The following is a 72,089-nucleotide window of genomic DNA, read 5'->3' as shown; positions in this document are numbered from 1 at the left end:
GATCCAGTATCTCTTGAAGAAAGTGAAGAGTAAGATGACCTAGCAAGATGACCAACTGTTCGCTTGATACGTCATCGCGTACTCGGGGGACTAGCCGGGGATGGTATCTCCTCAGTGTGGGTGGGCTCAATAAGGGTGTCTTTAGACTGGCTTGCTTTAGGGTCATGAGTTGGTTTACTATTGCAATAGCAGGGTTTCTCTAGTGTTCTCGAAAGAAGAGGAGGAGGAGCTGAAATATTCATCTGTTCACCATGGCCTTCTTCGTGTATAGGGGAGACATGTGTGGCGAGAGAAGTTACATCCATGGGGGACTCGAGTGGAACATTTTGTGTTGAGGCATAAAATGTACTACCACCTAAAGGGGTTGTGTGTCGGTGGGTTTCATTCGAAAAAGGTGGTAGATTCACATTGGTAAAAAGGAACGGATTCTTAAAGAAAGAATTCATTTGTGAATCACAAGCCTTGACATAAATGAAGAAGGTATTCATATTACCTTCAAGACACTCTGTAACATCCTCAATATTGAGTTAATGACTAGATTGAAAAAATTTTAGAAATTGGTGACTAAAGTATGATAATTGAGTAGTTCAATGATTTATTACAAATATATGATGAAGGTTATTTAGTAATTATGGAATGAATTAAAGGGAAAAATGGTCAATTGACAAGTAAGATTTTTATTCTTCCTTTATAAGAAAAGGGAACCACGTGGAAAGGGAGAGATTTCTCCAGAGTTCTCTTTTTCTCCTTTCTTCTTCTTCTCGTAGAAGCCAAGAGCAAAGGTAAGTTTGATTTAGCTGTTGATTTCTTGAATTTTTAAGTTGGATTTGAGTCTTTGGGGGTTATATAAGCTTAAGGAAAGCTTATATAAGTTTAAAACACCAAGAAGAGAGAATTAGAAATGAATTTCTATTAAGAGTTTATAAATGAACTTTTATGATAAAAAGGTTTTTGAAGTTCTAAGGATGAATTTGACTTCTCAAGGGTCTAATTAAGAAGTTAGAAGCAATAGAATTGAATTTGGAACATGTTGAAAATTTAGTGCAATTCTTGAATTACACATGGAGAATAGGATTTTGATGTTAAAGAGGTGATTAATGAATAGAAATGAGTTTGAATATGAGTATGTAAGTTAGGAATAAGAAAGGGGATGATATATGAAGTTATTAAGCTGAAAAGAGTGGATTTCCGGGCATAAAAATGAATTATGGGCTATGTTCATCGATGCACATTCAATGTGTACCGATGTATCAAGGGAATTTCCAGATATTGTTCAGTGTGTATCGATGCACAAGAAGTGCATCGATGCACCCATTAAAAATGGAAACATCGAATGAAATTAGTGCATCGATGCATAAGGAGTACATCGATGCACCCCTTTAAAATGAAAACATCGAAGATGATTTGTGTATCGATGCATGGGTAGTGCATCAATGCATATGTTAAAGAATGCATCGATGCACTGTAGAATGCATCGATGCACTTCAAGGGGAAATTGAAATAGACATTTCTTTTGGTTTAAGAAATGATAGATTAGAGTAAATCAATGGGATATTGATTTGTATCAATGTATGATTATGTAGATATCGAACATGAACAAGTTCCGGAATGATTATCGGGTTAAGATTCGATCAAAAGAGATGAAATCATAAAAGTGGATTGGAACTTAGTGTGGCCAAGGTGAGTGCATCTTATTTTATAAGATTATATGGAAATTGGAATTGTGATATGTCTATTTCCTATAATAATAGCTCATTAAGTCTTGATTATAAGTATGTTAACAACATGAATGTATGTATGTTTGATTATATGAATTGATATGTTTTTGTATGTGCTATGCGGTTTATGTAAAAACACTATTAAATGTTAATGAGAGAATATGAAATTATAGGAATATAGAAGATAAGTCAAGTGATATATGGAAATGGAAATAGATGTCTATGAAAAGTCATAGAAAAACAAATATATGTCATATGATAATAAAATATAAGACTATGTGAATACATGGTTATGAGATAAAATATGTAATAATAGGAAAATATGATAAAAGTGAGTTCATGAGAAGGGATAAGAACTAGGTAAACATGTGTAACAGTTATATGCATAATAGAAACATGAGTTCGACAAGTACATAGTGGTATGATCCATTATGAGAATTAGTATAATAGAGCTTTTTGATTTATTGAGAGTGAAGGGAATTAAATAAGATTGAATTATAGAATGAAATAGGAATAGTAAATCAATTAAGAAACTTGAATATAAAGGGATGATACGAATATGTAAGATAAGTTATATGAAAAAGATATAAGGAGCTATATGAAAAGGTTATAATGAATATATGAAATTGAATTAAGTAAATAGATTAAATTAATACATAAATAAAATATTGTTAAATGATATATGTTTAGAAATACGACATAATTTACGTAATCTAAGGGAATACAAAGAAATGGAGCATAAGGTAGATGATATGATATAAGTTATTATATACATATATGATATATGTTATCAAGTAATATGAAAGGACTCTGAAAATTGATATAAGCTATATGAAAGCATTCTAGGTGTTTCTATGTGCTATATGAAGTATATATGATAATATGTGAACAAGATATGATATGTATGTTTACGTGAATATATGAGAAATGATCTAAGCTATATGATATGATCTACGTGATTATATGCACTTTGGATATATGTTATATGACATGGATCTATGCGACTACGTGAGAAAATATATAAGCTATGTGACATGTAAATGTGAATCATATGAAAATGTTCTACGCGAAAGTGAACTATGTGTATATATGAATATGTAAAATGACATAAATGATAATGTCCATGTTATGTGTCATGAGAGCTAGGGGTATAGTTGGCATGCCAAGAGTCGAGGGTTTACGAGGTCATTCGGGACATATATGTATTCCTTGGAACACGTGTGATGTCTTTTGAGACATATACTTGATCCTTTGTATATATATATGATTCTTAAGGAATTTTCTACGTGGTCCTTAGGGTCATTTTATATGGAACTTCGGTGCAATTCTACGTGGGACTACGGTGCATTTCTACGTGGCACTTCGGAATATTTATACGAGATGTGGTGACAACATTAGTGCACAACCTCTATAGACTCACATATCTATAGTTCTCACATGTGTACATGGGCTAATCAAGAGATAACAATAACCATATTATATGTGACTTATATGCTTTTGTGTTATGAATTATATTACATGTTTTATATGATTATATTTGGATTGTATGAATGAATGAGTCATATGTTGGTTAAAGTGATAGGTATAAGAAGATACGTTTAAGTGATATAAATGATAATAATATTGATAGTGAGATAAGGCTAATGATGGAAATGATGAGTGATGAGGATATGTGTGTATGTTCTTACATGTAATGATATATTGTATAGGTGTTCTAGGTATTTGTTACATGAATAAGGATATGGGTGATAGGATATGATAGTAGTGATTGTTACGGCATTATTACAAGTATAGTTTACATTTTATGTTTATTGCCTCATAAAGTCATAGACTTAACGTGTGATTATTTCACACATAGGTTAAAGAAGCGAGAAGAGAAGTGAAGAATAGCAAGACAGGTCAACATCTCTATTGAGTTAATCGATCTATGAATATGGCCAAGAGGGGTGAATTGGCAAATAAAAATTCTAGTGGAAGCTTGTGCAGAAAATTGAAAGTAATTGCGCAGCGATTTAGAGTGGTTCGACTTTCTCAACCAAAGTCTGCATCCACTACCTTAGCTATCCACACTAAGGATTTTCCACAAATTCACTAATTTGTCTTTCTTTTGAGTACAAAGAGTAACCTTACAAATCGCTCAAGAATTATACCCCAAATTCTTGAGAACACTCTCTCCCAAAGAGAACAATATAAATTTTGCAAACTTACAAGAAAATCCTCACAAGGAAAGATGTTTGCATAATTCTAGAACAAAGAAATAACACTCAAGAATAATACAATTGAGAACAATAAGTGTTCTTGAAAGAAAAAATGAATATTGAATGAAAATATGCTTGAAAATGCTCAAACTTGAGGTTTGATGCTTTCTCTTTGATTCTCTCTTGATTCTTGTTGATACTTGTTTCTTGTTTTTGATCAATGGCTTCTAAGCTTGTTTAAATACACCTTCAAATGATTCTGAACGTTGGGGATGATTAGTGGATTCAATAGAGCTGTTTTAGTGTGAAATCAATTAATAAAACAGCTTGGAGCGTAGGGGGAATCGGTACCCCTCATGGGGAATCGGTTCCCTAAGTGTAAAATTCAAATATTTCGATCGTTAAACAGGGGGAATCGGTACCCCCTTGGGGGGAAATCGATTCCCTCTGAGCATTTTGTTTTTCTCGGAGCCAAACCATCCAGGGGGAATAGGTACCCCCCTGGGGGGGAATCGGTTCCCTCTGGACATTCTGGAATTTTTGGCTTTGAAACAGTTCGAAATACTTTGTAAAATTATTTTGAAATAATTTTAAGATTAAAACTTAATTTTACACTTGAGTAAGGATTAAAAATGACTTTTGAAAGATTTGGAGTAATATTTTGATATTCGAATAATTATATCGAATATACTTAGAAAATCTTTTTGGAAAATCTTAAAATTCATTTATCTTAATTTGTTATATCGAAATATAAAAATGTTTTCAACAATCTCCCCCTTTTTGATATAACAAAACATTTTAGTAATTTTAAAATTTTACTCCCCTTACTCTAACACTTCTCCCCTTTAAACACTTTAACATTTATCCCCCTTTTTGTTAAATCAAAAAGACTTTTAAAAGATTTTAAACAAGGTTTTGAAATCATTTAACCAATTGATTATAAATATATATAGCTTAAGCTGCTAAGATCACAATCAAGAGAAACATTAGTCATTAGTTTCATAATCAATATTCATAAACAATGTGACATGGCAAAATTGGTCATATATCTAATTGATGTAAATGATGCAATAATGAATAAATTTAACCAAACCAAATATATAGAAATATAAGTTCAAACATCCTTAAATTCAAACAAATTCAAAGTTAAACAATCCACAAATTCAAACATTCCAAAATATCCAAAATGTTAAAACAATAAGTTTGAAGTTTTGATCTATTAAAGATAAGCAAGAACAGGGCCTAATCGTCCATCAGTGCATCAGGAGGAGATAAATGTGACCAAATAATTGTCACATCACGTGAAAGTGCATCGACCCTTTCGTCTAACGAATCAAAACGACGATTCATCGTTTCGGTGGTAGCAGTCAGATTTGAATCGATAGATGCAAGCCTCAAATCAATGTTCTCCATAAAAGATCGGAAGTATGGAGGCATTTGATACTCTGGACGAGGTTGTTCCTCTGGAGGTGCTTGTTCCTCGTGTTGCTCTGACTCATTGTCGGAGTCGTTTTCTTCCGGAGGTTGCTCACTGGTACGAACCCAAAGACCAGTTTCTTCATTGATCTTTCATCCCGATTTATTTAAACAAAATAGATTGAATTAGTTTTTTGAGGGGAAATGAAGCATCAAAACCAACTCTAAGCCTAACCTTCTTAAACAGATTACTAAGAATACAACCGTAAACTAAAGAAGAACATAATTTATTATTGGGAACAAGATTTATTGTTTCGACAAGTTCAGCAAAAATAATCTGTGGAAGGTTAATTTTGAGATTATTTTGGACACAATGAAGCCAAAATAGATCTAAGGCTCAAAGAGTAGAGTAACGGCCTCCGGATGGCCGAAACCACCAAGAGATCATTAGGTGAATAAACTGGTCAAGAAGGTCTAGAACACTTGCACTATCCCTTCCCTTATACTGAGATCCTACCGTAAGTTTTTCATTGTCTATTATCTAATGCTAATGCTTTGGCAATGGATTCCCAGTCAAGATGAAAGAATCGTCCTAGAAGATAGGATTGGATTCCTATGGTTAAGGTTTTCTCTCGGTTTTTAATGCAAACGACATTAGAGTAGAAGATACAAACAAGTTGAAGGTAGACAATTGGTTCAAGCTCGAAGAGTTTGTCAAATTTCCACTCATGAAGAGTAGGAAGATGACGGAAATTGATGTCTAACATGGCTTGAAGAGATGGGATACGTTATTCCCAGATTTTGTGGGACTCAAAGTATTGACAAAACCTAAAGTAGAGATTTTATTTAAGACCGGGTTCATTGAAACAAGAATTTCGAATGGTCATGTTTGGATCATCGAGATTAGGAATAGGAATTTGTGGGATAGGTGGAGGATTTGGAGGTGAGTTTGGAGGTTGGCTAAAACGACTAGAGGAGGCCCTAGAACGTTTATGAAACATGATTTAAGATAATCGAAATGAAAAGATAACCTGCAATTTTAAAAACTTATGTATGCAAAATAATCAATCCCAAAACTCAATTGAGTCCTCAATATTTCAAGGTTCCTTATAAAAATCCTAATGGGCAAAGTTTTTGAAAACTATTGAAAAATAATGTTTTGAGAGTCAATATATGTATAGTTTTCATAACAACAACATAATTCAATCAAAACACAATAGTTTGAAAAACAATTTTTTTTATTTCGAAAATTTCAAAGAACTTTGGAAAATTCTTGTGTTTTTGATGAAATTAGTTGTAAAATCTAGTTTCTAATCACTAAACAATCAATGTCCGATCTAAAGTTCAACCTAGAACTAATTAAAACTAGTTCTAAAATCAAAAATTGATGAAAAATAAGTTTTAGAAAAATACCTTGAAGATTTTCGGATTTGAGTGATATTAGATGAAGTTTGTACGATTTTGATGATTCCAATAGGTTTAAGAGATGATATTTGAAGAGAATTCCGATTAAAAATGTTGTTTAGATGAAATATGGAGGTAAGGAGAGAGTATAGAGAGGAACGGCGGTAAGAGAGAAGAGAGGGTTTGAAACTTTGGGGGTGTTCTGCCCGTGTTAAAAAAAATAGAACCCCAGGGGGGTATCGATTCCCCTACAGGGGGAATCGGTTCCCCTTCAAAGGGGGAATCAATTCCCCTGCAAGGGGGGTATCGATTCCCTCAGCACCAAAACTAATAAAATCTGATTTTAAACACTCAAAATGCTAAATTAATTTTCTCTAGTGGTATTGGCAACTCATATATTGAAAATTAATCATGTTCAATCAATCAAATTTATTATTAAAATTTATTTGAACATAAAATTAATTTTCACCAAGAATCATAAACTCCCCCTAACTAAAAGTAATGAATGAGATCAAAAATACTATTATATGCATTTTTCATTTATTCTTAAAAGTGCTAAAATTATTTTAAACACTAAGTGAAGATAGGTCAGTTAAACCTAATTCTCTACTAAGTGTCCAAAAAAAGTTCCTTGTCTAAAGGTTTTGTAAAGATATCCGCTAATTGATTCAAAGTATCAACAAATTCTAGAACTACATCTTCCTTAGTGACATGGTCTCTAATGAAGTGATGTCTTATTTCAATGTGCTTAGTTCTAGAGTGTTGGATGGGATTTTTAGTTAGACAAATAGCACTAGTATTATCACACTTGATAGGAATGGTACCTACTTCAATTCCATAATCAAAAAGTTGTTGTTTCATCCATAAAACTTGTGCACAACAACTACCAGCTGAAATGTTTTCAGCTTCAATGGTAGATAATGCAACATAATTTTGTTTCTTTGAAAACCAAGAAATCAACATATTTCCAAGAAATTGGCAAGTACCGGAGGTGCTTTTCCTATCTAATTTGCATCCTACATAATCCGCGTCAGAAAATGCATGCAAGCTAAAGCTAGAGTCTCTAGGATACCAAAGTCCTAAACTAGGAGTGTCCTTAAGGTATCTAAAGATTCTCTTAACAGCTAGTAAATGTGATTCCTTAGGGCATGATTGAAATCTAGCACATAAGCAAACACTAAACATAATGTCTGGTCTACTTACTATTAGATAAAGTAAAGATCCAATCAATGACCTATATGATTTAATATCCACACATTTACCTCTTTCATCTAAGTCAAGATTTGTTGACGAGCTCATTGGAGTGTCATAAGGTTTCCCATTTTCCAGTCCAAACTTCTTGAGCATATCTTTGACGTACTTAGCTTGATTGATGAGAAGAGCTTGATTTCAGGAGTCATCAACATAAATTTGAACTACTAATAAATCTTTGCCTTTATGCTTTAAAAACAATGTAGTGTCAACCTTCCCTTTTGAAAAACCTTTTTCAATTAAAAAGTTTGACAATCTTTCATACCAAGCTCTAGGAGCTTGTTTTAAACTATAAAGTGCTTTTGTCAATTTAAGAACATGATCCAGAAATTTTGAATCTTCAAAACCTGGAGGGTTCCATACACTTCTTCTTAATAAAACCATTTAAAAATGCACTTTTAACATCCATTTGGTATAATTTAAATTCATGAAAACATGCAAATGCTAATAACATTCTAATTGCTCCTCCTAGCTACGGGAGTGTATGTTTCATTATAGTCTATGCTCTTCTTTAGTATACCCTTGAGAAACAAGTCTAGCTTGTTTCTCACTATATTACCACTCTCATCAAGCTTATTCCTAAATACCCATCTAGTACCTACAATAGATTTATTACTAGGCCTTCAACTAATGTCCATACTTTACTTCTCTCAATTTGATTTAACTCTTCTTGCATAGCCATAATCTAATGTTCAACATTTAATGCTTCTTTAATATTCTTAGGCTCTATGCATGAGATAAATGCAACATAATTACAAATATTTCTAAGAGAAGATCGAGTTGTTACCCCTTTGGATGGATCCCTATGATTCACCATCCTTGACATAGTTGTACTCTCTTGGGTAAGATACTTCCCTTTCTTAAATGGTTGGATTCTCGAGAGAATCATGAGTTTCCTCATATTTCGTTTCTTCCTTTCATGATGATTCTCCAACGTCAAGTCTAACGTCATTTGTATTTATAATACCTACATCATCATTCAAGCAAGAATCCTTCCTCAGAAGGAGATTATCATCGAAAACAACATGTATAGACTCTACAACTAAAGTTCTTTTATTAAATACTCGATAAGCTTTAGAACTTAAGGAATAACCTAGAAAAATTCTTTCATCACTTTTAGCATCAAATTTGCCAAGATTGCCTTTACCGTTGTTTAAAACAAAACATTTACATCCAAAAGGATAAAAATAGCTAATGTTAGGCTTTTTATTTTTAAAAAGTTCATATGGAGTTTTCTTCAAAATAGGCCTAATCATTACTCAATTAATAACATAACAAGCAGTATTTGTGGCTTCCGCCCAAAAAAATTTTGGCAAATTGTTTTCACAAAGCATGGTTCTAGCCATTTCTTCTAAAGTTCGGTTTTTGCCTTTCAACAACTTCATTTTGTTGAGGGGTTCTAGGTGCTGAAAAATTATGACTAATACCATTAGAATTACAAAATTCAGTAAATCCAAGATTTTCAAATTCAGTTTCATGATCACTCCTAACTCTAGTTATATAGTAACCTTTTTCGTTTTGGATTAATTTTGAAACAGATGAATTTTCTAATGCTTCTTCTTTAGTACTTAAGAATAGAACCCAAGTATCTAGAATAGTCATCTACCAAGACAAATGCATATTGTTTTCCACCCAAGCTAGTAGTTCTAGATGGCCCAAAAAGATCTAAATGGATCAATTGCAATACTCTACTAGTTGATACATCATTAATGGATTTAAAAGAAACTCGCTTTTTTTCCTTTAGCAGAAGCGTCACATATTTTATCATTATCAAATTTTAGTTTAGGCAGTCCTCGAACCAAATCTCCTTGAATTAACGTTGTTAGGCATCCTCGAACCAAATCTCCTTGATTAACCGTTGTAAAACACTCATACTAGCATGACCTAGTCTCCTATGCCATAACCAACTATCATGCATCCTTAGAAACTAGCATAAATTAGTCATATTATAGAGTCTAAATGCACCATGTAAATGTTTCCTATTCTATGACCAACAAGCATAATCCGATTAGATGCAATGTCAATGACTTTACAACCATTAGTTTCAAACATGACATTGAATCCCTTATCACAAAATTGACTAATGCTCAAAAGATTATGCTTTAATCCATTCACATATAAAACATTTATAATTTGTATGGAAGAGGTATTACCTATTGTACCTATACCTTCGATGTAACCTTTTGAATTATCACCAAAAGTCACTTCTCCTCTATTTTTGGTGTTAAACTCTATGACTCGACTTTTGTCTTCGGTCATGTGTCTCGAGCATCCACTATCAAGGTACCATGAATTTGAATTTGTTTCTCGTGCCTTGTAGCAATGCTCCTTTTCCTACAAACATAGATTAATTTCTAATTTTTGGTACCCAAAGTCTTTTGGGTCCATATTCATTAGTTTTCAAAATCCTAGTCCCCTTAGGTATCCATTTGTGTAGGATATCCTTATCTTTAGTAGTAATGAGCACTTTAGGAACCCATACACTTCTAATGATTTTTCTATTAGAGGTTCTTCGGGGACCTCTATGATTGTAGTTTTTAAAACTTTTTCTAACAAAGATGGATTTTGAATTTTCTCCATTTTCAAAACGTTTTGTTCCAACTTTATCAAAAGAGGTTTTAAGATCATCAATTTTCTTTTGATGATCATCATTGACCTTTGAAAGTAAATTTTGCAAATCCAAATTTTTTTTTCAAACTCTTCTAGTTTGATTTGCAAATCTTTGATTTTACTTTCAAGATCGTTGTTGGTTTTGGATATGAGTTAATTTTCATTTTTCAATTTTGAAACATCATTTTTATATTTTAAAAACAATTTCTCATAATCCGAAGCCAACCCATTATATTCCTCTAATAGCTCATCAGAAGATAAATCATCAAAATCAGATGAGTTAGAGGTTACCTTAGAATCTTCCCCGAATGCCATCAAGCACAAGTTTTCTATTTCTTGTTCCTCTTCATCAGAACCTTCTTCATCGCTCCATGTAGCCACATGAGTCATGTGCTTATTCTTGGATTGACCATTTCTCTTCAATTGTGGGCAATCATATTTGACATGCCCCGGTTTTTTGCATTTATAGCAAATGATCGGGTCCTTCTCTTTTGGTTCATTTTTTAGGCCTTCATTTCGTTTGAATTTTCTTCCTCGGTAAGGTCTCATCATTTTTTGAACCGTTTGGCAAACAATGACATTTCCTCGTCATCGTCATCTACATCCAAATCACTCTCTTCTTTTGTGGATTTGAAAGCAACTCCAATATTTTTCTTCTTCTCCTTCTTCTTTGGTGTCTCTTCAATCTTATCGAGGTCTACCTTATCTTCAAGTATCATTTCATGAGTGAGGAGAGAACCGATTAGCTCTTCAAGAGTTAAGGACTTTAGGTTCTTAGCCTCGATGATTGTCGTCTTCTTGGATTGCCATGATTTTGGAAGTGAGTAAACTAACTTCCTTACAAGCTTCTCGTTAGGAATGATTTCTCCATATGATTTGAGACCATTGACAATAGTTGAGAATCTATCTATCATAGCTTTGATATCTTCATTTGGTTTCATCCTAAAATTTTCATAGCTATGTGTTAGAAGACTAATTTTATATTCTTTTACCTCATCGGTGCCTTCATGAGTGACTTGTAGTTTATCCCATATTTCTTTGGTGGTTGTACAAGATGAAACTCTTCCATATTCATCTGGTCCAAGAGTACAAAATATGATATGGACAGCTTTGGAGTTGAGCTGGAACATTCTTGTATCTCCTTCACTCCACAATCTTGGATGGGTGAGAGGTTTGATATATCCGTCTTCTACAACATTCCATGCTCCCATGTCACTGGCTTGAATAAAATACATCATCCTATTCTTCCAATAGGCATAGTTTGCTCCATTGAAGAAAGGAGGCTTGTTGACGGGCATCGAATCGAGACCGGAGTCAACATTTGAAGTAGAGGCCATTAATAACTTTGATTATCGATGTAACTCTTCTCGGATCTACTCAAGAGGTGGTTAAATCTTCAAATGAGTCAAGCTCTGATGCCAATTGTTGAGTTAATCGATCTATGAATATGGCCAAGAGAGGGGTGAATTGGCAAATAAAAATTTTGGTGGAAGTTTGTGCAGAAAATTGAAAGTAATTGCGCAACGATTTAGAGTGGTTCGACTTTCTCAACCAAAGTCTACGTCCACTACCTTAGCTATTCACACTAAGGATTTTCCACAAATTCACTAATTTGTCTTTCTTTTGAGGACAAAGAGTAACCTTACAAATCCCTCAAGAATTATACCCCAAATTCTTGAGAACACTCTCTCCCAAAGAGAACAATACAAATTTTGCAAACTTACAAGAAAATCCTCACAAGGCAAGATGTTTGCACAATTCTAGAATAAATAAAGACACTCAAGAATAATACAATTGAGCACAATAAGTGTTCTTGAAAGAAAAAATGAATATTGAATGAAAATAGGCTTAAAATGCTCAAACTTGAGGTTTGATTCTTTCTCTTTGATTCTCTCTTGATTCTTGTTGATACTTGTTTCTTGTTTTTTATAAATGGCTTCTAAACTTGTTTAAATATACCTTCAAATGATTTTGAACATTGGGGATGATTAGTGGAGTCAATAGAGTCGTTTTAGTGTGAAATCAATTAATAAAACAGCTGGGGGGGAATCGTTCCCTCTGGACATTCTGGAATTTTTGGCTTTGAAACGGTTCGAAATACTTTGTAAAATTATTTCAAATTAATTTTAAGATTAAAACTTAATTTTAAACTTGAGTAAGGATTAAAAATGACTTTTGAAAGATTTGGAGTAATATTTTGATATTTGAATAATTATATCGAATATACTTAGAAAATCTTTTTGGAAAATCTTAAAATTCATTTATCTTAATTTTTTATATCGAAATATCAAAATGTTTTCAACAATCTCCCTTACAAAAATTTCAGATCAGAAAATAGATTATTTAAATGTGTTTGGTTAATTTGAATATAGTTGGCGTGTACTAATTGATTGAGTTGAATATGCTCTGATCGATTTTGATTATTTTGGTCAATTTAGATAAATAAACCGCTTTTATTCTAATGAAAGTTTTAAATTTTCTTTGAATTTTGTCAAGAGTCAAAGTTTGAAAAGTCAAGGTGACACCTCAGACTCGTATTCGGGTCGGGTACGGGTTAGGCGTGTTACATTTAATGGTATCAGAGCTAAGGTTTAGCCGATTCTAGGCTTAAACCGAAGTCAAATAAGTTTTAAAAATGTGTACATGCCAACATAAAGTGAAACTTTCTGATTCGATAGTGTAAGGAGTGTGTTGTCTTGCTAATAGAATTAGATTACTAAGATATAATATAAGAATGATTATGATAATTCCGAAATAAAGTGAAAGGTGATATTCCTGATTGTTATAGCTATTCACCTGCCCTGGCCAGACAGGATGAAGAGCGGACACCTTAGGAAGTGCCTCATAAAATCAAAGGTTGATTTCAAAAGTCTAAATCATATTAGAATAATGATAGAAAGTTTTCTCAGTTTTGAATCATAAAAGTGATGTGAAGTATTCTTATTATTCCTTGGATACGATAGAATATTGTGAACAAGTGTCACCATAAGAAAGTTAAAAGATCTAAGGATGTGGTTAGAATTTGTAGAGAGTTCGAGAATAAGTGCATCAGTGACAAGCATACAAGATATATATAGCCAGAGTTTATGAGTTTGAAATAAAGGAATATTACCTTGTATAAGCAAGAATGTGAATAAAATAAGGGTTTGCATATTAGATGGAAAGAGTTAGCGTTGGCTAACCAGATTATGTGATGGAAAATATATATAATATAAAATTTTGAGATATTGTCAGGATAAGATAACCAAAGATAAGGTGGATCGGGATACAGTTGTATATTTTGATCATAATAATATGACATAGTGAAGAAGATGAGGATTCGCATGTTTGAGTAAAACTAAGGATTGATAAGAAGAGTTTAAGAATGGGTATATCGATGATCAGTTTATAAGACAAAGGAAGTCAGAATGTTTAGTTTGAATAATGGAAATTACAGGATGTATGAGAATGGAGATGAAATTGACAAGTTAAGTAAACGAATTTTGAGATAATTTTGATTAGAAAGGATGTGTGTGATTGGTTGACTAGGGCTTGTGCCCTAGATTGGACAGATGTTATTGACTAGCTGTCAGAGTAAAGGTGATGGAGTTATAAGATTGAAAGAAAGGATAAAGTTGAATTAATCAATTATGATGTGAATCTGAATAGAGTTGTGTATTTTGATCAAATAACTATGATGTAAACAAGGAGAAAAGTATTTGCATGGAACCTTAAGAAAGGAAAATACAAGTATAAGAAATGATAAAGAATGAAGTTCTATATAAGAAATGGGTTATCAAAGTTATGAGGATGCAATGAAGATTGGTACATAGAGATGAGTATAGATGATAAGACAAGAGTATGTGAACATGAAAGGAAATATATGATTTGGGTATAAGGAATAAATAAAGGAATAATGGAATAAAGAAATGAAAGGGATGAGTTAAAGGATCAGATATGATAAGGGTTATATGGAAGTGTAGATGAAAATTTTGATATAGAAGTAAGAAAAGTATGCAATGTGATGCGAAAAGATTCTTTAAAGTGTATGTTAATTATATTTAAAGAAGATCTAATGTTGTGTTCTCGGTCAAATGATGTTGGAAAACGAGTTGGTTATTGTTATAAGATAATTAAAGATGGATTTAAGGGGTTAAGTGATGAAAATAGATTATGTGATTAGTGAAATTATATGAAATTTCAGAAATAGTCGAAGGAAAATGCATAATGGAAGGAGAGAAAAGACAGAAATGGATTAAAGTTACTAGTTACTATTTATATGATAAGTGACAGTAGATGAATATAAGGGAAAAAGGTAGTTGAAGAACTAAAGGAATGAAAGATTAACTAAAGGAGGTAACATGAGAACATTAGAAGATATGTTCTTATTAATATGTTCAGTGAAAATTCGAGGACGAATTTTCTTAAAAGGAGGAGAGATTTGTAACATCCTGAATATCGGGTTAGTGACTAGATTGAAAAAATTTCAGAAATTGGTGACTAAAGAAGAATAATTGAATAGTTTAATGATTTATTGTAAATATATTATGAGGGTTATTTAGTAATTATGGAATGAATTAAAGGGTAAAATGGTCAATTGACAAGTAAGATTTTTATTCTTCCTTTATAAGAAAAGGGAACCACGTGGAAAATGAGAGATTTCTCCAGAGTTCTCTTCTTCTCCTTTCTTCTTCTTCTCGTGGAAGCCAAGAGCAAAGGTAAGTTTGATTTAGCTGTTGATTTCTTGAATTTTTAAGTTGGATTTGAGTCTTTGGGGGTTATATAAGTTTAAGGAAAGCTTATATAAGTTTAAAACACCAAGAAGAGACAATTAGAAAGGAAATTTCTATTAAGAGTTTATAAATGAACTTTTATGATAAAAAGGTTTTTGAAGTTCTAAGGATGAATTTGACTTGTCAAGGGTCTAATTAAGAAGTTAAAAGCAATAGAATTGAATCTAGAACATGTTGAAAATTTAGTGTAATTCTTGAATTACATATGTAGAATAGGATTTTGATGTTAAAGAGGTGATTAATGAATATAAATGAGTTTGAATATGAGTATGTAAGTTAAGAATAAGAAAGGGGATGATATATGAAGTTATTAAGCTGAAAGAGTGGATTTTCGGGCATAAAAATGAATTTTGGGCTATGTGCATCGATGCACATTCAATGTGTACCGATACATCAAGGGTATTTCCAGAAATTGTTCAGTGTGTATCGATGCACAGGAAGTGCATCGATGCACCCATTAAAAATGGAAACATCAAATGCAATTAGTGCATCGATGCATAAGGAGCACATCGATGCACCCCCTTAAAATGAAAACATCGAAGGTGATTTGTGTATCGATGCATGGGTAGTGCATCGATGCACATGTTAAAGAATGCATCGATGCACTGTAGAATGCATCGATGCACTTCAAGGGGAAATTGAAATAGACATTTCTTTTGGTTTAAGAAATGATAGATTAGATTATATCAATGGGATACTGATATGTATCAATGTATGATTATGTAGATATCGAACATGAGCAAGTTATGGAATGATTATCGAGTTAAGATTCGATCGAAAGAGAGGAAATCATAAAAGTGGATTGGAACTTAGTGAGGCCAAGGTGAGTGCATCTTATTTTATAAGATTATATGGAAATTGGACTTGTGATAAGTCTATTTCCTATAGTAATATCTCATTAAGTCTTGATTATAAGTATGTTAACAACATGAATTGTATGTATGTTTGATTATATGAATTGATATGTTTTTGTATGTGCTATGTGGTTTATATAAAAACACTATTAAATGTTAATGAGAAAATATGAAATAAGATATGAAATTATAAGAATATAGAAGATAAGTCAAGTGATATATGGAAATGGAAATAGATGTCTATGAAAAGTCATAGAAAAACAAATATAAGTCATATGATAATAAAATATAAGACTATGTGAATACATGGTTATGAGATAAAATATGTAATAATAGGAAAATATGATGAAAGTGAGTTCATGAGAAGTGATAAGAACTAGGTAAACATGTGTAACAGTTATATGCATAATAGAAACATGAGTTCGACAAGTACATAGTGGTATGATCCATTATGAGAATTAGTATAATAGAGCTTTTTGATTATTGAGAGTGAAGGGAATTAAATAAGATTGAATTATAGAATGAAATGGGAAAATATCAATTAAGAAACTTGAATATAAAGGGATGATACGAATATGTAAGATAAGTATATGATAAGATCTAAGGAGCTATATGAAAAGGTTATAATGAATATATGAAATTGAATTAAGTAAATAAATTAAATTAATACATAAATAAAATACTATTAAATGATATATGTTTAGAAATACGACATAATTTATGTAATCTAAGGGAATACAAAGAAATGGAGCATAAGGTAGATGATATGATATAAGTTATTATATACATACATGATATATGTTATCAAGTAATATGAAAGGACTCTGAAAATTGATATAAGCTATATGAAAGCGTTCTAGGTGTTTCTATGTGCTATATGAAGTATATATGATAATATGCGAACAAGATATGATATGTATGTTTACGCGAATATCTGAGAAATGATCTAAGCTATATGATATGATCTACGTGATTATATGCACTTTGGATATATGTTATATGACATGGATCTATATGACTACGTGAGAAAATATATTAGCTATGTGACATGTAAATGTGAATCATATGAAAATGTTCTACGCGAAAGTGAACTATGTGTATATATGAATATGTAAAATGACATAAATGATAATGCCCATGTTATGTGTCATGAGAGCTAGGGGTATAACTGGCATGCCAAGAGTCGAGGGTCTACGCGGTCCTTGGGGGCATATATGTATTCCTTGGAACACATGTGATGTCTTTTGAGACACATACTTGATCCTTTGTATATGTATATGATTCTTAAGGAATTTTCTACGTGGTCCTTAGGGACATTTTATATGGCACTTCGGTGCAATTCTACGTGGCACTACAGTGCATTTCTATGCGGTACTTCGGTGCATTTATACGAGTTGTGGTGATAACATTAGTGCACAACCTCTATAGACTCACATATCTATAGTTCTCACATGTGTACATGGGCTAATAAAGAGATAACAATAACCATATTACATGTGACTTATATGCTTTTGTGTTATGAATTATATTACATGTTTTATATGATTATATTTGGATTGTATGAATGAATGAGTCATATGTTGGTTAAAATGATAGGTGTAAGACGATACGTTTAAGTGATATAAATGATAATAATATTGATAGTGAAATAAGGCTAATGATGGAAATGATGAGTGATGAGGATATGTGTGTATGTTCTTACATGTAATGATAGATTGTATAGGTGTTATAGGTATTTGTTACATTAATAAGGATGTGGGTGATAGGATATGATAGCAGTGATTGTTACGGCATTATTACAAGTATAGTTTACATTATATGTTTATTACCTCACTAAGTCATAGACTTAGCGTGTTATTATTTCACACGTAGGTTAAAGAAGCGAGAAGAGAAGTGAATAAGAGCAAGACAGGTCAGCATCTCCCTTACAAAAATTTTAGATCAGAAAATAGATGATTTAAATGTATTTGGTTAATTTGAATATAGTTGGCATGTAATAATTGATTAAGTTGAATATGCTCTGATCGATTTTGATTATTTTGGTCAATTTATGTAAATAAACCGCTTTTATTCTAATAAAAGTTTTAAATTTTCTTTGAATTTTGTCAAGAGTCAAAGTTTGAAAAGTCAAGGTGACACCTCAGACTCGTATTCGGGTCGGGTACGGGTTGGGGGTGTTACGCACTCCAACCGATGTCGTGTCTCTCTACTACATCTGACCACGTATGCCATTCTTGTCGTGGCAATTGATTTTGATCCTCGCTCTAAGCCCTCGTGTGGAGATTGTTATCAAAACTCATGAGTTCGGGCACCATATTTTTATGAGATACGGGTAATGGTTGGTTTCTTGGGGGTAAAATGATAAAAATGGAAAAATAAAAGAGATATGGTATTAATTATGAGATATGTGATTTGACTAAAATAATTAATAAAATAAAGGGAATATATCTTTCCCTCTTAAAAGTATCGCCAAAACTAATTTGTTTAGGGTATTTCTCCCTTCCATGCATAAGCTTCATTCTTAAACTACCACGTGTACCCTAATGACAAAAATAAACAAAAATAAAGAATAAAATAAAATAAAAAACTCGTGCAGGAAAAAATAGATTATTTATAAAAAGAGTGCATATTTTTGTTGCCTAGACAACCAAATTCTTTCAGGAATGAAGGGCAAATTCTTGTGCATCGTGAAGTAACGACGCCAATTTATCACTTAAGATGGGTGCTCTATTGTACGTCTTCAGTCGTTTACCATTCACTTTAAAGGTTGTCCATTCGTCCAGGTTCTTAATTTCTACTACGCCGTGGCTATGGACTTGATGTATAATGAACATTCCTCCCATCTAGATTTTAACTTGCCTAGGAATAGCTTGAGTCGTGAATTGTAGATCAATACTTGTTGTCCAAGAAAAAATTGCCTAGGAAAATTTTTTGCCATGCCATCATTTCGTCTTTTCTTTGTAGACGCGGGCATTTTTATATACCTGAGCTCAAAATTCATCCATTTCATTCAGCTCCAACAATCTTCTTTATCCAGCAAGATGGGTGTCCATATTGAGTTTCTTGATGGCCCAAAATGCTTTGTGTTCCAATTCCACGTTCAAATGACACTTCTTGCCATATACTAGCTTGGATGGTGACATTCCGAGTGGCGTTTTGAACGTTGTTCAGTAAGCCCACAGTTCCTTATCAAGCTTTGGCGACCAATCTTTGCATTTGGGATTGACCACTTTCTCAAGAAATTACTTGATCTCGTGATTAAAAACCTCAGCCTGCCCATTAGTTTGGGGATGCTATGAAGTAGAAATTCTGTGACGCACCCCGTATCTTTGCAGCGCCTTGACAATTAATTTGTTGTCAAAGTGAGTACCTTTTTCTCTGATAATTTCTCGTGGTGTTCCAAAACGTGTGAATATGTTTTTGTGCAAAAATTTCAACAAAGTCTTGGAGTGATTACTGGGTGTGGCCACGGCTTCAACCCATTTCGAAACATAGTTTACCGCCAAGAGAATGTACAGACCACCGAGGACGAGGGAAAAGGTCCCATAAAATTGATCCCTCATACATCGAAGAGCTCCACTTTCAAATTGTTTTACCATGGAATCTCATTTCTCTTTGATATTCTTATAGTGTGCTAACAACGATCGCATGACTTATAGAAGTCATGTGCATCCTTGATTAAGGTGGGCCAATAGAAGTCAGATTGAATGACCTTTGCAGCAGTCCTCATCCCACCAAAGTGCCCTCCACACGGGGATGTATGGAAATGAATTAAGATCTCCTTATGTTCTTATTCAGGGATGCACCTGTTGATTATTTGGTCGCCATATTGCTTGAATAGGAATGGTTAATCCCAGTAATAGTGGCGTACATCATGTCTAAATTTTTTTCTGCCATGGTTAGAAAATCTGGAGGCATATCACCACTAATAAAAAAGTTAACTATGTCAACGTACCACGGTACCGTGGCAAAAAATGCATCTTTTTTATTAACTAAGTACTTAATGGCAGATGGATCAGTATATATGATCACCTTAGTTCCTATAAGATATGGCCTAAATTTTTCAAAAGCAAATACCATAGCGAATAATTCTTTTTTAGTGGTGGTATAATTAAGTTATGCATCATTAAGGGTACGACTAGCATAATAGATGACATGGATTTTACTTTTTCTTTGTCCTAGCATTGCCCCTACAGTATAGTCACTTGTATCACACATCAGCTTAAAAGGGACATCCCAGTCAGGTGGAACAATAGTTGGTGTCAAGGCAAGTTTATTCTTCAGATCAGTGAACGTATTGAGGTATTCATTGTTGAAAAACGAATGATTGAATTTGTTGTAACAGCAGACACTAAGGCTTTGAAATCTTTGAAAAGTCTTTGATGAACCACCTACAAAATCCTGCATGCCCTAGGAAACTTCGTATATCCTTCACAGTGATGGGTATAGGTAAATTCTCAATTACTTTCACTTTTGCTTTATCAAATTCGATGCCTTGGGGAGAAATTTTATGTCCCTACACAATTCCTTCGGTCACCATAAAATGACATTTCTCCCAGTTTAGCACAAGGTTGGACTCCTCGCATCGCTTCAACACTTTAAATAAATTGTCGAGGCATCAGTTAAAGTCATTGCCTGAGACATATAAGTCATCCATAATTATTTCCATGAAGTCTTCCACCATATCTGAGAAAATGGACATAATACACCGCTAAAAAGTTGTCGGAGCATTACACAGTCTGAACGGTATTCTTCTAAAGGAATAAGTACCATACGGGCGTGTAAAGGTGGTCTTCTCCTGATCTTCTAATGCTATGGTGATTTGATTGTATCCAGAATACCCATCAAGGAAATAGTAAAATGCCTTGCCTACTAATTGATCAAGAATTTAATCGATGAAAGGGAGGGGAAGTGGTATTTATTCGATGCCTTATTGAGTTTCCTCTAATCCATGTATATCTGCCAGCCCGTGATGGTTCTTGTAGTCAAAAGCTTATAATTCTCATTCTTAACCATGGTTACGCCACCCTTCTTTGGCACACATTGAACCAGACTGACCCACGAACTATCGGATATAAGATAGATCACTCAATCATCGTGTCATTTTATGATTTCTTTCATCACCACTTTTTTCATTATTGGGTTAAGTTATATTTGTGGTTCCACAAAATTGATATGGCTATCTTCTAACTGGATCTTATGCATGCATATTTGTAGGGTTGATTCCCTTTAAATCTTCCATGGTCCACCCGAGAGCTTTTTTGTGCTAAGACAAAACATTCAACAAACTTCCCTCTTGCTCGAGGTTAGACTAGCAGAAATTATAACTGGTAAATTTCATTACTACCTAAATAAGTGTATATCAAATGTGATGGAAACGGTTTAAGTTCTAAGGTAGGTGCATGTTGTAGTGAAGGTTTTAGAGGAATAAATTCATTGAAATCAAGGGGTTCAAATCTCATACATGGTCTAGCTTGAAGTAAACTAGATTGTTCTTCCTGCAACGGATTTTCCTCAGACTTCGTTCTTGTTTGATTTTAGTATGTCTTTCATCTGCTTCAATCGAGAAACTTTTGCCTAGGCAAATATTTTTGTATGCTACATTTAGAAAAATGTCACCTTGGCAACAAGTATCATGTTCCTCAGATTGTAAAACATCGTCTTGGCCAAAAATTTTACATTCTTCCTTCCGGAGAATTTTGTCTTGGCAAAATTTATCATACTTGTCAAGATGTAAAAATTTTCTCTATTCCAACTTCCTCCGATGAGTCAACATCTTCAATGTAATGGCATTCTTCAGAATCATCAATGTATTTAAGTGTATTGAAAACACTGATAGTGATGCTTTAATCAGCCACCCTCATCGTGAACTCTCCCTTCTTACAATCTATTAAAACACGCCCTGTAGCTAAGAATAGACGTCCAAGAATAATAGGATTTTTTCATCGTCTTCACAGTCTAGAATGAGAAATCAACTGGAAAGACAAACTTGTCCACTTTAACAATTACATCTTCAATTCAGCCCTCGGAACGAACGTGTGTTCGGTCAGCTAGTTGTAAAATCATAGTGGTTGGTCGAGCATTACCCATTCCAAGATTCAAAAATATGGACTTGGGCATCAGATTTACGCTTGACCCCAAGCGACAAAGAGCTCTTCCAACATATCTTTGATCGATGGAACATAGTATAACAAAGTTGCCATGATCTTTTTTCTTCGGCAGAAGTTTACTCATTTTCGAACAATATTCTGTTGTCGTGGCAACAATTTCTATTATTTCTATATTTCTCTTCTTTGTGATAATGCCCTTCAAAATTTTGGCATATGAAGGCATCTGCTCAATGGCTTCAAGTAATGGAACATTGATATGTAGCTAATTAAGACATCAACAAACTTTATGAGTTGTAACTCGTCATTATGCTTCTTTAATCGCTGAGGGAAAGGTGGTGGTGGTCTAACTTCATTCGCTACAAGTGGTAAAGCAACTTTTGCCTTTGCAAATAATTTTTCACCATTAGTGTGATAACTTGTTTAACCCTCGTTTCTTTATTTTTCCTTAGCTAGTTTTGCTTGTTCAGCAATCTCAGCTTGATCTCCAGGTTCTTTATGTGTGGTGCCTTGGCTAAAACAAATTTGGTTTCTCTCCCCCAAACTTATCCTCAAGATTAATTTTAGTATCACTCCTCAACGTGCTCCTTTCTATGAGGCTTAATGACCTGAGTGTCGCTAGGGAGACTTCCTTGTGCACGTGAATGTAGTGTCATGGAAATTTGTCCCACTTGATTCTCCAATGCCCTCAATGATGAGCTATGGCTTTGTAATAGAGCTGTTTGACTTTGCAATGGATTGCCTTGATTCTTGATTGTTGATGAGTGTTTGTGTATCAAGGTCTTTATTGAAGCCATGAAATCTTTTTTCGAGGCCATAAATTCATCCAGTAAAGCTTCAAGAGAGTTAGCATTTTAAGAAGATATGTTACTTTTATTATTACCTTGTCATGGCATCTGTTGATGTTGCGAACTTGAGTGTTCATAAACATTTTGATGTGGCCTGTTAAAATTGTCTGCATAATTGTTATTATTATTCCCTTGATTACCCCATGAAAAATTTGGATGTTGTCGCCATCCAGGATTGTATGTATTGGAGTAGGGGTTGTGGTTGTTGCTTCTATTGAAGTTGCCCACAAAATTGATGGACTCTTATTTTTATGGGTATTCACTCTCATGATGGTTTCCTCGGCAGAAAATACATGTTGAGTTATTTGCCTTGACTTCTTTCACCTCACTAGATTTCTTTAAATTTTTAAGCATGTTAGTTATAGTAGAAAGTTGTGTAGAAAATGAATCTTTATTGTCAAGTTTATATGCCCCAACTATTCTTCTACCGGTTCCAAGCCTTACGACAGGAATTGATAGTCATTATTGACTATCTGATCGAGGATATCAAAGGCTTTCTCGGGTGATTTATCGAGCAAAGTGTCATTTGCTGATGCATCCAACATCATGCAAGTAGGTGCATTGACACCATTGTAAAACATCACGACTTGAGTCCAGTCGAGGAATGTATGGTTAGTGCCTTTTCGAAGCAAGCTTTTATATCTGTCCCAACACTTGTATATAGATTCATCATTGTTTTGGTGAAAACTTGCAATGTCATTGTGAATGTTGGGTGGGTTGTAGCGGAGCAGAAAACTTTTGCATAAGTCAACCCAAGATTCCATTAATCCAGAAGGGACTCCCCTAAGCCAATCTCTTGCTCGGTCACGTAGAGAGAAAAGGAACAGTTTAAGCTTCAGCACATCTTCTTGCACTCCTTATTGCCTAAATGAATCACACACTTCAAGGAAAGCATAGAAATGTTGTTTATCATCCTCATTAGGTGAGCCATCAAATTGACTGATGCAGTTTAACATGTTGAACATCATCGGTTTAAGTTCAAAATGGGTTGCATGTATTTCAGGTGCCACGATTCCAGGGTTGTGATCATCCAGAATCAGATTTAAGTGATCTCATATTGCTCATGGTCTTGAAGCATTTCTGGGTAGATAATTTGACGTGACATCGGGATTTACTTGATCTTCCATATTATTGTCATCTTGATGCTGTAATCAATCCATATAGTATCTGGCTCGCTAATTACGTCCCTTTTGTCTGAATGACTGTTCGATCTCAGGGTTGAATGGTTCACTAGTAGATCTCAGGGTCGAATGGTTCACCAGTAGATCTCAGGGTTATGAAACAACAAAAATCTTCAAAAGAAAAAAAAATGAGTTAAACTAAATAAAGAAAACGTGACAAGAAATAAAAATTTGCTATGGCAGAAATTATCAAAATTCCTCAAGTTGCCAATCCTCGGCAACGGCGCTAAAAACGTGATCGCCTGTGAATGTTTATGCTAAGACAAACAAATCTGTGCAAATATACACAATCGATACAAGTAATATACTAGTAAGTAGAGTTATCATCTCCTCAGGGATTGATGGGAATTATCGATGTTTTGCTATAGCTAGAGCTAGGTGTCACGAGCTAGTCTTGAATTTCTTGTTGAAACAGAAAACAATCAGTATTAAAGGAAATAAACGAGTGGGGAAATATTGTCTAGGCAAGAAATATTGTGAAGAATGGTGTGCAGAAAAGTTTGGTCGAGGCAAGGAAAAATTGTAAAAGTAAACAAATAAAATTATTAAGACAAATAAAGGTGTTGGGCTCAATATATTCAGAAAAACCTCACACAATCATACTTCTTACAAAGCACTTAGATTCATTTTTTTATGGAGAGAAGTTATTCTATGTCTATAATAAATTAGTGTGCTATGCTTAAGTTGCCTGACAGGATTACTGGAGTATTCAAGAACGGTTGCTATAACAATACTACTCGGCGTTAACTACAACCTTTGGTGTGTTAAACTGTTGTTGTGGCAATACCCCTCATTGTAAATTATAGTTGTTGTCTATCCTAATCAAGTAGTTACCCCTTTTAGTTGAATTAAACCATCTCCTTATTTAAGGTGGACTAGAACCTCATTATCCCAGATCAATCCCATTATTCACAGAAATCTTCCCTAACTCTCTCAATATTAGGCATCTATTCCTAAAAGAACGACAATCTATCAAAATCTCTTACAAAGTCTAGGAATGTTTTGCCGAAGCACCAAGCAATCTCTCAAGAGCTCTTACAGTGTCAAGGCAAAATATTAAAACAATGAACAAAACAACATTAAACAAAAGTGAACTTTTTCATTCAATAAATCCAAATAACGTTTCATCAAAACAACAACCAACACCAAGTAAAGCAGTTCATGGTGGGGTAAATATCATCCAAGAGTTTAAACATTCAATACAAGAACTTTAAGAGAATTGGAAATTATGTACTAAGGAAGAAACACTCCCAAACAGAGTTCTCGAGGGCCTAGCGCTGTTCCGGTGAAGTCCGGCTATGGAGGGCACCAAGGAAAATCGAGTGGGGGAACGGTGGAAAATAAGGTTCTACAACCGCTTACTCCAAGCCTAGGGTAAATCCTTTCCTTGATTATGTGTTTTGGGTGGCTATAAGGAGGTAGTTATAGTGGGAATTTTTAGGGTTTTGTGTACTTGAGAATTCCTTAAATACCCTCGTTGATTTACCCATGTTACATATGGAAAGGCGGTTAAAAGTGGTCAATTTTCTTGAAGGACATTATTGCATATGAGGATGAAGCTGGGAAAATGATGTCAGCAGTTATTGAGCCACCTCAAATCTGCAAGATAAATCTTCTATCGACAAGAAAAATATGTTCCTCGCTGTCATTTTCTTATGTTTCTCTAGCCCTGGGAAATAGTTTTTGTCTCGTAAAATAAATTCTTCCTTTGTTATTTCCTTCATCAACACAACCAATAAAGAACCTTCCTCCTCAATAGCATCAATTAAGCCAAATAAATCTTCCCTAGGAAAAACTTATCCACCACATGCAAATATGACCTAAATGAAGCTAAATACAACTAAATTGTTATAACAATGGCTTTTAGACACAATAAATTAAGTAAAAAGATAGAAACATAGTGTTTTTAATGAGTTGTCAACAAAATTTCATACCAATCAGACATCAGATAATCACTCAATTGATCATACAATATTTGAGACCTAAACGTAAATATGCAAAACTTATGTACCAACCAATAAAATACAATTGAGGATTCCATTATGTAATTAAGTGTGTTTAAGAAGTGATCACTCAAATCTCATCAAATTTCCAATTTAAGAGTTTAAGTAGTTAAACAAATCAATTTCTAGGTTAAATTGAACTCATTAAACCATTCAGGGGTCAAATTAGAATTTAAAAACACTTCAAACCTTTAATGAATGCAATTTCATCATTTTCCATCGCGAAAAAAGTTAAAGGATCTATCATTTCCTGACACGGATCAAACTTTTTTCATGGGGGATCGATTCTTTGCAAAACAGAAACTTTGGGATCAAACCTTTTTTTAAAAAACTACAGATTTATCAAGAACATGCATATTTAGTCAATTAATCACCCACATAAAAGTAATTATGGAGTAAGAACATGCTTGGAAACCCTTCAACCACTTCATACATGTCAAAAAAAAGACATAACATGCTTTATAACACAAGTCAACACATTAATCAAGGATTTGACACCAAAAGTCAACAATTGCATAAAAGTTCATTTCATGCACAAGTAACCTAATCATTTTTGGCATTTATGATCATTTCATACAACCTAAGAGTCTAACACGTTTAGTTTTTGAAGTTACACTTAACCAAACACTTCTTTATGGACTAAAACAATATTTGAGTAATCTCATGCTTCAACCAACAAGTTCATACTTATAAATCCAAATTCAACAAATCAAACGAACATCAAATCCCAAATATAAATCCACTTATTACAAAACAAAATCCAACACTATAAGTACAACAAAGTGAATAATAGATCTAAGTCCCAACTGACCCCAAATTACCACACAAAGTTTCTGGAAACCACATATGTATAACTTTATCACACCAATATGAAGCTCCTCGATTCTAATCCTCTGAAAAATGTTAACAACGAGTGTGAGCTTATAAAGCCCAGTGAACGACTAACATTCAAAGAAATGCACATAACTAAGATAAAGAACAATCTTATATGTTCTTACATAACTTGTTCTTTACTCTACACATATAATTCAACATATCATGCTTGAATGATCAGCTAATGTTTTCCAAAATCACTTGATTTCTAGATTAAACAAGCATCAAGGATCATGTAGCTCAAAAGCAATCAAAAGTACACATGAACAATTACCTTCCTTGGTAATCACATACATTTTTCCATTTTAAGATCATTGGTTTTTGTTCGAAACACAACTCACTCATTGGATTAACAGACTCCATTCAACTCCCATTTTGCTTACGAACTCACATAGTTCCAAAACCATGAATTACGGAGCAAACTCAACGCCCAACCTTACCCCGTATCTTCTCGAAGCAAAGCTCAATATACCATCCAAACCCCATATAATCCCGAATCACACACTAATACAAAACACATATAGTACTCTTTCCTAGGAGTGTCTTTCATATCCAGAGGTCCTATTAAGAACAATAGACAATTAATCCAATTCACCAAGAGTGGTTGTTAATGATGCATAGTTTTCACATATTAATTCAAATACATTTTGAAACACACCTACAGATGGTTCTCATGATCAACCTACATATTTCTACGGTGAGAAAGTTCAGCTCATCCAATTCACATTTAAAATATATATAGATTTTCACAAACCGTTTCCAAAACCCTATGCATCATTTGCAACACATCACATTCATAATTCACATTCTCATTTCCGACACAAGTGGTATCATATGTAAATTAACATAATTCATATTTCATCATCATAATTAACCAAAAAACATAACATATTAGAATTACAAAATAAAACACTACACAAAACTCAACCTTGAATCATGTTCATTTCCTAAGAATGAGAGCCACTCACCTTGATGTCCAAAAACCGAAAACGCTTACAAACACTACCTCAACGTTCACCAAACTCAAAGCATCAAGTTTCCTCAACTAACAACACGATAAGAACCTTTTAAAGAAAATTAACACATCAAAATCTAGTATAAAACAAAGCAGAATCCTCTGTTTCCAAAACAGAGCACAAACGTCAAAAAACCAAAAACCTTATCAAAACTTCATTCTGAAAACTCCAAACTAAAACACACAAATCTCTACACTTAAAGCTGATAAAATACAACTATTATCAACATCTAACTCAGCTAGAACCGTAAAAATTAACATGTACAAACTGATTTCATATGGTTATAATCACTCCAAAAACAACTGAATTTTATTAAGAAAACCTCAAAACCAATTCAAGAAATCAGTACATTAATTAGCTCTAAAAATCAATTGAAATCTTAGAAATCCTTTCAACTAAATTAACAATTCAATAGAATCATTAACACTTAGTCACTTGCCCTCGAAGCTTGAAAGAAAATAAAGGAAAAGATCCTTACCTTGCTGGAAAATATATTGAAATTGAAATCATCAACGAAACTCCATTATGATCAAGCTTTTAAAACAAGAAGAAAATATAATAGAAACTAGAGAATTAAAGTCAAGATTAAGATGAGTGAATTTAGAAATCAAGAAGAAAAAGAGAAAGAATTGATCAGCTTGTTTGGGAGAAAACGAGAGAAAATGGAGGAAGTTAAGATAAGTTACTAAAATGTAAAATGAGAAGGAAATGAAAAGCACATGAATAAAAATAAGCAAATGTAATTTAGATTAAAACGAATCTAGATGGAAAAAAGGGAAAATTAAAACATTTTAATTTAGAAGAAAAACTCTAAACATAAGCCTTGGTGTAATTGGTTCATAGACTTTGGACATTGTGAAAATTTACAAAACGATCACTGAAATTATAATTTCCAATTCTTTCAATTTAGTCACCAAATCATTTAATTAAACTTCCATAATTAAAATTAATCATATAAAATCACTTAAAACCTTTCCAAAATATTTTTAAAACCAAAATTTGAATTTTAGAAAATTTTCTTCCTTTTTATCAGAAATCTTGAAATCGACCCTAAATCGACCCTAACTACCAAACCCAACTTTAGGACGTTACAACTCTCTCCTCTAAAATGAATTTCATCCCCAAAATTACCTTAGCTAAACAACTATAGAAACTGAGCTCTCATCGACTCTTCTGTCTCTTAAGAACCAACAAAATCAATCACGCACGCCAGAAGCATATTCTCCTGAACTTGTATCACTCGCTCCGACTACCTATCTACCTGCGAATGATAAGCCATGCTCAAACTAAGCTTCGAACCCAAAGCGTTATACAAACTTTGCCAAAACTTCGATGTAAACCGCATATCACGATCTGAAATGATCGACATAGGAACTTCATGCATTCGCACTATCTCAGCTATGAACAACTCCGCTAACCTCTATAATGAACACATAGTATGAACCATCAGAAAATACGCACACTTAGTAAACTGATCAACTATCACCCGAGCACTTCAAGTATGCATACCTTGAAGACAATGAAACTTTTTCTATTATTGTAGCAGCGAAACGTAAAGCATTGTAGGAAGCCAAGCTACTCGTTGTCCTGAAGCAGCACAAACAACAAATTGCTTGAAGCATCGTAAATATTAAAGGAATTAGTCCTGCATTTTGTATCAGAACGATCCTAACAATATTTCTATTGAACAACATATAAGGTTAAATTTGATCTTCAAAGAAGTTGTTCAGAAGGAGATCATTAAATAGTTGGATGTTGGATTTATATACCCGATCTCATACAGTAATTAGGTAAGCCATATATAATGCATTTAAAAAAAGGGCGGCACTATTATGGTAACGAATGGAAAAAATAAGTTAGTACCAACGACGACCACTACTGGATGGAAAATATGTATGGACTATAGAAAACTCAATAAGTCTACTTCGAAAGACCACTTCTCGTTTCCATTTATAAACCAAATGCTAGATTGTCTTGCTAGGAAAGCTTTCTATTGTTTTTTAGATGGGTATAACGGCTATAACCAAAATAGCTATAGCCCCTAAAGATCATGAGAAAACTACTTTCACCTACCCATATGGAACATTTTCCTTCCGATGAATGCATTTAGTCTATGCATTGCTCTAGCAACATTTCAATTATGTATGATGGTAATATTCTCTTACATGATTGAAGATTACTTAGATGTATTTATGGATGACTTTTCTGTTTTTAGGCAAGATTTTGATCAATACCTCACTCATTTAGTTGATGTACTGAACTATGTTAAGAAACCAATTTGGTTTTGAATTAGGAGAAACACCACTTCATGGTAACTGAGGGTATAGTGTTAGGGTATTGCATTTTTTGTCAAAGAATTAAAGTAGATAAGATTAAAGTAGAAGTTACTGAGAAGCTACCACCTCTTTTTAGTGTGAAATTAGTTAGAAGCTTCTCAAGACATGTTGATTTTTATCGAAGAATCATCAAATATTTCTCTCAAATTGCTATACCATTATGCTCATTGCTGGAGCATAATAGGAAATTTGTGGTGAATGGTGAAGTGTTGAAATCTTTTGAAACAATCAAGCTAAAATTGGTTACTGCTTTTATAATAGTAGCACCATATTGGAGTCACCCATTTGAGCTTATATCTGATGCTAGTGACCAAGCTCTGGGAGTAGAGCTGAAGTAAAGGAATGAAAATGTTTTCCATTATATACATCATGTAAGTCGAACACTAAATGTTGCCCAGATCAACTACACAACAACCGATAAAGAATTACTAGTTGTTGTATTAGCCTTTGATAAGTTTTTGATCTTATTTAGTTGGAACTAATGTCATTATCTACATTGACCATTTGACTTTGAAGCATTTATTTACCACGAAAGACACCAAGAAGAGGTTAATAAGATGGGTGTTGTTACTTCAAGAATTTGGCATTGAAGTTAGAGACAAAAAGGGTCCGAGAACCAAGTGGTTGATCATGTATCACGTTTGGAAGCTAGTAATGAAAATGAAAAAATATTAGTAATCTCGAACACTTTTCCCGATGAAAGGTTACTTGAAGTTGAAATTTTTCCCTGGTACGTGGATTTTGTTAACTATTTGGTAAGTGTATTGTTGCCACCTGACCTTAATTACCAAGGAAGAAAAAAAATCATGAGAGATGTTCATGCAGTTCATTGGAATGAGCCATACCTCTTCAAACAATGCAATGATCAAATTCTAAGAAGATGTATCCTTAAATGTGAACAACAAAGCATTTTGCATTATTGCCACAATGCACCTTATGGTGGTCATTTTGGAGGAATACATATTGCAACAAAAGTCCTACAATGTGGTTACTATTAGCCATCGCTGTTCAAGGATGCCAATGATTTTGTCAAGAAATGTAATTGATGCCAATGAACTGGTTGCATTTCTCATCACAAAGAAATGTCGATGCAACATATTTTTTAGATCAAAATGTTTGGTGTATAAGATTAAACTTCATGGACCATATCCCTCACATGTGGAAACCTTTCTATCTTAGATGTTATTGACTATGTATCCAAATTGGTTAAGGTTGCAACACTGCCCACCAATAATTCTAAAGCAGTTTTAAAGTTTCTTCAAAAAAAATATTTACTCATTTTAGAACACCTCTAGAATTTATCAATGGTGAAATGTCTCAGTTTATTAGAAAAAGTGACTAAAACATTGAACTGATATGGAGTGAAACATCAAATTGCTACAACGTACCACCCGTAGACCAATGGCCAAGCGAAAATTTCTAACCATGAGATAAAATAAATTCTAAAAAAAGTTGTCAATTCTTGTTCCTACACCTTGATAAATAACTATGGACTTATAAAACTCCGTTCAGCATGTCTCCTTATCACCTTGCGTATAGAAAAGCTTGCCATTTACTTGTACAACTGGAGCTCAGCCCAACCCCCGGTAACTGATTGAAGGTCAAGGGAAATAGAAAAAGGAGAAATCGACTCAAGTACGGTGAGTTCCAGATTTACTCCGTGCACCCTTCTTCCTCTTCCATTCCAACCCCCCCCCCCCCAAAATTTTCAATTAACAATCCCTAAAATCAAACACCTGATCTCTTCGATTTCGTCTCTGGACAAAGAACAAAGCAAAGAAACGCGGCAAATTAGACTTCGTTAGTCTCGCAATCGTGCCCTAACTCAATTTCAAGCTCCCTAGCTTCCAATTTTTTGCTTCCGTCCAGTGGATCAACCTTGGGCTTCATTGCAATTTGGTTTGTTCTTTCAGTGGTAATTCGAATTTTAAATATATTAGCTTTTTTTATGTCTGTTAATCGATTTTGCGAATTAGTCAACAACATTAGTTGCTTGCCTTCAGATTTATCGACTGTTTTTTGTTTCTGTTTTTTTTTTCTGCTGGATACATGTTACGTATTTTTCTTTAATGTCATATGCTTATTTATTGAGAAAACGCAGAGAAAAGGAGATGATATTAGGTCATTTATTTTTATGGTTGTCTTTAACCTTTTAATTGTTTGTAATACGAATGGGGGAAATTTGTGATTGGGGCTTAAGGGTTTTTCTTATTCTTTTCTTTTTTGAATGCGAAGCTACACTTTATTCCATGTTAATATTCCTTGTAATCTTTAGCTGAAAGTAGTATAGTGTTAGATAAATTGCGTTCTTTTGGATGAGTATTACGATATAGTGACGGAAAGGTGTATGCTGCCCTATCGTAATTGAATTATGTATTCTATTTGTAGAATGGTTTGAGGGGCTTTCAGAAGCTTGTTTCTGGATATAGAGTAATGGGAAGCAGCGAGATGGATAAAGCTGCGAAAGAAAAGGACCCAAAGACACCTCCAGCTTCACATGTATTCTTTTATTGTTGTTTGAAAATTTTGGTTTATGCTGTTCTGATTGTTATTTTTACAAGTTTGTTTGTTTAATGATTTTCTTGTTTCCCAGGAGGCATCTTCAACCGCTAACACGGGTACCGTAAATGCGGACTGGTCTGGGTTTCAGGTATCTTAGATAAATGTCTGTAGTTTCAATGCTTTATATTCAAGTTTCTTATGTTATCCAAACCATTACATGTGGATTGTTGCTTGCTAACAGGCTTATTCTCCCATTCCTCCACATGGTTTCTTGGCATCAAGTCCCCAAGCTCCCCCATATATGTGGGGTGTTCAGGTATTTATGGTTTTACAATGGTATCTTAGGATGGTGCATTGTTAGGATTGTTAATTTTTTGTCCTCTTTTACTTATTAGAGCTTGAAGATTTGATCGCATGATTAACTATCGAGATTTAATGATTTCATTTGTTGGTTAGTAAAGATTTCATTTAAATCATTCTTTGTTGCAGCATATCATGCCTCCCTATGGTACCCCATCACATCCTTATGTTGCAATGTATCCTCATGGTGGAATATATGCACATCCATCCCTTCCTCCAGTATGTTCTTTTGAATTATTGTTAGGTTTCATTTCTTATGTACACTATCTCAAGACTTGGAGCCATCGTTTTGACATGGTCTAATCTTCGACAGGGATCTTATCCTTTTAGTCCTTTCGCTATGCCTTCTCCAAATGGTATTGCTGAGGCATCTGTAAGCAGTTTATCTTACTTTGTCTTATGATTTGTTCTTTTTGGATATATGTGTCATTATTTCCATGCGTCCAGAGGATTGACTCTAGATATTTTTAGGGAAACACTCCTGGAAGCACGGAAATGGATGGTAAGCCTCCTGAAGTGAAGGAAAAGTTGCCTATTAAAAGATCAAAAGGGAGTTTAGGCAGTTTGAACATGATTACCGGAAAGAACAGTAATCTTGGTAAAACATCAGGGGCCTCTAACGGAGTTTCTAAAAGGTATGGAAGAAAAGAAATTGTCTTGCAGTTACTGCATAGGTTGGTTGTTAGTTTGTGTTATCGTTATTGTTAGTTACAAGAGCCCATCAAACACAGCGTTGCAATTGAGTTTCATTGAGAAGTCCATGAAGCCCTTTATTGAAGAAGCTGAGGGAGTAAATCTCCTTTGCTTCTCTCTTTATTTCTCATATATTAAGTGTTAGAAAGATTTGAGATGTGTTTGTAGAAGTCATGGCTTGAAGTTTGAGATGATTTTAGAAGACAGATTTTTTGTCCTTTATTTGAGTCTTTTAGTTGGTTCTCCGAAGTCAATATCTGGATTCTTTAATGCAATAATCCATCCGAGCATAAATTATTTTCTTGTATTTGCTACCAAAATGATCACCTTAGGTAATTTAGCTGACAGTGGAATAATTATCATGCATGTGTAGCGGTGGAAGTGGAGGTACAAGCGAAGGCAGTGATGCAGACTCCCAGAATGTGAGTGCAAGGCCTCTTTCGTCTTATATTTGCTTATTATTTTGAATTGACCATCTCCTTTTGTTAGTTTGTCATTTTAAACATGCTTTTCTTATGTACTTTTCCTGTCTTGGAGGTTGTGAGTGACCTGCCAGAATGGTAGGATTCCAGGACAGGACTTCACAATATCATGATTTTCTGCCCCTTCTCATCTATTAGTTTACTCTATAGTCTGGATATGAATTCTTAGGCTTTTGATGTGGCTGCAAACACTGACGTTGCAATTTATTAGTCTTGGCTTGAATCACTTTTCTATTAAATTGATCGAGTTAACAGTGTTGATTGCATGGGAAAGGGAATAATCTCAAAATAATTGTTTTGGATGGTACTTTTTCCAGGGTTATTTCTTTATTCCAATGAGAAAACTTTAAATATTTCATCTTTATTCAAATTCAGGCACTCACCTATGTCACCTTAGTTTTTTTTCCAGACCAACATTATGCAATAAAATGTTATTTTCTGCTTTTTTAGGAATCACAATTGAAGTCTGGAGGTGGAAAAGATTCTGAAGAAGGTTAGACGGTGATAATGTTGTAACATTTTTGCATTGTATTATTGCCATTTGTGTATGTTTGTTCTGAGAATGTCTTCAATGGTTCTTATATAGGTGAAGGATCTCAGAATGGATGTCCTAATTCAGGCCATTCAATAGTGAATACAGCAATGGCCACTGTACCTACAACTACTGGGGCAGCCACAGCTGTTCCTGGTCCAACAACTAACTTACATATTGGGATGGACTATTGGGGGACGCCAGCTTCATCTAATGTTCCTGGAATGCATACAAAGGTTTCTTCGACCCCAGTTGCAGGAGGAATTGTAACCGCTGCATCGCGGGACAGTGTTCAGTCTCAGCTTTGGTTACAGGTTCTCTCTCTGAACAAAGTGAAATTCAAGATCTCCTTGCTTTCGGCTGTAATGTTATGTTTTTGGCCGTGAAATGTGAAATTTAAACTAATTTACTGGATTTTAGGTCAAGGTTTTTTGCTACAAGGAACTGTCACATCCTTCCGTTGCTTATGTGTTTCTAAGAAAATGTTTTCCAATTGCTTTTTCTTTTGGAGTTGTATGTAACTGACAATACATCTGGTTTCATGGATTTTAGGATGAGAGGGAGCATAAAAGACAGAGAAGGAAGCAATCAAACAGAGAGTCTGCTCGGCGATCAAGGTTGCGTAAGCAGGTACTGAAGTACCCTTTAGAAATCGTATATCCTATTATCTTCCATTAGGCTCACAAATGAGTTATTTATCTAATTCTAAATCCTTACTATTGAATCAGGCGGAATGTGATGAGCTGGCTCAGCGCGCTGAAGCCTTAAAGGAAGAGAATGCCCAACTTAGATCAGAAGTCGGTCGTCTCAAAAGCGAGTATGAGCAGCTTCATGCAGAGAATGCATCTCTCAAGGTTATATTTAGTTCTTGCTTTGTTTTGCAAAATATTAGAACTTGTTAGATTCTTCTACTCTTCCAACTGTAGTCTACCTCGTCCAAACCTATTTGCATAATGTCGGTTCCTAATATGGGTTGCATAATTGCAGGAGAGGCTAGGGGAAGTTCCTGTGCACGAGGAACGACATAGAAATAATGATGAACAAACGGAGACGGTGCATGGTAGCCATTAGGTTTCATACACCCTGTTTAATGCCTGCTCCAGGAGCATAACCTAACCAAATTAGCTACATAAAGTTTTTATTTCTGTAATGCATGTTTCAAAGCTGATCTTGATAGTCATTAGGTTCCCTATCTCCCTATAATCCTTCACCAGTGATTTGGCTTGTCTTTACGGTTAAAGCCTTAGGATGTTATGTAGATTTGACATTATGTGATAGCTTTCTCTATTGAAAGAAGGGTATACAGTTCAAGTTTTCAAGCTTGTTTTATGTTAAAATATGATTTGATGAACATGTAACCCTTGGAAGCAGTGAAGTCTGGTTTATTATTACTTTGGCGGCACCTCTTAATTGGTTTTACCCTCATACTACCTTGGGACTTAAGTCAATGCTGCTGTTGAGCAGTGCTGTTTTGCTTCATATTCAAGGTGTAATTTTGTGATCAACAAAGGTTCTGGTAACATTGCTTTTGGTATAAATTCTGAAATCTTTGCCGCCTGTACAAATTATCAAATCTTAAAATTTTTATATTAAACAAAAACAATACTAAAATTAACCTAAATGTTTATCAAAATAATTTGTTCTTTGATGGAACATTTTGATTCAATGTTTCATTTTAAAATAAAAAGCTCCTAATGTGTAAATGAATATTTACTTTTGTCTTTATTTTTTTTTGGAGTATTTTAACTTTTAATATTTCATTTTAGAATAAGATCTCTACTTTAAAACATTAACCATTTATTAACCAACGATTTTCATTTATAGATGAGTTTTTTCTACCTCAAAATAAAACATGAGTCAAAATGTTTCACAAAAATAAGAGTCAAAATGGTTATTTAATCAAACATTAGGGTTCTTTGACATTAGGCCTAAAAAATACTAAACATATTTATTATTTTAACTTATATAGTTAAAATTATGATTTGATATATAAAAATGCTAAGAAAATATTGCTTTTAGCTTTTAAAATTAAAATCACTCAATTAGCTTCAAGTATCTAATTTTTTTTTATCATTTTAAACAAGTATATATTGACATTTCAATCTCTTTTTCAATGTAATGCCAACATTTTTTACATTCACGTTTTAAATAAAAAGAAATTCCAACCAAATCTTTTTAAGTACCCTTAAATGATATTGGATAATATAACTCAAAAGATGGTTTACTCTTGCAGCAAATGGCAGGAAAGCATACAAGAAGCAACCACTAGAGTGCTTATGATCCATGCACTACAAAACTGATAAACAAGGAGATAGCAAAGATCCCCCACAACCATACAAGAAACAAAAGGTAGTGTTACCGCACTGGTAAATCAATAGATTTCGACCCGCATTAGACACCTTACTTGTCGTATGCAGCTATATTTTGGGGTTCACATTCGGGGCTGAAAACTCGAACCAACAAAGCAGATGTTGAGCTGACAGACACAGCTCCACAGGCAGCCCATCGAAGACTTCTCGGAATGGTAATTCTAGGGCCTGCATCACCATTAAAAATAAGATGCAAAAGACGGCACAAGGAATATAACAAGAAACTAACATGGTGTTTATGCACATGGCAAGAAGACGGTAAGTTAGGTATATTTTTAATCTTTTCAAAATATACTTAAAGAGAGGAACAAACCATAATGCAATCTACAAAGAACCCAAAATCCTAAAGCTCCTCCAACAGTAAAAATCCCAGCTGTCTGTCTCATTAATCTGGAACAAGGCTTTGCATCTGATCTCATCAATTCACCATCTGACCAGCCAAGCATACGCCTCAACGCCATCTATCAACACTTCAATTCAGAGGTACAATCAACACTTCAATTCAAAGGTATCTAATGTTAATGTAAGCCACAAAATCCTCCTCTTCGCTTATTCTGTCTTAACTTCAACCTGTAACAAGTCAAATAGTAACCAAGGGATGAACACAATTTAGAGCATAAAAACAGTAACTGGGGTATGAACATAATTTGGAGCACTATGATGATATTCTTCAATTTAACAGCAATTGTAATTCTCGGCAATGCTGATAAAAACCCTTAACAAGAAAAAAAATAGAGGATCATTCAAAATATTAAAGCAACCAAAAGCAATGCATGTTATAATATGTTGAATACACCTTGTAAAATGAAATTTAAACAAAACCACATTGAAAAACATGAAAAGAAGTAAAACTAGTGACGAGCAATAAACTTTGAAGTAAAAATAAGAACTTGACAACCCCATTTAAAACCAGGGGAGAAGAAAAGGAATTGATTGACTTTGAAAAACAATAATACATTTGACTTTACCTTAGGGGTGACCAATCAGTCGGTTCAGTCAAGAAAAACCAAAATGCTACAAAATCGACTTTCTATTTTGCAAAAACTGAAAACAAACGACTTGAGGAGGAAAACTAACTTCAACAGATTGTCTTCATTGCAGTCAGTTCGGCTCAAGACAGACCAAATCCAAATTTTACTTTGGTTCAATTTTTGATGTGTTTACATGATGTGCATAAAGAATATCTTAACACCCTGTCTTTCTCAAATAGCCATTTAAATAACATTCTGTTTGAACTCTAAAACCCAAGTTTAGAATCATTCAAGCAGTGTAAAAAACATGTTCAAATAGCAACAAAAACAAGTAAAATTTTCACATTGTTCCAAGAAAATCCTATCACTGGAAATGCTTCACAAAGTCAGCATGTAAATTAAGACGTACTATTCTCAGATATAATGGAAAATCAAACAATCAGCTAATGTTTTTGTTCTAAGAATAACCTAATAATCGAAATGCTTTACACTTACAAATTAAAATTTATATCTAAACAAAAAAGAAAAACATTCACAGTACCTTATTCGGGAAAAAAAAGAAGCCAAACATGGAAACGAAGACTTAAAATACACATATCTAAAGGAAAATCAAGCAAATAACTTAATATATGCAATGAACCTAAGCGAAAACAAATGACCTGAATCACAATGAAAGGGAAACGAAGCTTAAAACACGGAAGTAAGCAAAAGAGGGAGACGGCGGCAAGACCAACTTTGATGGCTGAAAATGCGACTGAAACAGTTCAGACAGAGACAAGGTGGCTTCCAGCTGACTGAGAACCAAACCAAGAACGCAAGGTTTTTCAGCCAAAACGGAGCCGGGAACAGCCACGGAAAGATGTGTCAGTTACTGTTTAAGCGGGGCGCTGCCGCGTTGTGCAAGAGAGAAAACTTAAGCCCGATCTGCCGGGATGGGGTTCTAAGAGGCAGTTCTGAGGGCGTTGAAACAGACTGAGACTAGGAAGAGTAGAATCTTACCGGAAACGAAGTTAGGGAGTCGTTGAGTCCGCTAGATGCGGTGGTGGTGGTGGCAGTGGCGACCCAGGGGTTTGAACTTTGAAGGGAGAAGCGAAAGCACTATTGAAAATTTTTAAGGAAATTATAATACTTGAAGTAAAATGGGATTAAAATTAAAAAAAAAAGTTAACAGAGGTAAAAAAAATAAACCTACTCCAGTTCAAATAGAACAGTGATCAAAGGTATAGAATTCAGAAAGAAGAAAAATGGGCAAATGATAGGGAAATCGTTACGGTTTCAAGGTTTTCTAAAATCACACTAAGTTTTCATATTTTACAATTTAATCTTATATTTTTGAATCTTTGCAATTTAGTCTAGATCTCTAATTAAAAGTATAAAAAAAATTATATTATAAATTTAAGGCATGAGATTATAAAATTTTAAGGATCAAAATTAGATTTTTACTAAAAAATATAAAAAAATAAATTATATGAAAATTGAAAAGTTCTAGGGAGGCGATTGCTCTCCCCGTCCCTAGATCCACCCGTCTACATCTAGGTGTGTGAGCCAAGCTTTTTTTTTTGTTTCAAGAATTTAAGGATTAGATTATTAAAAAAGAATAATCACGCGAGTTAATTTAGAAAATGATTAGATCATAAATCAAGTGACTTCGGTGGTGCATGAATTTTTTTTTTGAGTTTCTGGATTCAAATACCATGAATGCCAGAGATATGAGTGTTTAATGTCAAATTTTTGAGAATTATCTTTAAAAAAATATTATATTATACTTATACCAAACTATAATTAAATGTTTTAAACTTTTATTTTTATTAAGAGTTAATTGTATCATATGTCCCCAAACTATAAGTCTCATTTTAAACTAATCCTTAAATTTTTTGAATATTTTAATTTAATACCCAAACTATAACCCTTATTCTAAATTAATCCTTAAACTTTTGAACATTCTAATTTCATCCCTAATTATAATCCTCTTTCTAAATTGGTCCCCAAACTTTTGAATATTCTAATTTCATGCCCAATTTCATCCAAATATGTAGTTTCAACCATACTTAAACATAAATTTTATTTTTTAAAACATATAATAATATAACTTGGCCTATTTATTTTAGGACCAATATAAATTGGCATAATGATTTTATTAACAAGGGATGGTATTAGTATATACATATAGTTTGGGATAAAATTAGAATGTTCAAAAAGTTTGAGGATCAATTTAAAATGAATGTTTTAGTTTGGCGATGAAAGTGAAATATTTAAAAGTTTGAGGACTAATTTAAAATGATAGTTATAGTATAAGGATGAAATTAAAATATTTAAAATAATAATCATACTTTGAGGACATGTTATACAGTTAACTATTTTATCAATGCTGATTTTTTCATTTGGGTTTGGTTTATTTATTGACGTGGTTTGGGTTTTATATAAAATGTGGTTTAGGTTTATAAGAGGTGTGCTGAGTTTAGTAAAGTATTATGTTGGTAAACTAATTGAATAGTCATTATATAATAGTTAAGTTTTATTCTAATTATTGAATAAAAAAATTTATCAATAGAATTATTTAACATGTAATAGTTAAATAAATTTATATAAATATTCTCATTTATTCACTATATCTATTTGTACAATAAATTAAATTTTCTAAAATAAGAAAATGAGGAAAAGTCTAAAAAACGATAGTTTAATTTAAGCTAAAAAAACAGTAATCTTGGGTGTAATCGAAAATGTGATAAAAAAACATAACATTTTAGGTTGAGTGCAACCTAAAATGTTAGTTTCTTCCTAACATTTTTATTGAACCAAAAATATTAAATTCTTCATAATATTTTAGGTTATTTTAGGTTGACAATTAAAAATATTATGTTTTTTGTAATATATTTAGTTCAACAAAAATAATATTAGAAAAAAAGTAACATTTTAGATTATGTCCGCTATAAAATATTAAAATTTTTATTGCATTTTTATTTACACTTAAAATCACTAATTTTAACTTTAAAATAGATTTTCGCATAGCAAATTCTCTCCAAAAACGAGGAATCGGAGAATAGAAGTGCTAAACCCAAGATAATAAGATAGGGTGTTAGTGCACTAATTTATGGGTCACGCCTATAACTTGATTAAAAATTGATAAGATAATTTTATTAACCATGATTTTATGGTTTAAATGTACATTTTTTTCCTAAAGTAGGTCATTTGTATCAAATTATTCTCTACAATATCTTTTAAGACGTTTTGTCCATTATAAATTAAATCATTATCGTTTTTGTCTCAAATCATTAACCCTATTTAAAATTAAAAAATAAATTATATATTTAATTACTCAACTATTTATATAGTTCCATTTTAGTCATCTATCTTTTTTTCAAAATCGTCACCAAACTTAAGTTTTTGTTCTGTTTTGATCTCTCAATTCGATTCACTTTATTTTTAAAAAATTTTAATACATAAGACTTCATTTATATCATTTGTATGCACTTAAAATTTTAATAAAATAAATACTAAATGTCCAATTGAAATATTATAAATATTTTATAAAACAAAAATATAAATGGATTATTATTCGTTTATAAATATATATGTTCCGTAAAATTTAAATATCATATTTTGAATATTTCATAGGTTTTTATTTTTATTTTTTATTTTTGTATATTTAAAATATTAATATAATGGATGTTTCAGCTAGGTTAAAACCCAAAGGCTCAGATTTTACTTTGATGGCAGTTTCCGAACTGTCTTCTTCAGCGGTTTCGTCCGACGCCTGTTCTTGCTCGATTAAGTGCTGATCGTGGAGTTACACAGCTTCACTGAAATGGGAATAATCTCTCCATATTCGTTGTAGTTTTTTTGAGTTTTTGTTTGGGGTGTTTATGTACAATGAGATGTGAATCCATAGCTGACTTCCCATTTTCATGGCCTAAAGCTAGTGAAATTTTTGATGTACAGACTAAACAAGAAAACTCGGTTCACGAATCAATCAAGAAGGAGAAAGAAAATGTGGTTTCATTGAACACAATTTGATGAGAAAGCAATTACAAAGGAAGCTAATAAAGATTTGAAAGTAAAGAAGAAAATGAAGAATTAGAAAAGATTGAGCTACCACTGACCGAAGAAGATGATGAAGATGTCGAATCGAATTGCCTCCAGAAAGCTGTGATCTCTTCGATGGACAATGGGTTTTGGATAAAAAAAAAAAAAAAAAAAAACACATCCTTTATACAAAGAAGATGAACGTAACGTGAGTTTCTTACAGCATAAGTGACTCGCATGAGAAATGGAAGGAAAGATTCTTTGTATCAGAACTAGAGATGGCGGCCTAGAGATTGTAATCTACCAAAGTAGGAATAAAAAATAAAGAATATTCAAAAACAAAAAATAAAAAGCTATCAAATATTTAAAATTCTATATTCAAATTTTACCAAACACATATATTTACAAATATATATAATATTTTAATGTAACATTTAATATTTTTATTAAAAATTTCAAGTACGAACAACTTAATATGTTATTTATTATTTGCATTATAATATTATTATTATAAATTAAATTTATGTGTCAAGTAAAAAATATGTGATATAAATAAATTCTTATAAATTTAAAATTTAAAAATAAATTGAATTGAATTGGGTGTCTAAAATGAAATAAAAGCTTTAATTTAGTGATGGTTTTGAAAAACAATAGTTGGGTGACCAAAATAGAACCATAACTAGTTGATTGACTAAATATAAAATTTACTCTCGTGTTTTTAATAGAGTTAACCATTTGTGACAAACGAATTAATGGTTTAAACTCCAGAGGACAAAATGTCTCAAAAAAATATTTTAAGGAACAACTCAATACAAATGACATACTTTAAGAGACAAATGTGCATTTAAGCATTATTTATTACTGAAAATTAGAGAAAGTGAAAATGAGATGGATAAATTCAAATTTATGTCCAATAGGATAAGAAAGGGAAAACTTAACCAATAACCGCTAAGCCAATTCTAGTACTTGATTAAGAAATGTACTATTAATCTAGGGTAGTTAATATACTATTAATACAATATTATATAATATAATATTTTTATTATAACGATCAGAGGCAGTCCTAATTATTTTCTGGTTCGGGACGAAAATAAATTGGGTCCTAAATCATTTTTTTAAGAAATATTTAATATGAAAATTTTAACATAATTTTTTAATAAATTAAACAAATAATAATAATTCATTGTCATCTCACAAATGTCAAGAACATATTTAAGCATACAAATACTTATGAATAGTTTTCGAGCATTTCTTAATGTAAAATCATTGATGATAGTGTCAGCATTAATGATTTCCAACATATTTTTCTTAATACATAACATAGCTAGTCCATTCAGTGTTTCTTGTGATATTGTTGACCTCAAGTAATTTTTCAATAATTTCAACTTTGAAAAATTTATTTTTGTGGATGCTACTGTCAACGACATTATTAATAGGATTTGAGAAGTAATTGAAACATTAGTATAACAATGCACCTTTAATAAACTAAAATATTTCAAGTGTTGACATGAACACATTTGTCAAAGTCAATTGCAACACTTTCATTTAAAAAAAAAGTATTTGCATCAACATCTGATAAACTATTATCAGAAAAAATAATCTTTGTTGTGAAAATAGTCTAAACGAAGCAATAAGAAGAACATTAAGAAAAAGAGATATAAGAATAAGGAGAGAGAACTATATTATTATCTCAACCTGAGTTGTGTACAATGTTTCCTAGCCATAAGTAGTAGATGTAATATACAACTCTAATGTCAATGGATATTAGAGATCTAATATTAATGTATACCAATATCTTTATCTTATAGATACATATATACATCCACATAAATAAATATTAATAATACTTCCTCTTGGATGTCTATAAAGATAATGTACCTTGTTAAAACCTTACTAAGATAAAAAGCAGGTGGAAAAAATCTTAATGAAAAAAAGAGTACACATGTCTTTAATATGCATGACATGTTGTCTCACTAAAAACCTTACCAGAAAAACTCATGAGACAAAACCTGGTTAACAAAAAAAAGAGTACAACACATATTTACCCCGTCATGATAATATCACATAAGATCTTTGAGTATTACAACTAAATCTTGAATACAATCTTCAAATATTCGATCTTTTCAAATTACGACTTGAACATATTCATCAAATATTTACATTAGTCTTCTTTTGAAGATCGTGAGGAAGGAAACTTTAGAAAACATGTTTCCTTTTATGTATCATCCTTCAATTGATCTAATTTAAGTACTTGATATATAGGTTGAGACAAAACTTGATTTCAAGATTATTTCTCTCAAATATTCTTTTAAACAATCAATAATATTCTTTTAAACAATTAAGGTACTTTTGAAACTCTTCAGAAATTCTATTTTAAAGCCATATAAGAGTTCCAATTCAAAGTATACAATAATTATAGTAATTTGATATTGATGTCTTTATAAATACATACTAGCAAGTAGGTTCATATCGATTCGGATATACTATACACACTTAGATCGATTTATTTCATCTAAATATTTAAGCAAATATATTTGTACAATTTTTTAGGAAATTTCAAATTCTTGTTGCATTTTAGTCATTTAAGGATAAATATCACTATATAGGAATCCACAAATCATTAGACATATTATAAAGTTTTTATCACTGCTAGAGTAATAAAGTGATTACATCCACCACAAAAAATCTTCAATCTTCAATTCCTACTTTATATCTTATGAATACTCATTTATACCACATTTGCATTATACCTTCATGTGTTTTGGACTATTTGTCTATATTTTGAAAATTGATTTAACTTTATTTGAATGTCTTTTTGTTTTGGCCAATCATTTTTACATCTATACTTCTAGATAGATTTGAATTCAAGATCCTTATTTTATTTTTTACTTCTATGGAAATATTTTTTGAAAATTCGTTGTCAACAACTTTTCTATTTTGGTTTCATTCTTTTCTCGTAATGACATAACTTATCAAGACCCCTTCATTATTTCCAAATTTCATTTTCAGGTACCTGAAACTCTTCTAGAGTTGTATTAGTAGTTACGTCTTGGGTCTCTTTAAGAGCACCCACTATGCTATATGACCATATTATACTACTTTTCATTTATGATAATTTTAACCTTCGAAACCAATTCAACTATCATGCTTCGGGCATGGTTTAAATTCATGTGTTCTAACATGTTATCCTTCTAGAATTTTAATTCAAATTTAGAGCACTTTTAACTAGTATATGATGCTTGATTACTCTCATTAGGTTAGTAGCTATTTCTAGCATTTAACTTGTAATTAATTATCTTACGAACTTCTGGTTCACATCACTACGTACGATGATCAAAATAAAATGATAATTCATATAACTTTTTTCACTCAGTTGTGTATTTTGTCCTCCGATGAAAAAATAATTGTAATACCCCAAATATCGGATCGGTGACCATAGTAAAATAATTTAAAATTAGGTGGGTTAAAGTGAGTAAAATTGAAAAGTATAAGGAATGATTTAAGAAATTATGGTTGAGACTTATTAGTAAGAATAAAAGAATGGAGGGGAAAATTGGTCCTTTAGAAGAAATGAATTTAATATTAATCTAAAATGGGGCTATTAAATAAAAATGAATAGGATAAATTAAGGGATAAGTCTGAAAGTTCTCTCCTCTTCTTTTTCCTCATATCCCGAGCTCCATAGCAAAGTTAAAGCTTTAATTAGTTGGTTTTTCCTTTCGTGTTTATGTTGGTTTTGAACCTTAAGTAATATAGACGTTTAAGGATGATTAAAACTAAGAGATAAAGGTTTTATATGAGATTTCATAAAATGGGTTTTTAAATGATTTGATGAAATATGGTTGGTTATGGAAGATTTAAGGCATTTTTGACTTGTCAAAGAAGTAAATAAAATATTAGAAGCCTTGGATGTGATTAAAAACATGTTGGAAAAAGTAGTGTGATTCATGCTTTGGAGTGTTCTTTAGAGAATTTGGATGTTATAGGAAGATTAATGAAGGAAAGTTAGTTGGGTTAAGTGATGTTAAGTTTAAGGGTATTATTGAAGGTAAGAGAAAGAGAATTTAAAGAAAATTGGGTAACATTCGAGCTAAAAATTTGAAAAATCTGGATAAGGGTATCGGTACTAGAAGAACAATATCTATACTGGAATAACAATATCGATACTACAGGTTTATATTTTGGGAAATACGATGAATAATATCGATACTGCTGCAAGTAGTATCAATACTACTATGGGTATCGATACTAATATGATGGTATCGATACCATGGATTCCAGAATGCAGAAATGGTATCGGTACTGAAGGGAGTATCAATTCCATAATATAGAAGTATCGATACCATAGAAGGGGTACCGATACTAAGCAACCTGAAATTTTAGGTTAGGATGAACTTAAATAGAATTCGAGAAAAATAGTACATTTGAGTATTATTAATGTGTATAAATGTTAGAAAGTAAACTTACATTTGTATTGTATGTGTGATTATGGATGCTTGTGTAGTTCGTAATCAAGCTCTCGAGTCAAGCAAACAAAAAGGTAAAGATAAAGTCGTCGATTAGTTGGATTTACATTTTGGGTATAATAGCGAGGCAGACCAGGTGAATGCATTTATTATGTACTTATATGTTATGATAGTCATAGATGCATTTTGCTTAATGTATGTATTGCATTTATTGAATGACACTGTTTGTGCAACTTAAGAAATTCATAATAAGTTTATGAATTTCCATATTGGCACTGTGTGTGCAACTTAAGAAATTCATAATAAGTTTCTGAATTTCCGTATTGGCACTATGTGTGCAACTTAAAAAAATTATAATAAGTTTATGAATTTCCGTATTGGTACCATGTTTGCAACCCCACGTAATTCATAATGAGTTTGTGAATTACCGTATTGGCAATGCGTGTGCAAACCATAGAATTTATAATTAATTGTAATAGGCAATTGGTATTTGAATTGTTATAATATACCCGTGTTTAGAATTTACCTTATTGTTATGTCTCAATAAGTGATTATTTAGCGTGTGTTAATTTCAAGCGTAGGTATTAATACGAGCGGAGTAAGGAGTGCCACTAACATCATAAATCAAGGGTCGCCTCATCAGTAAATGCACGACATCTATGTCTACTTTTGATATTGTTAGCTGACATGTAATAGAATTATGAAAATGCTCTGGAAAAAATATTTGACTTATGAAGATGTAAAATTTTAGTATGCTCGAACTTTAATATTTATTTATGTACTATAAGTTAATGAAAAGTTTTATAATTATTAAACTTAATGTTTTAAGATTTGAAAATAAAATTTTTTAATGGTTTTTCAAAAGTGGAAAGTTTTCAAAGTTATGTAACATATGTGACTCGCGTACAAAAATGTATACGGGAAATGGGTGTTACATTTATTGGTATTAGAGCTACAGGTTTAGCCAATTCTCGGTTGAAACCGAGTGTATTTTACTATAGAAAAGGGTTTTACATGCCACTAAGATGTCAATGTTTCTTATATGGTTTAGTTATAATATGATTGATGTCACTCCTCAACAACTTAAATGTTATCATTATGATATGGTTTATTTATAATATGATGAATATTGATTTATTGTTAAATGACGTTATACTAATGCAGGAAAATCTTCAATGCTCAGATTCAGAAAAGTTGGACAGAGCTGTATCGTTACTCCGAGGATTAGCTCGGGTGTGGTGGAAAAACACCACAATGTATGATTTAGCGTGTGTTAATTTCAAGCGTATGTATTAATATGAGCGGAGTAAGGAGTGTCACTGACATCACAAATCAAGGGTCGCCTCATCAGTAACTGTACGACGTCTATGTCTAATTTTGATATTGTTAGCTGGCATGTAATAGAATTATGAAAATGCTCTGGAAAAAAATATTTAACTTACGATGATTTAAAATTTTAATATGCTCGAACTTTAATATTTGTTTATGTACTATAAGTTAATGAAAATTTTTATAATTACTAAACTTAATGTTTTAAGATTTGAAAACAAAAATTTTAATGGTTTTTCAAAAGTGGAAAGTTTTAAAAGTCATGTAACATATGTGACTCGTGTACCGAAACGTATACGGGAAATGAGTGTTATATTTATTGGTATTAGATCTACAGTTTATCCGATTCTGGACCGAAACCGGGTGTATTTTACTATAAAAAAGGGTTTTACATGCCACTAAGATGTCATGGTTTCTGATATGGTTTAGTTATAATATGATTGATGTCACTCCTCACTAACTTAAATGTTATCATTATGATATGGTTTAGTTATAATATGATGGATGCTGATTTATTGTTAAATGATGTTATATTAATGCTGGAAAGTCTTCAATGCTCAGATTCAAAAAAGTTAGATGGAGTTGTATCGTTACTCCGAGGATCAGCTCGGGTGTGGTGGATAAACACTAGAATGTATGCACCACCTGAGCAAGTGACATGATAATTCTTTCAAGATGAGTTTAAGAACAAGTATATTGGGGAAAAATTTATGAGGGAGATGCTACTAAAGTTTCTTAATATGAAACAAGGCGATCGAACAGTACATGAGTACAAGGTTAAGTATAATAAGCTGATTCATTTTGCTACTGAGACAGTTCCCAATGACAAGGCTCGACGTGATTGGTTCATTGAAGGTTTTAGGCCAAAGTTGAAAGAGATGATGTTGGCTTTAAACTTACCCAACTTGCAAGAAGTTATCAACTAAGCTAAGGCCATTGAAAGAGCTCAAGAGGAGACTCTAGTAGTGGAGCAGGATATGTAGACGGGAAAAAGAGTTGAAATGTCTTCAACTTCCCATTATGCTAAGAGAGGCAAGGGTTCGAGTTCTTGATATAATAATAGATGGTTATGTTGTAACTTCCCATAAGAATAGTCAATCACATTCCTATACTGTTAGCTTGGGTAGAGCGTTTGGAGAACAAAATACTCCATGTCAGACATGTAACAAGTCGCACCGGGGAGTATATAGATTGCTCTCTGGTGCTTGTTTCCATTGTGGTGAAACTGGTCATTATGCTTGAAATTGTCTAAAGAGATCTGGAGATAGATCAGTGCAAAACGAGAGATCAGTAGCAGCATCTAGTAGAAGCAGAGGAAGAGAAAGATCCGGTAGTCAATCTGAGTCAAAGCAGTGATAAGAGACTCGGGAAGTAGCCCGAATTTATAATATTAATACTATTGAAGATCGAAATGACCTAGAGATTTTAACAGGTATATTCCATCTTTTTGATGAACCTGTATTTGTTTTGATTGACCCTAGTTCTACACACTCTTATATTAGTACAAAGTTGGTTAGAGCTAGAGGAATTCCTTTAGAACCAATTTTTAGTGAAATGATAGCGGTAAACCCTATGGGTCATAGTGCAAGGGTAACTTGGGTATGTAGAAAATGTCTGATCAAGATTCAAGGGATTGTGTTTCCCGTAAACTTAATGAAGTTTCCTTTTGACGAATTTGAAGTTATTTTGGGCATGGATTGATTGTCTCCACATCATGGATGGGTTGATTATCGCAAGAAGCGATTATTCTTGAAGGATACAGAAGACTCCAAAATAGTAGTGATCGGCGAAAAAGCGAAATCACCATCCAATGTGATATTAGCCATGACTACAAAGAAAATGATGTCAAAGGGATGCTTAGAATTTCTAGTTAATTTGATAGACACTCGAGTACTAGAAGTGATATTAAACGATATCCCAACGGTTAAGGAGTTTCCAGAGGTTTTTCTGGAAGAATTACCGGGTTTACCTCCAGACCGTAAGGTGAAATTCGATATTGAGGTTTACCCGGGTACTGAACCAACTTCTATGGCTCCATATCGAATGGGTCCAACAGAGTTAAGAGAATTAAAAGCCCAATTGCAAGAGCTACTTGATGAGGGATTTATCAGACCAAGTATTTCTCCTTAGGGAGCACCTGTGCTATTTGTGAAAAAGAATGGCGGGTCATGCGGTTATGTATTGACTATCGTCAGCTAAATAAGGTAACCATAAAGAATAAACATCATGTTTCGAAGATTGATGATCTATTCGATCAATTGAAATGAGTAATAGTGTTCTCTTTGATAGACCTGAGGTCGAGATACCACCAATTAAAGATAAAAGAGGATGATATTTCAAAAATCACTTTTCGGACTCGATATGGGCACTATGAATTTGTGGTGATGCCATTTGGATTGACTAATGCTCCTGCATCATTTATGGACTTGATGAATCTAGTATTCCAACCTAATTTGGATCAATTCATGGTGGTATTTATAGATGATATTTTGGTGTATTTCAAATCAAAAGAAGAACATGATGATCATCTTTGGGTAGCTCTTTATATACTTCGAGAAAAGAAGTTGTATGCCAAATTGTCCAAGTATGAATATTGGCTAGCTGAGATTGCTTTCCTTAGCATATAGTCTCCGTAGAAGGCATAAGAGTTGATCCCAAAAAGATACAAGTTATAGTGGATTGGAAACCCTCAAAGAATGTTTTTAAAGTTCAGAGTTTCTTGGGGCTTGTTGGTTATTATAGGTGGTTTGTGAAGAACTTTTCAATGTTGGCTTTGCCACTAACTAAATTGTTGAGGAAAGACGTGCCTTTTTTTTGTTGGAGAAATGTCAAGAAAGTTTTGAAATGTGAGAGAGGATTGTAATAGAGGAACCAGTGCTTGTACAACCCGAGTCGAGTAAAGAATATGTCATTTTTAGCGATGCACCCCATAATGAACTGGATGTGTGCTGATGCAAGAAGGGAAATATGTGGCTTATGCCTCAAGACAGCTGAAGAATCATGAGAGAAATTACCCGACAAATGACTTGGAATTGGCAGTAGTCATGTTCGCTTTGAAGATTTGGCATCATTATTTATACGGTGAGCGGTGTCATATTTATACATATCACAAGAGTTTAAAGTACTTTTTGACTAAAAAAGAACTGAATTTAAGACAGAGAAGATGGATCGAGATTTTAAAAGATTATGATTTGATCATCAATTTTCATCCCGAAAAGGCTAATTTGGTAGCAGATGCACTTAGCCGAAAGACTTTTACCGCTTTACGGGATTTGGATGCGCATATGTCTTTAAAAGAAGAGGGTGCCTTCATTGCTGAACTTAAGTTAAAGTCGATGCTTTTGGATCGGGTAAAAGAGCTACAAGGTCAAGATGAGAAATGCATGGTGAAAATAGCACAAGTAGAAAATGAATATGTCACAGACATCAAAATGAGGGCCGATGCATGTTTATATTATCATAGAAGACTTTGCATTCCTGATAATGATAAACTGAAGAACGATATTCTTTCGAAGGCACATTATAGTCATTTGACGATGCATCCAGGCGGGAATAAGATGTATTAGGATTTAAAGAGGCGTTATTGGTGGTCTGACATGAAAATAGTTGTATCAGAGTTTGTTGCAAAATGTTTGACATGTCAGCAAGTGAAAGCTGAACATGAAGTGCCATCCAGATTGCTACAACCGATATCCATTCCTGAGTGGAAGTGGGAACGAGTTATAATAAATTTTGTTTCGGGGCTAACTTTGTCACCAGGTAAAAAAGACTCAATATGGGTAATTGTAGACAGATTAACTAAGATAGCTCACTTTACTCCAGTTAGGGTAGATTACACAATGGATAAATATGCAGAATTGTATATAAAAGATATAGTTCGGCTGCATGGAGTGCTTACATCGATAGTTTTCGATCGAGTCCCAAGGTTTACTTCAAGATTCTGTAAGTCTTTACATAAGGCATTGGGTACTTGATTGAATTTCAGCACAACTTTTCATTCACAAACAGATGGGTAGACAGAACGAAATATTCAGGTAATGGAGGATATACTAAGGGCATGTGTGATTGAATTCAAAGGATCATGGGAAAGGTATTTGCCTTTAGTGGAATTTGCTTATAACAATAGTTACTAATTGAGTATTAAGATGGCTCCGTATGTAGCCTTGTACGGGAGAAGGTGTATAACACCTTTAAATTGGTTTGAATTAAAAGATCGAGACCTGGTTGGCCTGAATTTAATGAAAGAAATGGAAGATAAAGTGAAAGTTATCCAAGATAATCTTAAGATAGCTTCCGATCGACAAAAGTATTATGCTGATCTGAAGGGAAAAGAGATTGAATATTAGATGGGAGATAAGTTATTTCTGAAACTATCACCTTGGAAGAAAGTATTATAGTTCAATCGTAAAGGAAAGCTGAGTCCAAGATTCATTGGACCATATGAGATTTTCAGAAGGGTCGAACTAGTAGCATATCAATTAGCTTTGCCTCCTAATATGGAAAAGATCCATAATGTTTTTAACGTGTCGATGCTCAGAAGGTACCGATCAGATCCATCCCATATTATCACACCAGAGGAAATAGAGATCCAACCAGATCTGACTTACGAGGAAGAACCAGTTTGGATCTTGGCTCGAGAAAGCAAGGAACTGCGTAACAAGAAGATCCCACTAGTTAAAGTGCTTTGGCAAATCCAAAAAGTAAAAGAAGCTACTTAGGAAAGAAAGGAGGACATGAGGAAGCAGTTTCCATACCTCTTCACATCATCAGGTACTTCTTAAAATTCGAGGAAGAATTTTCTCAAGGGGAGAATGGTAATACCCTAAATATTAGATAGGTGGCCATAGTAAAATAATTTAAATTCTAATGGGTTAAATTTAGTAAAATTGAAAAGTATAAGGAATAATTTAAGAAATTGTGGTTGAGACTTGTTGGTAAGAATGGAGGGGCAAATTGGTCCTTTAGATGAAATAAATTAAATATTTATTTAAAATAGGGTTATTGAATAAAAATGAATACGAGAAATTAAGGGATAAGTTTGAAAGTTCTCTCATCTTCTTATTCTTCTTCCTCACATCCCGAGCCCCCTAGCAAAGGTAAGGCTTTAATTAGTTGGTTTTTCCTTTCATTTTTAGGTTGGTTTTGAAACCTTAAGTAATATAGAGGCTAAAGGAAGGTTTAAGGAGGATTAAAACTAATAGATAAAGGTTTTATATGAGATTTCATAAAATGGGGTTTTAAATGATTTGATGAAAAATGGTTGGTTATGGAAGATTTAAGGCATTTTTGACTTGTCAAATAAGTAAATAAGAGATTAGAAGCCTTGGATGTGATTAAAAACATGTTGGAAAAAGTAGTGTGATTCTTAGTTTGAAGTGTTCTTTAGAGAATTTGGATGTTATAGGAAGATTAATGAAGGAAAGTTAGTTGGCTTAAGTGATGTTAAGTTTAAGGGTATTGTTGGAGGTAAAAGAAATAGAATTTAAAGAAAATTAGGTAAAATTCAAGCTGAAAATTTGAAAATCTATATAAGGGTGTCGGTACTAGAAGAGTTGTACTGATGCTCTAGGTTTAAATTTGGGGAAATACGATGAACAATATCGATACTGATGCAAGTAGTATCGATACTGTTGTAAGTATTGATTAATAGAAGGTATCGATACCATGGTTTCCAGAATGCAGAAATGGTATCGGTACTGAAGGGAGTATCGGTACCATAGTATAGAAGTATCGATACCATAGAAGGGGTACCGATACTAAGCAACCTGAAATTTTAGGTTAGGATTAGCTTAAATAGAATTAGAGAATAATAGTACTTTTGAGTATTTTTAATGTGTATAAATGTTAGAAAGTAAACTTACATTTGTATTGTATGTGTGATTATGGATGCTTGTGCAGATTGTAATCAAGCTCCTGAGTCAAGCAAACAGAAAGGCAAAGATAAAGTCATAGATGCATTTTGGTTAATGTATGTACTGCATTTACCGAATGGCACTGTGTGTACAACTTAAGAAATTCATAACAAGTTTATGAATTTTCGTATTGGAACTGTGTGTGCAACTTAATAAATTCATAATAAGTTTATGAATTTCCGTATTGGCACTGTGTGTGCAACTTAAGAAATTCATAATAAGTTTATGATTTTCCTTATTGGCACTGTGTGTGCAACTTAAGAAATTCATAATAAGTTTATGAATTTTCGTATCGGCACTATGTGTGCAACCATAATAAGTTTATGAATTTTTGTTTTGGCAATGTGTGTGCAACTTAAGAAATTCATAATAACTTTATGAATATCCGTATTGGTACTATGAGTGATTACTTAGCGTGTGTGAATTTCATGCATATGTATTAATACGAGCGGAGTAAGGAGTGCAACTGACATCACAAATCAAGGGTCGCCTCATCAGTAACTGTAAGACATCTATGTCTGCTTTTGATGTTGTTAGCTGGCATGTAATAGAATTATGAAAATGCTCTGAAAAAAATAGTTGACTTACGATGATGTAAAATTTTAATATGCTCAAACTTGAATATTTGTTTATGTACTCTAAGTTAATGAAAAGTTTTATAATTATTAAACTTAATGTTTTAAGATTTGAAAACAAAAAATTTAATGGTTTTTCAAAAGCAAAAAGTTTTAAAAGTTATGTATCATCTGTGACTCGTGTACGGAAACATATACAGGAAATAGGTGTTACAATAATATGCAATCTATATGTGCGGATATCAAAAGAAAATGATAATTCATATATATTTTTCATCCAGTTGTGCATTCTCTTCCCCTGATGAAAAAAATAATATACAATCTATGTCATAATTGAATCTCAAAATATTCAATAAAGTGAGACTCATATTCAATATATATATATATATATATATTCAATAGAGTTAATATAGTATATGTTATCTTTAGTATATTAAAATAAAAGAATAAAGAAGTGTTGAACATAAGCACAAACCAAGTGGCCTCCGTGATGAAGGAATTGATGTTATTTCTTGAGAATTTGAGTTCAAGTACCATAGATGCCAGAGGTGCCAGCGTTCAATGTCAAAAAGATGGAGAGTTATCTTTGAAGAGATATTGTCTTATATTTACCCTTGATTAATAAAAAAAGTGATGGAGATAAAAAAAACTTAATAAATAAATAAGTGTCTAAACTTTATTTAAAATTCTAGACTAAATTCTAGAATTTAGACAAGTGTAGATTTGGAAACTAAGACTCAAGAGGGTGTAAATGTAGGGATTATGACACACTCGACTAAGAAAACAAGTGTAGATTTGGAAACTAAGCCTCAAGAGGATGTGAAGAAGAATCGAAATTCTAGGAAGAGAATGAATTTGGACATGGAGAAGTGCATAAGCTCATTGTTGGGGCTGAAGAGACCTTGTTTTAATTGTGTTGTACATCTATAGACCTGCATAAGCTCATTGCCTTGGTAAGTTTGACCATTCAACTTGAGTAAAGTCAAAAGATTTTGAGTTATTCGAGTTAACAAATCCTATTTTTAAACTCAATTTTTTTTTCCGAATTGAGTCGAGTTATTCAAGTTTCTCATTGTTGGGCTGAAGAGACCTTGTTTTAATTGTGTTGTACATCTATAGACCTGCATAAGCTCATTGCCTTGGTAAGTTTGACCATTCAACTTGAGTAAAGTCAAAAGATTTTGAGTTATTCGAGTTAACAAATCCTATTTTTAAACTCAATTTTTTTTTCCGAATTGAGTCGAGTTATTCAAGTTTGTGTTTAAATTTAATTTTAAATATTTATAATGTTATGATACTATTTGTTTCCAATTCGAATGATTTTCTATATATATATCATGTAAAATTAAGGAATTCAACTCAAACTTGAAAACCAATCCACTAATTAGTAAAAAATTAAAGTTATTCGAGTTCTATTTTATAATTCAACTCGAATTTAAAATTTTCGAGTCAAGTTTATAAATTTATAAGTTAATTTAAGTCGAATAAAAAATTATTTTTTTTAAATTTGAGTTGAATTTTGTTAACCACCTATTATAAGCTACATGGAGAGACATGCAGGCAAGAGTTCCAGAATATTCACAGATCATTTCATTATACTTGGCACATTAATTTACAATAACATGAAAATGGAAACAATATGCAAGTGGTAAAAACCCATCTGACCAGACCATTGGCAAAAATACCCAATTAAATTACTAATCATGAAATGCTCGTTAGTGAAATAAAAAATGGATAAGAAAATAATAATAATAAAGATGATAAAGTAATGAAACATCCATTCTTTTTGTCGAAACGGTTTTTCGAAAAGGAAAAATGGTCTCGTTCTGAAATAATTTTTGATTAATCTGTTAATAATAAAATGTGGTTTAAGGAGTCGCTACCAATATTTGATTAGGGTGTGATTTGGAACCCAAAAACGTATTTTTTATTTTAATAAAATATTAATTTTTAATTAAAACAACACACTTGCAGTCTGCGTTACCAAAATTCGAGTTCAGGAGTTGATTACGTGTGAGGAAGGATTAACACCCCCACATCGCCCTAAATCGGTACCTAGTCGATTAATTAGTTGTCTTTGCAATGAAATTTATGAGTTCGAGTCTAATTTAATTTAAGATCCCATACAAATAATATTCTTTGAATTTTAGGACGAATCACAATAATATTTAATTATTTCCTATATAGAAGAATCGACCTCTCATACCTTAAAGCAATCGATTCTTACCCCCAATCGAAATAAAGAAATATTAAAATTTCATTCTAAAATTCATTATTAATTCAAAATAACAACACCCAAAATAATTCTATGAGAGAGAATGATAATATCTAATTATTTCTAATCGAGAATAAATGATCTTTCATGCCTTAAAACATTCATTTATTAACCCAATTGAAATGAAGAGATATTACTATTTCGTCTTAAAATTCAATATCCATTCGAGTGAAAACGATAATATATAATGATTTCCAATCGAGAATAAATCTCTCATACCTTAAAGCATACATTTATTACTCCAACCGAAATGAAAATATATTACTATTCTCAATATCGATTCGAGTGTTATTATTTTGAAAACTCATTGGAAAACACATGTAAAAATAAAGCAAAAAGCATACATCAAGCAAATACAGTTAATTATTTATTTTACTGACCTTTAATGAGAATAAGCATGTTCGATTATTTAAGTACCGCGAGACGAGACCTTAGATTCGATCTAATAGTGTTTTCTCGGTGCACTTAATTAAAGAACATGATCTTTTTTTCAATCCCCAAATTTTAAAAAATGAAATCAATTTAATTCGTGTCACTTAATGGGACAAACTTTCATTTTAAAACTATCGAAAGTAACTTTCTTATACGTTAAGATAATCACTTTACTACGGTCTAAAAATGAAGGAATGTTACCCTTAGTCAAATTATTTTGATTCGAATCAAGTAATGCTTATGAGGTTTCATGCAAATTAATTTAACAACTTTTAGGACCTAAATATGCGAGAAATAGTGAAGAAATATTTAAACATATTTAATTAAGCATGCTAATGAATATAAAAGAAAAACTCAAGTACTATATATATACATATACATTCAAAGATTGGTGCTTAATAAAAAGAAAAATATGCATAATTTATATATACATGTAATAAGGTACATAAGTAAATATAATATATATACATAAGGTATCTCATATGTTATACATATAGGCTATAATATATTACATAATATGGATAATAAATATATATATACATATTCATATATTGTATGAAACATATATATATATATATAATACATACTTAAATAATATAATATATGGTAATGCATGTGTACATACACATAAAACAAACATCTATAACAAAGGTATTGTTGCAAATATGGAAAAGTTCCAAAATTAAAATATAAATAGCATAAAAACAAGTATTGAAATCACAATAAAACTCAAAACAACATGAGGGACCAAATAATAAAAGTAGAAATTTAATGTCTCAAAAGCATATTCAATAAATAGCACAACACATAATGTAAAAATCGCATATTACAAGCACTGAAAAGGTAATAAACCCATTTATTCAGGACCAAAATGTAAGTATCCAATATTACATATTGGAAATTGAAATAAAAAATATATATATCTTGACGTGACCCAAATACAGCACGCATAAAAGGAGAGGGCGAAATCATAAATTTAAGATAGTTTTAATTGGGGACTAAAATGTAAATTACCTGAAATTATAGACCCCCTTCACACAGTTTACCCCACGTGCAAAATGATGTAACCCTAACCCCTTAAACTACGTCGTTTTAGGACTAACATATATATCATTATAAGTGTTTTGGATTGAATGAATAGTTTCATTAATTTCACTCAATGACCGTTGTTAGCTCAATTGAAGTATGGAGGCTTGTCTATTGGTCGGGAGTCCTCCGTGAAGAATGAGCCGGATATGGAAGTCATCTTCTGGGTTGTGTTGGAAATAGATAGAGCTTCTTCAAGGATTGTCTCAATATGTTGTTAAACCTTCTAATGAATCAAACTCTGATACCAATTGTTGAGATTTGAGGCTCAAAGAAATCAACCAAAATTGTTGCTAAGAGGGGGTGAATTAGCATTTTTAAATTTTTGGGAATTATGGAGAAATTATATGAAAATTTTCTCAATGATTTATAGTGGTTAAACTTCCTCAATGAAGTCTACATCCACTACCTTAGCTCCTCACTGAGTATTTCTAACAAATTTACTAATTTGATCTTTCTTTTTCTAGGCTCAAGAGTAACATTTACAAATTCCGTATCTTTTACAATGTCTAAGATAGAACCAAAACCTCTTTTACAAAATGATAAAGAAATGTAAACAAGAAAACCTCCAAAAAGGTACATTTTTACAAATTAAGCTCACAAAAACACTCTATGTATAAGAGAAAAGGAAAAATAAGATTGAAAGAGCTTTTCTTTTGATATGGATTGCTTGAATAGGTGTTGTAGCCTTCTTCAAGTGTCCTCAACTTGTTTTATATGTTGGAATGAGTTTATAGCCATTTCTAACCATTAGGGATGTTTTGGAGCCGTTAGAACCCTTAATTTTGAGCATTAAATGCTCGCCTGCAACTTTGGTATCAATATCGAGAAGTTGTTATCGAGACTGAGCATGAAAAATATTAAAAATTATAGTCGTTGAGGCCTCGGTATCGAGATTGTTTGAAGGAGTATCGATACTCACCTTCTAGTATTGATACCAACACCATGGTTTCGATACCAAAAAAGCTTTCTGGAATATCAGTCTCGAGAATGCTATTTTGGTCTCGAGACTAGCTAGGGTTTTTGGTAAAATTCAAAAGTTTTGAGCTTTAGAACAATGTTGGAAAGTTTGGCAAAGTTTAGAAAACATATCAGACATATTTTTCAAATTAATTTGGACATTGAATTATTTTTGAATCATTTGAGCAAAATTAATTTAGTCTAAAAACATTTTTCCCTTATTTGTTATATCAAAATATAGGTTCAACAATCTCCCCATTTTTGATATAACAAAACCTTTGAAAAATAAATTTTGGTAAAAGCTCTCCCTTATTAAAACAAGGGTTGAATAGGAAAAATAGTTTTAAAAATATTTAAGCTCCCCTTATTTCATTCTTGAAATTATTTTTTTAAACCAAATACTTCTCGCCTTTTTTGTTATATAAAAAATAATTCAAACATTAAGGTACAAAATAACAATGGAGAGTAAGTAGAAATTTTAACATATAAATCATTTGAAAAATCAAAAGATCCCCTCAACAAATGCATTCCAAGAAAATTTTGACTTTAAAAGCTTGACACTTAAAAACTATTGAATTTCAACAAAGATGAGCAAACATGTTAGTAACACATGAAATTCAATAAATCCAAGTCTATACTACTTTATGCAATATTAACATTATATATTAAATTTCATATGCATGCCCGAGAGAGGAAAAGAACTTTTCGGTGGAAACAACGCCTGATATAGGCAATCGGGCATGCATGCAAGAGAATCACGGTGACTGATGCAAATCTCGTCAGGTGACGACGCACGTGGAAGATGAAGAAATCCACGTTAGAGGCGGCGACTGGTGGAGCTCATGAAGAAAAACTAGCTTGCCTTGACTTGATCTGGACCGTTTGATGATGTCCAGATCTAACAATCATGGTGAGTGCAATTGAGGAGAAAAGATGGAAACCCTAGATCACTTGGGTCCTCACACGTGAGCCTGTTGGTAATTGAAATTGGGCTTGATCGATTTTGTATGGGTATTCATAATGGACCCGAATAAAATATAGTGTCTACAACTACCTCTCTTTGCACATTATCGTGTAACGAAAATAGGAAAAAGATAAAAGACACTCATTTTGTCTGGTCTCTCTGATTGTTTTGATTTTGAGGATCAAGCCCTTTTCCATTCCAAAAAAATGATATTCTTATTTCATGTTGAGGAGTTTTATCGTATTTTGAGATAAATTGTTTGTTGAATATGACATTGTTCCTTCTTGTTAAGGAAATCGGGTCAATCTGGAGATAATTTGGTGTTGAAGATGACTCTGCTCATCCGTGTTGAAGAGTTCTAGATGCTTTCAGGTAAATTGCTTGTTGAGGACGACGTTGTTCCTTTTTGTTAAGGAAATCGGGTTAATCTGGAGATAATTTGGTGTTGAAGATGTTCTAGATGTATTTGGGTAATTTGGAGATAACATGGTTCTTTTGTGTTGAGGAAGTATGATTGCCTAAGGATAACACTACTCCTTCGCATTGAGGAGATCTGGTCGGTGGACGACATTGTTCCTTCATGTTGAGGAAGTCTAGCCGTTTTAGGAAATAATTTGTCTTTGGAAGCGGTATTACTCGTGTTGAGGACAACTAGTCATAGTTGACAATGATTGACTTGAAATGAAATCTTCTTCTTCACAATGAAATTGTGAAACGAAGTTGTAACACCCTAGATCGATGCGGGTGGCCTAATCCGATCTGGGGTGTCACATTAGGGCCACCAGAGCGACCCACTGTAGAAAATCTCATAAAATTAAAATTTTTATTAAAACATGTAAAATCATAAAATCAATTTATAAATATAAAAGTATAATTTATCAGTATTCAAAAATAAAACATATTTCAGACTCATATGTAAAACAAATTACAATCTACATGCCCCCTAATCACATGCACCTTACTCCGCAAGCAACGCCGGTGAAACTCTCTTACTGATGCTGGAAGTTGCACTGGTACAATTCTTTTAACCTGAAATGGTGAGTAAAAAAGTGAGCTTTGGGAAGTTCAGTAATACAAAACTACCAGATAATGCTGAATAACATGCATATGACAAATAAGCATTAGTTTCCTTATTGGTTCAGACATCTATAGATTTTTAGGCTGAGCTGAGGTCCCACTGATATGTCAGGTAGTAATAGACAATAAGCTTTTAGTTCAGAGGGAAATATTTCGGATGACAGGGTTCAGGAGATCATAATAGGTTGTCTAGTGTGTTCCCATAAAACCAGTGAAAATGTACAGATCATTTTAAAACATGTTTTCAAAACCATAGTAGTACCTCCAACCGAACGCCATATGCAGCTCCCCAGAACTGTATAACCTAAGGGAGCACCTTGGGGCCTGAGAGCCTACCCAAGAAAGATTCTCGGGGCCTCAGACCCTACCCAAGGGTCATCTTAGGTCCGTAAGGAATTACAAGTCAGTGCAGAACCTATAAAAGGAATTAACCGTAGCGACTGACCTGCCAGAGTCTTTATTCTAGATCCCAAAGTATCCCAAATAAAACATTTTCATTCAGTAAACAGAGATATCAGAAATCAGAGCAAAGATTAGAACATAAATTAGAGAAAACATTTATGTGATCAGAGAACATACTATAGGTTCCAGATATGGTTCAGATATATTGGATAATCTTATTAGGCAGAGAAACACGGATCTTCAATATACCGATAGAATATCGGAAGTTAGAATCACTACCGAAAGAGTTCATTAGTTGATGGAATTATCAGTTATTCTGAATGTGATTTATCAGGATCATCTAGTATTCATACATTTTTTCGGAGGAACTAAGTAATTAGAAGGGTATTCAGAAATCCTTTGTATCTGAGTTACTTGTGTTTTTAGATATGACCAGAGTGATTTGAGTTGATAAGGGATAATGAAGATTCATGACATTTACCATCTATGTTCATCGACCGGATAATCAAACAACTCGAGCTGAACAACTCCCAGAACTGATACTTGTCGACTGGTCAATTTGTTGCCCTTCCAGGGTATTCAATCCTTCCTGGGCTTGGTTATATTCTTGGGTCATTTGCATTCCAGGGATATTTTGGGTATTTTATAGATCCAGGATATTTCAATCCTTTCATTCCATCTGATCTTATTATTTAATTCAAACATATAATCTATTTCAGTCCTTTCAAACGATTTTGACAAAAGAGCACCCTTGATAAATTATTCTTCAAGTATTTACTCATAACTTAGAGATTTTCAGGTCAAGTGCCTTCTCAAATGCTACGAACAGATTATAAGGAATTTTTTTGTACCAAAGTAGAATCTTAACAATTAAATCAATAATTTATTGGGTTAGGTAAGAATTCTCAAGGTACTTTCTCATTCATGGTCAACTCGGACTATTTTTATCTCTCAAGGGCATTTTCGTATTTTTTTAACAGGTAATTTCGGTATTAGAACTCTTAACAAGGATAAATCGAATTTAGAAATCCTAGGGTTAATTGTTTTTCTGGAAAATCTCTGAACTCAAAATTATTCCTTATCAAACTACTAATTTCTTGTACAAGCCATCTGAATTTTATTCAGTTACCGACTTTTTACCTCATTCGGATAGTGTTGGAATTATTTAACTACCTAGATAAGACCAAACATTTTCATTCATGCATTTACTAGTACTAACATGTAACATAAAGCATAAAAAGATAGTAATGTATTACCTCAATTTTTGTGCTATATCGATCGACTAATTAATCTTCATTCGATAACTGTCAAACTTGAAATCAAATTCCAATAATTCCTCAGATACATAACAACAGAAATTTCATCAAAAACTGAGCTTAATTGTGAAAAACGGATGAAATCGGGTAGTTAATCAATGAATGACAACTTATCGGGTTCGAATTTGGCGAAACTAACCTAAAAACGGACTCAGGACGTCGAAAAACATAAGGATATGTGTACCTATAAAACGTTAACGGCCGATCAACGGTCAACACTGGTCAACTCGGCTCGGTTAGGTGGCTCGGTCGGCTCGATTCAAACAGGTCCAGTCGGTTCAAACCGGTTCCCAGGCTACCAGACAAAGCCAACATGCATGGGATGGCGCGTGCGGCAGCTCTAGTCGTCGGTTCGGTGTGAAATTTTCTAGATTACTAGATCAGGACCTCGAGATTCTCTTGTAAGTGTTATTTTTAAATGAAACATAACGAATTGCAGAATTTTAAAACGTACCAACTTCTCCAACGGTGGTCGGTGAGTGACGATGTCGGAACAACAATGGCAAGACGATTTCGGTTTGGTTTTGAGCGTACGGTGACGGTGAGTTCGATGGTGCAGGCGGTGTGATGAACGAGTGGATGGATCGACCAAAATCGACGAAAAATAAATAGAGATTGAGTTAAAACTAACAAAGTTTTTGGTTGAGTTTTACGGTGAACAATGTCGATTCACGATGGGATAGAGGTTGAGTTTTGTTCACCGTTCGATGGTGAGTCTATTCGTGGTGTCGGAGCGACGAATGATGGTCGAACGGTGAAGAATCGGGGCGACAAAGGGGTTTGACGGGGAAGGAAATTGGCTTAAGCTTCTGGAGAAAACCAGATTACTCGGGGGAGGGGTTTTATTTTTCAACATCTAAAAAAATGGATAAATTCAGGACTAGGTCCCTAAATTTCCTACACATTTAAAAATTAACTATAAGTTTCGAAAACTTATAATTTGGCCCATAAATTGGGGTGTGACAGAAGTCTTTGCTAACATTGAATTCTTGTCAAATATTTGAATGAAAATAAATGAGCGGAAGGAAATTCGTCTCTGGAGGAGCTATCTTAGGTGAGATAAAATTTTGTTTCAAGTGAAACATTTCAAATTTTGCATTTAAAGGGAAAACTGTCTCAATCGAGAAGAAATTTGTTTTTAAGAAAAACAATCTCAAATGTTATCAATTTTGTTTCAAGTGAAACAATTTCCCATTTTTGTGTTTTTAGGGAAAATTGTCTCAAACAATACGAAATTAGTTTTTAGGAAAACTATCTCAAGCGAAATCAATTTTGTTTCAAGTGAAACAATTTCAAAATTTGGCGAAAACTATCTCAAGTGAGACAAAATATTTTTGAGAGAAATAATCTCAAGGATTTGTGTTTCAAGAGGAATTGTCTCAAACGAGAAAAAAATTGTTTTTAAGGGAAACAATCTTAAATGAGATTAATTTTGTTTCAAGAAAAATTGTAAAATGAGATGAAACTTTGTTTCGGGAGAAACAATCTCTAAGGTGAGGGACATTCTGCTCCTGTATGTTGAGGAGATCTAGTTGCCTTTGAAAGATCTGATCGTTCACTTCAGGATGTTAAATTTGTGGATGACATTGTTCCTTTGTGTTGAGACGTCTAGTTATCACCAAACTTTTATTTCCTGAAAGATCAATTTAAAAATGATGCATTTATGGCTAACTATCTTGAATGTTTTTATAAATATCAAGATAAAGTATATTTCATGTATTTGATTTGATTTTATTTTGATAAAAATGGCCTTTTTAATTCGTCCTCATGAGAGGAGAAAATAACCTTGAGGGAGAAAATTAGATGATGTCCTCGTGAGAGGAGAAAAATATCTTTTAAGAATAGAATAAGGATTTCAGGGAAAAATATTCTTAAGAAATACTAGATTGATGTTTTTGGGCGAACAATATTGAGAAAGATGAAACTAGTTTCTTAAAAGAGATTATAAAAGCATCCTTACTAGAAGGGAAAAACCTTTTTTATTGCATATGATGATGAATTTATGATGCCAATGTGCAAATTCATGTGATGTGTATGTTTATGTTGATGCATGTTTTCTTGATCTCTGATAGGAATGGCTGCATGAGCAGTCTTCATTCTATCGCTGATTCGGTTGTATGCTTTTTCCGCTAGAGTTCACCCTTGCAAACTTGATTCGTGTCAATTACTTATTGCCCCAACAAATTTTTTTCCCTTGATAAAATTAGCTTTCTAGACTGAACTTGTGTAGAAATCTAACAGAGCCTTTCTTTCTGCTGTGAAAAGAGAGTCCATTATTTCAAGCTTTGGAGACTATGTACTTGTTGCTGCTCTGTAGCGGAAAATCAAAGGCCATTGCCTGGAGTTGACCATCACAGTAAATGATTGAATATCAGACTACCCCAGAGAACCATAAGACACATATATGCCAAGGATGATGGTTGGAACCTTAGAAACAACTGGAATTGAAGGTGTTCGCTTAATTGCTAACATTGAATTAAGTCCTCCAAGCTTTGCATTGATTTTTAGAAGCAAATTCTTAAGGTATTGATCATTAACCCTAGTTGGAGACATACACTGTGTCATTATGCCAAACTTGGCAAGATTCATAAAGATCATAATTTTTCTTATCAAGTAAAACACAAAGGAGGAACTGTGGAGCTTTAGGAAGTTGATATTGGGTTTCCCTGATCATTTCTTTAAATTCTTTCAACAAGATAGTATTGTTTGCTCTGATAGGGCTCTTGATTCGCCTTAAATAGAGGATCTATTTGAATTGAATCCCAAATGAGGCTATTTGTATCACATCGTGTTGAGAAGTCAATGACATCTCACTGTTAAATCTTAGTTGGCTCCACTAGTTTCTTGCTATTAAGTTTTTGTTGCTCATTCCGCAGCAAGAAAACTTCATCACTTTTAACCTTGGTACAGGAAGAACACGACCTTCCACTTGAGTGAAAATTAAATTTAGAAACCCCACATAATCAAATCATTGGTTCAATTCCATAGTTACTGGTTTGTAAAGCATTCTGCAACTTATTCATCTTTTCCTGTGGCTTCTGCCTAGAATTTTCAACTAGAGAAGCTCTTTGTATTATGTATAGAGCTTTTGTATAATGTTGCAAGGGCATCAAAGAATAAATCTCAATGGGAATATACTTGGGACGTTTTGTCTTGCCAACATTAATGCATGGGAAATTACCAGAATAATGCAACTGTATGTTGTGATGATAGACAAAGCAATCATATACAGAGAGCTCCACTGTCTCTGCTTTGTTATTTTCGGCCTTCACGCCTTTCTACCTCAAAAAAAATGGCCCAACATTTATCATTTCTTGCTCTAATATTGATTCTAAGCTTGAGCTCGATGTTTGAGAGGCACATGTCAACTACCAAGATCTACTCTAGAGAGATTGTCTTGTTTGAAAATGTTTTTCTTCTTATTTTATTCTCAAAATTTTGAAAATGTTTAATCAAAATTTTTGAAACAATATTGCCCCTTTCTAGGTTTCACAATTGAGAAAAATCATAAAACAAGAGTTCATTGGATATCAACGAATTAATTATATTTTTAATCTTTCAAAAAATTATATCAATTTGACAAGTGTCAAGATTAATGCTATCTTTGAGGTAGAGTTAAGTAAGGAAAGGATAAGGTGTCTCGGGTTGTTGTCTTTGGTCAAAGGTTTGTCATTCTCGTTTCTTTGATGTTCACTGATCTGATGGAGTAGCTTCTATGCTCATCTACTGGAAGTCTTCTCTGGTTCTCAGCTCTCATAAGCACATTTGGGTTGTGCGATGTCTTATTAAGGGATTTGTGAGATTGCTTCATGTACAACAACTGTACAATCTTCATATTTGAGCCACTTTTTTAGGTTTTAAACTCGAATCCTCCATTGGTTTCAAGACGTTATTCAAAATTTTACATCTTGAATCCCCCTTTGTCATTTTTCTCTATCATTCATTAAGGATTTTAGAAAACCTTTTGTAAGTAAAAGATTAATCCTGATGGGCGGAAAGAAATTTGAAGATAGTCTATTCTGTTTAGAAATCCATTTATTTTGTTCTGTTTAGAAATCCATGTATGATTAGAAGGGACTTTTTAGGCATGTAATGTAGACTATGGTTCACGGTTATGAATGAAAGGGATAAATTGTCCCAAACAAGTGTTTAAGGGTAATTGAACCAAGGATCAATTCATTTTGATGCCTTCAATCTTGTCTTGCTCGATTTGAGTCAGCTCGTATGCCTTTTATTTTCTTGATGTTCTATAATCTTCTAGTGAATTCATTCTGGAATGATTGTACTTGATCAATCTTATGATTTGAAGCTCGATGCGTCATTTGACTTAAGGGACTCTTTGCATGTGCTTCTTGTCTTTTTTTTTCTCTCTTTCTTCTTTCTTCTTTTCTTTTTCTTTGCTTTTTTTCTTTCTTCTCTTTGCTTTGGTTTGATCTTTGCACTTTATTTTTTGGTTCACCTTTTGGTATCTTATCTGGATTGATGGTCTTCATTCATACGAGCAGATTTCCTTCACCTTGCCCCCAGTGTGAAGAGTGGTCCTTGGTTAGAGTTGAATCAGGAAAAAAAATAATCCAGGCTCAAATGAGGACACAAGGGATATATATTTTCTCCTTTCATGAAAGGATAATAAAAGAAAGTCATTTATCATTTCATACACATAAGTCTTTGCATAAGAGGTATCCCCAGGGGGAGATTTTTCAGTATTAATTTTATTCACATGAGAACAATGTAATTAATGTATGATAAAATTATTTTGAATTAATTTCCTCTCTTTTTTTCGGGTTCCTTCTTCTAGCATGTCTCAATTGTTTAGGCTAATCTTCAGGAAGTTGATTCGAGATGTCCCACATTGTTTCTTCTTGTAAGAAGGTTCACGTTCAAATGAACATCTTGTACTCAATGCCTTCAGGTTTTAGTGGTATAAAAATTTTGATTTTGTATCTAGGAAGACGATGGTGTGACTTTATTGGCTCATTGAAAGGGAAGGGTATGACCTTTTGTTTCTCGAAAAAGATAAAGGTAATATTTCAATGTATCGAAGAGATGTAATGTCAAAATTTAGTCTTTTGGTAATGACCATGAATTATTTTGGGTAAAAATATCAAGTGAACTTATTTTTGGCTTTGGACATGATAAGAAAGGTCTAATCTTTTCAATATGTCAAAAATCTATAATTCTTGAAGAATTAAAAGAATCTATAATTCATTCGATATTTGAAGAACTACAAGATTAAAACTCATTCAAATGTTCATAACCTTAGAAAGTAGCATTAATTCAATCATTAAAAGATTTAAAAAAATATTAAAGACAGAACAAAAAATGAGTTCAAACAAAACAATGCTCTTAATGCAATTACAAAAAGCTTCCTGGTAGATGCAAAGATCTCTTTTTGATTAGCATTGGAATGCCCCATCATTATTTAAATGTCCATGCCCCTCGAATCAATCAGATCATGGACCTTTAGCTTTAATGTCCCACAATTCTCTGTGGAATGTCCTAAGTTTCCTATGTGATACTGCATATGACATCAACATCATAGCCTTAAGGATATAGAGTCTCTTTTGGCCTTTGGAAAGTTTCTCAGGTGAAATGGTTAGTTGTGAAGCATATATCATCACACGTTCAGAGGTTTCCATGGATAAAAACGTATGAATTTTTCCTTCTCCCTGATTGAGCCCAACCAATTTCCCAATCTCGTTGCATTCTCTGTAAATTCTCTTGCAATTCTTTCTTCAATTTTTTTGAAATTTATTTCCATTACGTCACGTGATTAAGGCCACTTCCATTGAATTCTCCATGAATTAATCCCCATGTTTCCATGAATGATGCATATGAAAATGTTTAAATAAATGCAATGCAGAATGTAAATATGTAAATGCATATGCAAAAAATGTTGATCCCAACAATGAACGTCATAAAATAATTTTCATCAGAGATAAAAGTAATCACATTTCAAGATAGTCCATTTTACATACATGTTTTTCCTTGGACGCTAAGTCTAAAATGGATGTTTCATCTTGGAGCTTCATCCTCGAAAATTATGTCCCTTAAGCGCTAAAACCTAACTCAGTTAATGCCCCTGTAGTGTTAGAATCATATGGCACGCCTTGATGATTTGCAATGGAACGATTGTGGATAAGACTCTACTACTGTATTACTTCTCAGATCAATGGATCATTTTTCCAGTCTCGAATGTTGCATGATCTTAAAGCGAGTTTTCTTCTTGTACTCTCTAAACTTCTTTTAGTCATCGGTGCATATCTGTGTACATGATTGCTTGATTGAAAACTTTTATCTCTATATATGAAATTTTTCACTTAAATATCCTCTTGCGGATCAACACTTCGCATTATGTCATGCTGATGAAATGCAATGCAAAAAAATGTGAAAATGACACAAAAAGAAAAGAAACGAGTTAGTACATGTATGATAATCGATAGAATTAAAAGATGCTATTTAAATATAACACATACTCAATCATGGTATCTACCCGAGCATGTTTTCATTGAATAGCAATCCTATCCAGAAATGTTTTCTACCCAAAATGATTTATTTCAAGAAAATACTCATATCCGCATATAATTTCTAGTTCACATGCTTCTATTCAGAAAAAATAAATATATTCTACGAACTTAAAGCAAAAGGTAAAGGTTTAGAGTTGTTCATCCTTCGCGTACACTTATTCGGATACCTAACAACGGACAGAGCTTCAGCATGAATTTTATTAGGGTGGGCTACTAGGGCTCACTATATGAGGTATTGGGTTCTAAGGAAAAAGATACTTGAATTGTCCATGTCGGTGCCTCCTTAGACTGCCAAACCCTCAACCTTGGCCCATTACAGGCTCATTTGGACCGAGTTCAATTCGAGAGGGCACATTCCTTTATGTCTATATGGAGAAATAATTTATCTCATGTAGACATAAGGTATATGAACCCTAAAGGTTACTTGCTAAAACCCATGTGGAGAAACAAGTTATCTCACATAGGCTAAGCTTTCACCTCAACTTAAGAGGGACAAAGCTCATGAGTGAGCTTTTGGTATGTAAATGCATGTGTTGTGTGTGAGGAGAAACTCACAAACCATTAAAAACACGACAAAAGATAACATTTTCACAAGTTCAAAAAATTTGTTCAAATCTGAATACCAATAAAATAAAAAATCAATAGAATAATGCATGATATGTTGAAACTCAAAATAAACAAAAAGATCAAAAATTAAATGCAATTTAACTTTGTAATTCCCAAGAATAAAAATAGCGTATAATTGTTTATGGCTTGACTCTCTAAAGTCCACATCAGAGTCACCAAGCTATCATAATGTCTCCCTCGGGGATTCGTTAGACTTAAAAAATGCAAAGGGAACTCACGATGAAATTTAGGTTTTAAGCAATTTGATTTTGGAGTCAAAATCAACCTTTAAGTTAGGTAGGTTGAATACCTAAAATATTATTTTAATGAGTTCAAAAAAATCATTAAAAGATGAAAAAATGGTATGTGTTTTACCAAAAATTCATTTTTAAGAGTTCGGGAGTCGATTACGTGTGGGGAAGGGTGAGTGCCCCCACAACGCCCAAGTTTGGTACCTAAACGATTATATGATGTCTAAATGTTGGGAAATTTCAAACTCGAATATATATTTAAATTACGATCCTTCTATTCATTCGAATATATTTAAAAAGATGTCAATTAAAAAAACTAAAACAATGTTGCTTTTGCAAATAAAGAAATAAAAATTTGATGACAAATGATAAATGCAACGGGAACAAAAAATTAAAGAGCCCAAAATATATTTTATAGAATAAAGTTGTTTATTTAACCCAAAAATTATAATTATTTTTATAAGAGAAATCACATCATTTTGTACGAACAATCCTTGAAAATGCACTTCCTATATAGTTAAGAGACTTTTTCATGGATTCCCCTCACAAAATAGTGTTTATTTAATTTTATGAATGATATAGTTTAAAAGAGTATAATATCATATTAAACTGTTTAGGAATACTCATATAAAGGAATGCTTTATGTGCGAACAATCCTCGGGAATACACTTATTTCGTAGTTAGGAGACTTTTTCATAGATTCTCCTCACAAAAAGACATTGCCTTATATTTTTTTATATCAAAGATAAAAATAATAAAAATAAAATAAAAATAGAACAAGATAAAATAAAATAAAATAGTAAAAAAATATAAAACGAAGAAGACTGTAAAAAAATAACATTTTGTGCGAAAAAATCTTCGAAAGACACTTTCACTTGTACTTGAGAGATGTCTTCATAGATCTCCCTTACAACAAATTTTCTTATATATATATATATAATAAGGTTTAAATAATAATATATATATACACGTAAATGGGTAGCAATAATAAAGATAACCAAGTTTGATTTCAAATATAAAAACGAATCAAACATCGGTAGCCTACTAGCATAAACAAGTGACCAACATGCAAACTTTATAAATCAACAACCAAGATTAAAATACCAGCCAAATAAGAGGATAAATAAATAAATTGAAATGTAAATAGTGAAAATGTAGGCATTATATGTAAATATACCACAGGCAAGATCAACAACTATAATAAAATGAATTATAAGTTAAGATGCTTAAAGGAAAATATATAAAATTAAATGTTGGAAATTAAAGGGACTGAAATAAAATATAGTAAAATTAAAGGGAAGAAGAATAAAATACTGAAATTTAAAGTATTGAAAAAAATAAATAAAATAAAAAATAGAAATAATTTGCATAAATTTAAAAATTAAGGGGTTG

General features: G+C 32.8%; 2 protein-coding genes across 6 annotated transcripts; one reads left to right on the top strand and one right to left on the bottom strand.

The window, feature by feature from the left end:
* The first annotated feature begins 32,105 nt into the window (after window positions 1–32,105).
* On the top strand, window positions 32,106–36,463 carry LOC120172323 (bZIP transcription factor 16-like). Of its 2 annotated transcripts, XM_039179804.1 has the most exons (14): window positions 32,106–32,227; window positions 32,355–32,502; window positions 32,976–33,086; window positions 33,181–33,237; window positions 33,331–33,405; window positions 33,579–33,668; window positions 33,763–33,822; window positions 33,921–34,084; window positions 34,516–34,564; window positions 35,075–35,117; window positions 35,211–35,470; window positions 35,709–35,786; window positions 35,885–36,010; window positions 36,144–36,463. In XM_039179804.1, exons 3-14 carry the CDS (start codon window positions 33,021–33,023, stop codon window positions 36,225–36,227), a joined length of 1,152 nt encoding a protein of 383 aa, XP_039035735.1. In that variant the 5' UTR covers window positions 32,106–32,227; window positions 32,355–32,502; window positions 32,976–33,020; the 3' UTR covers window positions 36,228–36,463. The 2 variants fall into 2 exon arrangements, with proteins under 2 accessions (XP_039035735.1, XP_039035736.1); XM_039179805.1 differs by having other exon boundaries at window positions 32,106–32,486.
* Window positions 36,464–37,356: 893 nt separating this feature from the next.
* LOC120172324 lies at window positions 37,357–39,592 on the bottom strand. 4 transcript variants are annotated; one of them, XR_005520952.1, is made up of 4 exons: window positions 39,156–39,377; window positions 37,839–38,095; window positions 37,494–37,693; window positions 37,357–37,452 (listed from the first exon to the last, which is right to left on the bottom strand). XR_005520952.1 is itself a non-coding variant. In XM_039179809.1 (3 exons), the coding sequence occupies exons 2-3, from the start codon at window positions 37,984–37,986 to the stop codon at window positions 37,557–37,559; spliced, it is 285 nt and encodes a 94-aa protein (XP_039035740.1). In that variant the 5' UTR covers window positions 37,987–38,095; window positions 39,496–39,592; the 3' UTR covers window positions 37,357–37,556. The 4 variants fall into 4 exon arrangements, 3 of the variants coding, with proteins under 3 accessions (XP_039035740.1, XP_039035738.1, XP_039035737.1); XM_039179809.1 differs by lacking the exon at window positions 39,156–39,377 and adding an exon at window positions 39,496–39,592 and having other exon boundaries at window positions 37,357–37,693; XM_039179807.1 differs by having other exon boundaries at window positions 37,357–37,693; window positions 39,137–39,377.
* Between the last annotated feature and the right edge of the window lie 32,497 nt (window positions 39,593–72,089).

Source organism: Hibiscus syriacus, unplaced genomic scaffold, assembly GCF_006381635.1.
Source record: "Hibiscus syriacus cultivar Baekdansim isolate YM2019G1 unplaced genomic scaffold, ASM638163v2 tig00111848_pilon, whole genome shotgun sequence".
NCBI classification, from domain to species: domain Eukaryota; kingdom Viridiplantae; phylum Streptophyta; class Magnoliopsida; order Malvales; family Malvaceae; genus Hibiscus; species Hibiscus syriacus.
This window is presented reverse-complemented; position numbering and strand designations above follow the sequence as displayed.

What these genes read in the sequence shown, in the direction of transcription:
- LOC120172323 (XM_039179804.1), top strand. Translation starts at nt 33,021, where the DNA reads ATGGGAAGCAGCGAGATGGATAAAGCTGCGAAAGAAAAGGACCCAAAG. An exon ending in GTGATGCAGACTCCCAGAAT is followed by an intron (nt 34,565 to 35,074) that starts GTGAGTGCAAGG and finishes CTGCTTTTTTAG; the next exon opens with GAATCACAATTGAAGTCTGG. An exon ending in TGGAAAAGATTCTGAAGAAG is followed by an intron (nt 35,118 to 35,210) that starts GTTAGACGGTGA and finishes GTTCTTATATAG; the next exon opens with GTGAAGGATCTCAGAATGGA.
- LOC120172324 (XM_039179809.1), bottom strand. Translation starts at nt 37,986, where the DNA reads ATGGCGTTGAGGCGTATGCTTGGCTGGTCAGATGGTGAATTGATGAGA. An exon ending in TCTTTGTAGATTGCATTATG is followed by an intron (nt 37,694 to 37,838) that starts GTTTGTTCCTCT and finishes ATGGTGATGCAG; the next exon opens with GCCCTAGAATTACCATTCCG.